Here is a 72,089-nt window from a genome sequence, read left to right on the forward strand (position 1 = left end):
ATTAAATGTCACTGACTGCGGTCCTCCTAAGACTGAAGCAAAAAGAGCTTTTAAAGAAGAATTTCGTTCCCGTGGAAAGCAACGGGAAAATCATTCAAAACAAAAGCAATTTGTTAAATGTCCCAAGTCAAAGAGTCCAGAAAAACTTGTTTTCTCTAATTATCACTTCAAATCAACTGTTTCCAAGATAACAAAAAGGAAGGAGTTCACTGTTTCTAACACTGCTCAGCTGACACTAAGGATAAGTCTTTTCGATCAAATGGTTTTCAGGTCTATTCATTAGATAATCCAAAATGGAAAGGTATTCTACCTACTCCGACCCTTCCAAAGTTACTTTCAAAAACTCAAAAATGGAAAGGAATTTTGCCAACTCCGGCACTCAAAAGGTCACCTCAAGAGTTTAAGAAATCACCTCACAAAAGGCCTGCATGTGTCTACACACCTGCAAGACCTGCAAAAAACACCTTTTCAAAACACACAAACAAAATGGTCAAATCTTACAATCCTCAGACTGGACAAAAGCATATTTTTTCTTCAAAACCACAGACCAAGCCAAATGTCAGGATAAATGATAAAAAGTTCACATGCTAATGTTAGTGTCAAAAGATCTTCTCTCATGACAAATCTCATCGTTCTCAAAAGACTCGTAACTATCCACAATCTCACAAAACTCCAAAAAATCTTAAACACCCAAGACTAGGCTTGAAAGTTGACTTAAAACCTGTCCCTACAACCTCACATCATGCATCAATTAAAACATCGTATGTGACTCTGGGCTCCAAACTCGCTTGGGTGCCCAAATTAACCACTTAAATTATGTAGGCTTTGTGCAAGGAGGATCAAGAAGAAGAATGGTTGATCGACAGTGCCTGCTCCTTGCATATGACCGGAAGGTTAGAATACCTTTGGGATTTCAGGCCTATAAGCAATGGTGGAAATGTTACATTCGGCAACAATGTGAATGGAATCATTCGAGGTTACGGTGTACTCACTACGGGGAACTTCTCAATACAGAAGGTTGCTTATGTAAAAATCCTTAAACACAATCTCATCAGTGTTGGCCAACTATGTAAGGTAGGCCATCAAGTGGAGTTTGATGATAAATTATGTTACATCATGACGAGTGATAGAAGCACCTGCTTAATCAGGTCACGATCCGAAGGCACCATGTATCCTCTGGATGTCTCTCTCATCATTGGAAAACCGCAACTGTGCTTTCTCTCTAAAGCTGTATCCGAAGTTAGCTGGTTATGGCACTGCAAGCTCGCTCATCTTAACTTCAAATACATCAACACCTTGATCATTGAAGAACTGGTCAGAGGACTACCCATTCTCAAGTTCAGCAATGACACTCTATGTCCTACTTGTGAATGTGGTAAGCAGTCAAAAGCAAGTCACCCTATAGTGATTGACTCTTCTATATCTGAACCACTTGAACTACTCCACATTGATCTCTGCGGTCCATCAACTGTAGCCAATCTCCATCATAAAAATATATACTGGTTATAGTTGATGATTTCACTCGCTTCACTTGGGTATTCTTCCTCAGACTCAAATCCAAAACACCGCAGATTCTAATAAACTTCATCAAAGAAATAGAACTCCAGATCAAGCTTCCTGTAAGACGCATCCACAGTGATAATGGCATTGAATTCACTAATCATCCTCTCAACAACTTCTTGGTGTCAGAAGGTATCTCTCATAACTTTTCAACTCTGTATACACCTCAACAAAATGGTGTAGTAGAGCGAAGGAACCGAACTCTTGTCGAAGCAGCCAGATCCATGCTCAACTTCGCACATCTTCCTCTTTACTTTCGGGCTGAAGCTGTAGCAACAACATGCTTCGTTCAGAACCGAAGCATTGTGTGCAAATGCGTCAACAAGACACCGTATGAGAGCCTCAACAACCGAAATCCAAATGTTCGTTTCTTTCACATCTTTGGATGTAGATGTTTTGTGATCAACAACAGAGATCAACTCAACAAATTTGCACCAAAGTCTGATGAAGGCATCTTTCTTGGTTACTCCACAAATAAGGTTGCTTATCGGGTTCTCATCAGATGAACAAGGCTAATCATTGAAAGTTTCGAGGTGAAGTTCGATGACTCTTACATCCGCAACACTCCTCCATCTACTGAAACCACTGCCATCATGGAAAGTAACATTCCTGCTTCTTCAGGTCCTTTAAACCTGGTTGAAGTCAATTATGATGATCTTTTCGACCCTGTTGAAACGGCAAAACTATCCGAAGTTGTTGTATCACCAACTGCTCAACAACAACACGCTGTTGTTTCTGGTCCATCTCTATCCGAAGTAGCATCTCTCAATACTTTCACCTCTCTGGTTGAGGGGAAAAGCTCTACTCCGGTTCAAACAACAAACATTGAGGTTTCAGTACTTGATGATGCTCAAGCTCCCATTCTCAGAAAATCATTACCATCAAACATATCTTCGGATTCGGATGATGAAATCACAGAGAATATTGACACTCGAACTGACTCAAGGATCATTACTCTCCCATCAGCAGTCCAGCGGGAACCTTCTTAGGTTCCAGAGGAACTCCCTTCAGCAATCCAGGGGGAACCTCTCCAAACTACTCAAGAAAATTTCATTCTCGCTCAATCAAGCCAAGATGATTCCGTAGGCTGTTCTCAAATCCAGGGGGAACTACCTTCCTCATCCGAAGCAACCTCTGATATTGAAAACATTCCTTCTACCGCAGCTGCTGATCATCTGATGTCTCGTCTACATGTATGGACGAAAGATCACTTACCAGGTCAAATTATTGGCAACCCATCCGCAGGTATCCAAACTCGATCTGCCAAGGATTTATCTGATCATTGTCACAATGCAGCATTTATGTCCGCAGTCGAGCCTCGATCTATCAAAGAAGCATTATTGGAACCAGATTGGATTTCTGCAATGCAAGAAGAACTGGAAGAATTTGAAAGAAACAAAGTGTGGAAACTTGTTCCCATTCCACAAGGCCATACTATTGTTGGTACAAGATGGGTATTCAAGAACAAGTTAGATGAATCTAGTGCGGTTATCAGAAATAAGGCAAGACTAGTTGCTAAGGGCTATAGTTAACTGGAAGGCGTTGACTTCGATGAAACATATGCTCCGGTGGCTAGAATGGAAGCAATCTGAATCTTCTTAGCATAAGCTTCCCACAAAAACATCAAGGTACACCAAATAGACGTTAAGAGCACTTTTCTCAATGGGGAATTGAAAGAAGAGGTTTATCTTCAACAACCTCCCGACTTTGAAAATATCGAGTTCCCTGAGCAGTACTATAAGCTTCAAAAAGCAGTCTACGATCTGAAGCAAGCCCCTAGAGCTTGGTATGGGACTCTTTCTGAATTCCTAATCTCTTCAGACTACAAAAGAAGAGTGATTGATCCCATATTATTTAGAAAAGCAAACGGTATTCACCTTATGCTTGTACAAATATACGTGGATGATATCATCTTCGGATCGACTGATCAAGGAATGGTGGATGAATTTGCTAAGCTTATGACAAACAAATTTCAAAAGAGCATGAATAGAGAGATTAATTTCTTTCTAGGTCAAACAAATTCAGCAAGGGATATTCATTCATCAAGAGAAATACACCACTAAACTTTTGAAGAAATACTCTATGGACAACTGCTCCTCGGCTAAGGTTCCTATGGCCTTCGGATATAAGATCTCTGCTGATCCTTCTGGCGAATCTGTGGATCACAAGACTTATAGGCTCTCTAATGTATCTCACCGCAAGCCGACCGGACATCGTCTTTGCAACTGGTGTATGTGCAAGGTATCAGGCTGACCCAAAAGTGTCTCATATGACCACAGCCAAACAAATTCTCCGGTACCTAAAAGGAAGCAAATCTCTTGTTCTATGGTACCCCGCAGGTAATGACTTCAGTCTTCAAGCGTTTACCGATGTGGATCATGCCGGATGCAAACTTGATCGAAAAAGTACATCTGGTGGATGTCAATTTTTAGGAGGTAGACTTGTCAGCTGGTCCTTAAGAAAACAAAGTTGTGTTTCATTATCTACCGCATAAGCTGAATATGTGGCAGCAACTAGCTGTTGTTGTTGGAATAGTGTCTAAGGATGCAACTGTATTTGGCAAGTATTTGACCCGGTTGTACATGGTCCTTTTGGGTTGCCTTCACGATAACAACTTGACAGGATGATTTGTAATGAGAAACGAAATATTATTAATATATTATGAGAATAATATAAGGAATAATAATATTGTTATAAGTCATAAATTAATTATGAATTAATTTGGTGACTTAAAGAGATTAATTGAATAAAGGGGCATAAACTGTCAATTGTGTGATAGTTGTACTTTGGGCTATAATCCCTTATGGATAAGGGGTGGACAATTTTGGGGTTTGGAAGGACCTAGAAATCGTCCAAGGCTTGTCATTAGGGATATTGGATTGCTTAGGGCCTAAGTTATCCAATTAGGGTTTTAAGGGTGAAACCCTAGAAGGCTCACTAGTATAAATAGACCCATGGGGTCAAGGAAATTGGCACTCTTGCAATAGAAGAAACCCTGGATGATTTCTTGCCCTCTTCCCTCTCTCTCAAATCATTCTCTTGCTAAGTTGGTGTTTGTAAGCCATTAGAGGAGTGACACTTGTGACTCTAAGCTCCAAGGACAAGAAGATTCAAGAAAGTAATTCAAGGTAATCTTTCAGATCTGATTTCTTAGTTCATTATATTAGATCTATCAATTAAAGTCTTGGAATTATTGCATGTTCAATTAGAGAAACCTAGATCCAAGCATTAGGGTTTGTATGTGCACATAGGAATGTTCTTATGGCTCAAACCCATAGTGGTATCAGAGCCTTGATTGGTTTCTATTGAATTGATGCATTGATTGCTTGATTGTTAATTGCAAAATTCGATTTTTGTCTTCTGCCTGATGAACTCGGCGAGTCCCATAGTGGTACTCGGCGAGTAGGCCTCAACTCGGCGAGTCCATTGTGGTACTCGGCGAGTTCGAGCGTCAGAAGGAGCTAGTTTCGGGATTTCTTGCTGTTTATCTTATGGAAACTTGCCTTTATCTTAATGGGTCAATATAAATCCGATTTTTATATATATTTGACTATTTGAGTATATCCTTGACCTAATTTAAGATATTTGCCAATTAATTGAATAATAATTTCCTTATGTGATAATTGATTAATTATTTTAATTAAATTGGTAAATTGTTGTGCAAGAAACCTTTTAATAAATCAAATATTGATAATTATGGAATTAAATGATTAATTTGAATTATTTGTTATTTGATCCTTTATGTTTTGAAAAGTTCAAAACTTGTCCTCAAGTTTTGAAATTTAAGTTTGTAATTAAAAGTTTAATTTAGACAAATTAAATTTCAAACCCTAGAATTTTACAAATTTAAAATTCAACCCTATACTCTATATATGATTACAAGCTTAATATATACATATGATTCTATTTAGAATGAGTTGTCATATGGCAACTATGAAAATGTTTCCATATTGGGAGTTGGACGTTAAGAATTTATGTCTAGATTAGAAACTTTTATGCAAGAAGGATGTTCAAAGGAATGTACTTTGAATGTGAGACTTCACATCTATGGGATTATCTTATAACAATCTCCAATAGAGTACTTTGTAATTTCATTGGCAAACTCTTGGTGACTTTGGTGTTGTGACATTACGAAAGGACCGTTGCATAAAGTGTTAAAATCTAACATATTCTAGTAGTGGCGAGAATTTTGTATTCTTACACTACTGATTAGGATTAGGAATTGTGAAATGAGCATCATTGGAAATGTGTTCATTTGATCTATTTCATAAAGTAAAGACCATAGGTAAACATAGTGTGCATGCTTGGTGCATGGGACAACTGTTGTTATAATTCAAGTAAGAAGTTGATTACCCGAAACAACAAATAATGAGTAATCAATATGGTGATTAAATAAAATGTTTTATTTATACTCAAAAGTTTGGGGCCATATAGGATTAGTATTATTCTTGTGTTTCACTTTGCATGTTTTGACTTCCCGAATAATAAGATTATTCAAACCCTCCACAGTCGCTCATACTTTGGAAGTAGGTATGAAAGAAGACTGTCATGAATCTAACTGTAGATTGTCTAAAGCGTTTTAGACATAGCAAAAGTTTGTTGCAGGGTTCATGAGTGCTCCCATAAGATTAGAGTATTGGATTAAACTCACACTCACTTGGATCGCTTCATGGATTTTATCACGAGTGATTGATGAGACGATAATATCTTATATTCTTGAAACCAAGATGTGTGAGTTGTATTCTGCAAGTGGGTTGGACATTGATAATATGTAAACGCACCAGTAACTTGTTGTTATAAAACATATTGTTGTGTGTGATTTGATGAGTAGGTACAAGCGAGCATTTGAGTCGAAGTTTATCCGTTCCTTTTACCCAACGTAGGATAAAAGTGATATCTGTGGGCCCCTCGATGATTTAATGATGACACCCTAAGCGCTTGGCCAAGCCGTGACTAAGTTGATGTGTTTAATTGTAGTTTGTTGTTAGTCGTCATAAATCGGAAATCGGTAAACAACACATAGGCTGAGAGAATGATTATAATCCATGTCTCATGTCTATACGATATCTAGAATGGAGGAATATATGATCCCTTATCTAAAGGACAAGTTGCTGATAAGATCTGAGTTCGACAGCGTCTTTGAGAAGCTACGATTGTTGATCGGATTGTACTTACATTATAGTTACTAGACTTATCCAAGTGTGAGACTGTTGGATTAGTGTCTAAGACCGTAACTATATTTGGTATGTACTTGACCCGGTTGTGCATGGTCCTTTTGGGTTGCCTTCACCAAAGCAACTTGATAGGATGATTTATGAAGTGAAAGATTAATTATGATTTATTAATATATTATATGAATAATATATTAAATGAGAAATCATATTGTTTAATTAATATTAGTCAAGAATAGATTAATAATTAGTTTTGTGACTAAAAAACATTAATTAAATAAAGGGGACTAGAACTGTCAATTGTGTGATAGTTGAATATTGGGCTAATGGACTCCATAGAAGTTGGAGTAGACGAAATCCATGAGGAAACCCATGAGAAGTTGTCCAAGGCTTCTAAGGAGGGAGTCAATGGGTTGCTTAGAGCCTAAGCAGTCAGATTAGGGTTTCCTAGTTCAAAGCCCTAATAGCCTCACTATATAAGGAACCCCTAAGGCTCCAAAAACATGGTGAACTGATCCCCAAGGGTTCTTGGCCGGTTTTTGGTGCTCCTTCCCTTCTCTTCAAAGTCATTCTCTTGCTCTTGGTGTTTGTGAGCCATTAGAGGTGTTACACTTGTGACACTAAGCTTCTTGAAGATCAAAGAACTCTTGTAACCATTATAAGGTAAGATCTAAACCCTAATTCATATGTTAATTCATTTATTGTATGCTAGATCTAGGGTTTATGAGCTTTGGATGATTATTGCATGTGCATTAGACAAACTAGATCCAAAAGCTTTACGGTTTGCATGTACGCCATAGGATTGATGTAGTGCTCAAATCCTATCACATACTACCTTCCACATCTATCCATACTTTCCTCAAGAACTGCCTTGACTTCACCAAATCCCTTCTACTACTACTGCTTCACGCGCTAATCTTGTCCTAGGCTTGCCCTAGGGTAACTACCATCCTACTCTCTACCATCAGCTATATAAGAAGTCCCTACTGTCACCCCCTAACTAGCTCACAAATACCATTACATATCACTAAGACTGGATAATTCTTCGAATGAGAGATCCTACCCTACAACGGTTGGACTCAAACAAGAGCTACGAAATAGAGCTAAACCTAACATTCTTAAATTATTTTGTCCTTGCGATATGTAACTTAAGATATTCGTTTAGTAGTTAGTAAAAGAAAACCATAACTCCTAAAAGCACAAAGCAAGCAACATTCGAGCATTGAGTAAACATAATCAAACATATCCTAATCAGGCCATCATATCTCTGACTAATCTGTACTAGCATGCAGTTCATAAGCTCATACACATATAACAGGCACATAAGGCATCCTTCCTAGATCCTTAGCCCTAATCTAACATGCAGTTCTCATAACATATCATAACATAAACTTGTATGGGTAATTTTGGAGTACTTACTTGAGCTCGGTTGATTGGATGCACCACACCATTTTCTCTTTTCAAAGTTATTTTCTCTTTTCTTTTTCTCAAAGTTCTTTTTACAAAAATGATTTTCTTTTGAAAATTTTCATACCAAGTCCTCAGTTTGAGTTCAGACACACCCGAGAGTGTGCCCGAATCCCTCAAACGAAGGCTTTGATACCAACTTTAAATATTCCAAAAATGTAGTCCAAAATTTTCGTTTTAGAATATAAATAAAAAACATAATTGTCATTCACCATATAAAATCATAAGTCATGTATCTCATGTAACGACCCAAAAATCAAGGGTAAAAATTTCATTTTTAAATGTAGCTAAAGCATTGATACCATTCATTTCAAACATTTCAAATTATTATTAAGTAAAATATTTATCAGAATTTATCCCAAAATCATTCATTGCAGAAATCATAGGTGTGTGCACTGCGATCAATCCAAACCCTTCTTTTCCAAATCGATGATACCTAAAACCATAAACAAAATTGTAAGCACGAAGCTTAGTGAGTTCCCCAGAGCATACCCCACACAATCCAAATAACCATATAATCCATATAAGCTATAACAACTACATAAACCGTAACAATCGCATAAGCATGCATATACACATATGAAGATGCCATGGAAACCCTCCAAGGTCTTATTCACATACTCACGTAAATCATATCAACTACACCAGCCATGCATATAAACATATAGGGAAGCCCAGGAAACCCTCCAAGGTCTTACACTAGGTGCCCTGGAAACCTACCAGGGTCTTAGCCCACTGCCATGGGAACCCCCACATGGTCTTCACTAACTACCAATCAAACCTTACATACCAACATATAATCTAATCATACAAACACATAAGGATGCCCTGGAAACCCTCCAGGGTCTTACACCGGGTGCCATGGGAACCCCCACATGGCCTTAGCCCAATGCCATGGGAAACCCCACATGGTTTTAACTAAGGATGCCATGGAAACCCTCCAAGGTCTTACACCCTAGTGCCTCGGGAACCCCCCGAGGTCTATTCCTAGGATGCCATGGAAACCCTCCAAGGTCTTACACCTAAGTTCCCTGGGAACCCCCCGAGGTCTTCCATGCAAGTATCACAAAGACCACTAGCATATCACGTACCACATAATCAATTAGCATACCACATAATCACTAGCATACTCCCTATCACATAACGAGCTAACATGCCACATAATACAACTTCAACTAGTGTATCACATATCATAAATGGGCCGGCATTGGTGCCTTCGACCCAATGGTATGGTGAGGAAACTCACCTGGCACTGCTGAAGTCTCGCGGATGAACTTCCAGCTGCTGGTTGACAGATTATCGCACTACCAACATCAAATAATACCCAATTAATAATTAGGTTCCAATGCATAACCACAACTCCATACTTGGGGTAAAAGACTACTTTACCCTAACTCAACTTTATTTAGTCCAAGGCCCAATCCAAAGGCCCAAAAGTCAAACCATGGACAAAAACCCAACATATGGCCCAAATTTCCAAATTGGGCCCAACCTTTACATGGTCTCATTCAAAGGCCCAACCATTTAGTCCAATCTAACAATTGGTATTTCCAATGGCCCAATATCTCATAACCATATAGGCCCAAAATATGGCCCATCTATGGCCCAATTTTCGAAATTGGGCCCAAACCCTTACATGGGCCTTGCCTTAGTCCCATTAAGTTATTTTAGCCCAAATGCTTATTCTTGGATGGCCCATTATTATTCCAATCATCAAAGCCCAATACAAAGGCCCAACTTAAGGCCTAAGTGAAGTTAGAGTTCACATAAAATGATGATTAGGGTTAAGTGTCCCTATTTAACCCCTTAAGAACTTGATCTATAAGTCCCACATGGTCTTAGGTTAATTTGCAATGATTATTAGTTAATATTTTAAGTTCATTAAATAATCCCGATGCGGTCTCGATAAATCCCAAATTAGGGTTTCATGACATTAGGGTTTTCCAAACCCTAGCTAGGGTTTCCAACCCATCTTAGCCCAATAGGCCCAATAGCTAGGTCCTTTGATCAATTAGGGTTCATTAGGCCCATTAGGGATTCATTGGGCCTATTAGGGTTTTAAGCATCCCAACTGAATCAAACACGACAAGGCAAAGCATACCGCCACCCGACACGACGGTTGGTGGCGGCAGCCACCACCTCACGGTGGTGGTTAGGGATTCTTTTCATTATTCAATTTCTAATTACATTTTACAATGCTTAAACCCAAAAAATAAACACACACTATTGAGAAACACACACACACACAGCCACCCTAGTGGTGGTTGGCGGTGGTATGTGGTTGCAGCCACCACCTCAAGGTGGTGGTGGTGGCGCTCCAACAAAATTCGGCCAAACACTATATGCAACATAGTACATCAATACCCTACACACCTAAACCCATGGTGGAACACGCACACAGCCACCTTCCATGGTGGCTGGTGGCGATGAAGGTGGCAGCCATGGTTGTTCTTCGCGGTTGTCGGCCATCAAACACACACACGGTATGTACAGCAACGAAAAACACACACCTTCGTCTTTTGCTCATAAAGGAAACCCACACCCACCTGTGGTGGGTGGCGATGGCGGTTAGCGAGACATCCGACAGAAGCACTAGCTAATGGGGACAATGGTATAATCGGTGGCAGCAACAACGACCCTGACTGCGGCAGTGGCTTCTCGGTGGCTTAGAACGTCCCATATACACATGCGGTTGCTTGGAGCTACGATGGCAGAACGAAGGGAAGAAGTGGAAGGATGAGGCAGGAAGCATTTTCTGGTAGTCCTCGTTGTCGCCGGCAGCTGTGGATGCGTCTTCGACAGAAAAGGGAGCTGCGACGCCGGAGATCAGAGGAAGAAGGGGGCAATGACGGCTGGAGGGACATGGGTGGAGAGGGTGGTGACAGATAGAGCATACTAGGGTTAGGGTTAATGTTATATACTCCTTCCATACAAACTATGCCCCATATTAACAACAATAGTCCCTCCGTTCTAAAATCATTTCGAGATAAATCCCTTATTTACCCTTTTAACCCTGCCTCCTGAAACCTTTTACAAATCGAGTCCAAAATGTTCCCAGTCAGTCCCTGCCTCCATAACTCCTTACATAATAAGTCCCAATAATACCAAACACCCCCTGACTTCTAAAATCCTTTGCGGAACAAGTCCCAAAATTACACTTTAACTCCCCGAATAATCCAAATTATAACACTCGACTCCCCAAAACTAACAATCCACTAAATACTATGGATTTATTGCGACTATTCGTTCATCAAATTTTATCTATTTATTTATTAAATAAAAAGAATGTTACATCTCAAAAATATCATAAACAAATGTCCATATATCAAAATCATGTATCAATCATTAGAGTAAATCATCCCAGGCTAAAAACTATGGTGTGTGCCATGCAGTCATCCCGAGCTCTTCCCCTTGCTAGCAGAAGTACCTGAAATCAAAATTGAAAACTATATGCATGAAGCTTAGTGAGTCTCCCTAAACTACCACATACCATACACATAATCACATAATAGCATACATTGGGCCTTGCCCACTATATCGGGCCTCGCCCGACATCGAATGAATCCGGCATCGGGCCTCGCCCGATATCAAACCGAAGTCTGGTATACATATAGCATATCAACAAACATATAACATAAACACATAATATAAACATATAAGCTAAACCTTCCTCATGCTTGCCCCGACATTCGACTGAAGCCCAGAATATATAACATATAACATATAAGCTAAACATTCCTTAGGCTTTCCCCGGCATCAGACCGAAGCCCAGATGTAACACCCCAAGTTCAGAAGTGCAAGTTCAGGGTGCTTGGTGTAATTAAGGAGGATCGAATCGGCGAGTCCATGGATGGATGTTAAGTGGCCAACTCGACGAGTCGGCTGCTGGACTCGGCGAGTTGGTGCTGAAGGGAGAAAAACCTTAATCCGGGGTTTGTGCCATATATAAAGCACATTATAGCCACCCTCAGCCTCTTTACCTTCCCTTTTAGTTCCAGAAAACCCTAAATCATGAGAGGCTCCATTGTTGAGAGGATTAAATCTTCGAAGGAGAAAGTTGTGTAGAGAAGTTGGAGGACATCGAGGATAGCATCAAGAGGGCTTGTGGATCTGAAGTCTACATCAGTTTAGACTCATCATTGGGGTAAGAAGCCTCTTCCTTAAGCCTTTTTCCTTATTGTCATCCATAGTGAGTGTTTTGGGGATTCTTTAGCTTGGTTTGGATCCATTTCGGCTTTAGAGGTTAGATCTGAAGTTGCAACTTCAGATCTAGGTTGTATTGGAGTTATAAGGGCAGAAAGCATTAGTCCTTGAGTTGTTAGTGAAGCCCTTTGTCCTAAAAGTCTAGCCCTAGGTCATTTTGGGCTCATAGCTCCTGGAGTTCACGTAAAGTTTGCCACTTTACGTGAGGAATGGCTTGTAGAAGGGTAGATCTAGGGATTGGAGCCCCTACATGGCTTGGAAAGCCTCTGTATGGAATGAGAACTGAAGAGACTCGGCGAGTTCCATGGGTGAACTCGGCGAGTTGGATGAAGGTGTGCATGGACTCGACGAGTTGGAAGAACAACTTGATGAGTTTGTTGAATATTGCTTTGGACTCAGCGAGTCTGTTCTTAGACTCGATGAGTCTGGTCGAGGAGTCCTAACCTTTTCTGGTTGAGCGGTGAATCGGCGAGTCGAGGGATGACTCGGTGAGTTGAGCGTGAAGGGACTCAGAATTGTGGGACTCGGCAAGTCGACGGGAAGACTCGGCGAGTAGGGCACACAGAAAGGTGGAATTTGACCGAGGACCTTGACTTTGACCAAGAGTTGACCAGTTGACTTCCAAGGGTATTTTGGTAATTATTGGTATTTTTGTTGAGTTCAGTCTTGTGGTATTGATCAGTGGTGGAGTTCGTGTCTGAGGTTGGAGCAGCATGATCTTGTCTCTTCAGTCAGCAGTTGCGAGGTGAGTTATCCTCACTATATCCACAGGGTCTAAGGCACCAAGGCCGGCCCTTTATCGGATGGAAGTCCTGGTAGTTGTTATGTTATTGCTTTGCTATATGTTGCATCCTGGTAGTTAGGATGGTATATGTTAGAGACCTGGTTAGGGTCGAAATCCTGGTATATAGGATGATGCTATGTTAGTGATCGGTTAGGTCGGTATCCTGGTTAGAGTGTGCTATGTATGTGATCTGCTAGATCAGTTGATTAGTGATGAATTGCTATATGATTATATGTTTATGTGCACATGGTTGATTGACGGGGGTTGGGTTGAGGTGGGTCTTGCTTTATGTTATAGGCCAACATACCCAGGGCGGACCGAATATCCTGAAGGCCCAGCGAGCGGTCCGGATAGGCTGAAGGCCCCACGAGGGCGGACCAGACGTGCCGAGGCTCAGAAAGTGGACCAGGCTGACTGAAGGCCCGGTGTGGGTGGACCAGTTATACTGTAGACTCAGAGAGTGGACCAGGTGGGTTGAAGGCCCGATGCGGGCGGACCAACCACACTGCAGACTCAATATATATGGCTAGACTCGGAGGGTGGACTAGGTGGACTGAAGGCCTGGTACGACGGACCAGTTGCACAGTAGACCCGAAGTGCATGGTTGTTCTGTTTATGATATGATATGTTATGTGTATGGTATATGTGGTTAGTATTTTGGGGGTAACTCACTAAGCTTTCGGGCTTACAGTTTTTAGTGTATTGTTTTAGGTACTTCAGGAGATCGTGGCAAGGTGAAGGCGTGATCGTACCGCTCCTCATGTTTTATGTGTTTATGATGTGGTTCAGGGAAACACTCTGATAATAAATGAATTGAAAACCTTTTTGTAATGAATTAATGAATATGGGTTGTTTATGAAAAGTTTAAATTGGTTGAAAATTTTTGGGTGTTACACCAGAACATATAAACTTACACATGCAAGAATCACGAATACAACAAGCATACAAACATTCCTCGGGCTTGCCCCAACATCGGAACGAAGTTCGGAAACATACAATCTACATCGGGCTAACCCTGACCTCGGATCGAAGTCCGGCATACGCTAACATACATAAATGGGCAGGCATTGGTGCATTCGACATGTTCATACTGTAGAAAAACTCACCCATAAAGTTGGCTACTAAACCTCTGGGTAAGGAATCTCTATCGACTGCTTCCGCGACTCCCATCTAACATTAACACAACAATACTTAATCAATATCCAAAATCTTTCTTAGGGTAACATGACTACTTTACTCCTGATCAAATTCAACATTCTGGGTTGATTCAACTCGTCGAGTTGACCCATCAACTCGTTGAGTTCTATAAATCAGAAGTCCTGAAATCGCGACCCGACTCGTCGAGTCATCCCCCCCAAATCGCCGAGTTCCCTGACTACTCATAGTCGCGATTAAGAAAGTCAACTCGTCGAGTCATCCTCAGACTCGCCGAGTTCTACCATATTCAGAATCGGGACAACTCGCCTCAACTCATCGAGTTTCTCTATGAACTCGACGAGTTCCTCTGTCTGATTGGGCCATCTTAACGGATTAAGCTTCTACACTTCAGATCTAAGCTCCTTGTTTCTCATACACACTCCAAACGTCCTTTTAAGGGTAAAGTTTCCAACTTTACCCGTTAATACCTCTACTTCATGGATTTAGCTCAAACCCTAACCCTTTAGGACCTAGATCTTGGTCCACAAGCCATCCATACTCCAAACTAAGGCATATTCACTGAGATCCAAACTCTAAGCGCTCCATGAACATGTAAAGTTCCTAACTTCCTTCCCATGCATGGCCTTTTGAAGCTTAAAAGGCTGAAATAACAACTTATAGTTTGCATGGGGCATCCATGGCCATAAAGTTTGCACCTTTATGCCATGTAAGCCCTTCAAGATCATAGATCTGAAGGTTTACACATTTGGGACGTCCATGTCTCGAAGATCATGATTCTTGGACCAGAAACCCCCATAAAATGATAACAAGGAGATCTAGCAAGCTATTAAGCAAGTTTGAGACTTGCTTACCAGAAAATAAAGAGGATAAGATGTTGTTTCTGGATCTACTAGATTCCTTCTGAATCCCCAAGCTCCTCATTCTTCAACAAGCTTCAAAACACACAATATTCACTCAAAAAAACCCACAAGCTTATACAATGCACTAGGTTTTCGTGGATTAGGGTTTGGGACTTGGAGGCTGGAAATGAGGCCAACAAGTGGGGATTAAGATGCTTAAATAGGATGCAAAACCCCACAATTAGGGTTTTACTCTGACAGACCTACTGGCTGAGTTGAGGCTCTCAACTCGTCGAGTAGATTGCTTAAAACCCGCGTCCCTTTCTAGTCCCTACTCCACGAGTTTGGGCTACCAACTCGTCGAGTTGCTTTACAAAAATGAAAGAATTAATATTTAAATGCGTACCAGGAACCAGCATTACACAAGCCTTTTAGAGTTTAAATTAGGTCTTTTATGTATCTTTAGTTATATGAGGTTTAACCTCACTATTTATCAATGAAACATTCTATTATCTAACATGATATCAGAGCTCTAGGTTAAAAACTCTACTGCTGACCACAACCCGCAGCCGCTGCTGTCCACCTCCGACGACATTCTCTCATAATCATCGGAGGTGCCTTCATTATGCTCTATATCCCCCCTTCTCTCTCTCTCTCTCTCTATATATATATATATATATATATATATATATATATATATATATATATATATATCTCCTAAATAAAAAACAGTTGTTGACATCAAACCAGAGCTCTTTCATTGATTTCTTCTATTGCCTCGTCTACTTCTCCTCAGATGACCCATGAGTCTTCTACCTCCACCTTGGCTGACCACTTCTTCAAATCTCTTTTCTGATTTAGCACCTTTTGATGCTGTTGTTGCCTCCCTCGTATGATACTTCTCATTTGTGCAGCCTCTGATCTGCAGTCTTCTCTTTCTCTATCAACATTGTAGTCGCCGATCTCGCTGGAATTGGCTCCGTCTGTCGCAACTTGGGCCCTCTTTCTTTCTCGTTGCGTTTCTCTAGACTCCTCTGCCGACAGGTGCATGATCGTCGCCGCAGTTGATCCTCTCTTCTTATACAAAGGAACCACCACTGGCCGCCACTTTTTCTCTCTCCTTCTCCAACGAGCAGTTGTTGTTAGTCGTCATCGTTAGAGCTCTGCCACCGTCAGTGGCAATCAAACCAAAAACATGTACAAAGTCGACCACAATCCAACCAAGAACGCTATATGCGTACAAGGTCTGTCACAGTCCGTGAATCAACAATCACATTTGACAAAAATTCCCCATCCCCATAGCAGCATCACATTTGACCACCGATCCACTATTAATCGCTTGCAAAGGGAGAGAGAGAGAGAAGCCAAGGGTCTGTTTCTTATTTGCAAACGGATAGAGAGAAGCCAAGGGCCTGTTTCTTATTTTCTTCTTACTTCTTAAATGGAAACCTCTAATCTTTGAATAATCTCTTTTGGCTTTTTCCTTTGGTCGGTATAAAGATATTATTGATTGTGTAGGAGTGAGTCAATTAACGAAGATTATCGATTATTATGAATCAACAAAAATACAAAGTTATTCTTGTTTTATATTCAAAAGTTAACTGCTATTAACCCTAAATTGACGTCAACCATATTTTATTTTCGGTAAAGGTAGGTGTAACTAGAATAAAAAAGATTAAGGATACAAGTGTAAAGGTTGGATTCATTAATAATTAAATAGCGTTAATCATTTAATATCTAATTAATTTTTGTTATTTTCATATGCGCGCATATATAATGATCAAATTATGAATTTCTTTTTTCCTTTCTTCTTTTTACCCATTTATACCGAATCCCCCAAATTTGCACTATAGTAAAACCAATGATAATAATGTAAATAAGCCATCACCATTCATGGTAATGGTAAATAAACCTATAAAAACTAGTAAAATCAAAAAGATATTGGTGGGTGGTTGTGATTGTGTTGTCGCGCCGCTACCAAATATCATCCCGAAGTAGTCATCGTCATCATGGCCGCCGTTCTCACCATTATTCCTGCTTTCACCGCCGGTAGTGATGGGACCATCACCATATGACACAGTTCCAACGTCATCCCTACATGACACAGAGTTATTAAAAATATAATAAAATGGTACTTTCGTTAAAAAGAACATATATAAAAAAATAGCATATGAAAACTATATGCTATATTGGTATGTAGCAAAGAATATATGTATAAAAGGTTAATATATAACTTATTTTGGCATAATTGTTATCTTTTTAGTATTTGACATATACAATGTTTAATCGCTCGTGTCCAATGTGAAACACAATATGATGTTCTTTTTTTATTGTAGCCTTTAAGATGATGCCATTGGGGACCCGTAAAGCAAAGGGTATATATCCCTTTTCGATGGAAAAAAGACACTAGATAGTAGATACCATTTTTGTTTAACTTCCAACACATTCTTTTAATGTTACCTTCCGAAGATGGAAACAGGGACATTTTGGACATTATAATAGTGGGTTGTTTAATTATTTTTTAAAATATGATACAATAATACGAATAAAAAAGGCCATAACAACTTAATGATATTAATAAAATTTTGTTTTATATAACAATAATCATATAATCAAATAGAATACTCGAATAGGCCAAAAGTGGGTGAAAATAATCAAAATAGAATTATTCTCCTAACCACTAGCTAGGCAAAGGCAATTGATACTTTGTGGTGGTAGGGGACATTTTGAATTGAAATTACCATAATGACCATGTGAACTGAAAATAGAATTCCTGTGGTTTTTAAATGCAATTAATAGAGTTCCTGTGGTTTTTAAAGGCAACTAATATTGTGTGGTGGTAACAGAAAATAGAGTTCCTACGGTTTTTAAAATATCAAAAACGTAAGTTGCACTATAACTTTGAAAATAGTTAATATGGTTGTATTTATAGTTTAAAAACGTTGCATAATTGGTCTTTTCGGCTAACTCCGTTAGAAATCAATATTTGAGTTTAGAAAAATGACAAAAATACCCTTTAAGTTAAGAAAATTTATCAAAAAAAAAAAATATGTTTCATAAACCATAAAAGATATATACCTCATACCCCCGAAGACACCCGCATTCATAGTGAGTTGGTCTACAAGGAAAGCAGACTTAGGGTCGGTACTAGTCGCTTTAGCATACATAGTGCTGAAGGCATCGCCTGAGGGCACAAAAAACGCACCATTCTCCATCAAGTCACCATCTGTCCTCCAGTTCCACCCCACCCACTTCTTTTCGCTTGCTTCCACTCGTTTTGTAACCTATGATATCCATTTTGTATAAAAACAAACATATGTTAGTTTACATCAACAAAATCCTTACATTTTATAATAATTGATTTACTATTTAATTTTCAAAACCCTAAATATTGAAGCTAAACCATAACATGACTATCTAAGATGAGAACCACAAACAAGTTTCGTTTTCTACTGTCTCGATACAACACTATTCTTTTAAATGACATTTTTGGGTAGCATATTTATTTATTGGATAGTATATTTGTAGAAATTGATGATCATATGATTCTTAGTAGTTGCTATATACCAGTTTCAGTTTCAATATGGATTGATCTTTTATACGGTGATTCTTTCATAGTCATAATATAAATGATTTACATCTCAGATAATATTTTTTTGACAAACTTAATATTTTAGTGACTTGTTAATTACCCCACGACCAAGCTTCCCCAAAATAGAAGTACACCACAAGTCAAATGTAGGATTTGGTTGATCTTTAAATACATAACTTCTTTTGCCTTGCTTGTTAACATAAATTTGAACCCTTGATTCTTTTCTTTTGCTTGCAACACCAAGTCTACACTTGCCAAAAATGGAAACTATGACACGTTTTATGGCTAATGTTTCTAGAAATAGGAAAACAACATTCTGACATGGACCTTAAGAACACGAATTTAATGCAAGTCTACGTGAGATAGTTGATAAGTGTCTCCAAAAAGGCAAAAACATTCATCTAACGTTTTTTTTTACCAAGTAAAAAAAACCTATTAATAATTCTAACATTTTATTAACTTAAAAAGAAAAACAGCACAAAACAAGTATATAATTTTTGACACATGATGATTGGTGAAAATTGAGTTGTAAAATTACCTCTTTTGCGTTAGGATCCGGTGGCGCAATATAGCGGTTACCCTGACTATTGATCGTAGGATTCGCACTTCCACCAATGGCGTACATCTTCCATTCGGTGAAATCATTGTTCACCACATGAAAATATCCATGTCGACATCTTGGCATTCTTTGTATCAACCCTTTCCCAAAATGATTAAACGCAAATGTAACCTATAAATAGAAAAAAAAACACACACACAAACACCAAGAACACACACTACATTAATCAAGATTAAAGATCATTGAACCTGACATGAACGTAAACATGAAATTAAAGTATTTAAATTATGTCACCTGCATCCCTTTATCCGGCAAGTATGCATCGTCGTGACCCATGAGCATAACTTCGTTATGATGAGTGAAATAACTGTTTGAAATAGTAATGGCGGTGGACCCAAGAATTGCATCAATCAAGCCGTCTGTACAATGAGAAAGAGAACAGTGATCGATCCATATGTTTCTTGAACCGGAAATTGAAATCCCGTCGCCGTCGGATAATCCTCTCCGGCCGACATGCGTTGGACTTGACCTTATGTCGGCGTTCCCGGAGGGTTTACAGTCGAAGACGCGTATATTGTGGATGATGACGTTGGTGACGTACTGGAGGGTGATACAACCGCCGCCGGTGATTGCGACGTTGACGCCACGGCCGTCGATGGTTTTGTAGCTGTTGAAGATGAGTTCGTGTTTGAGTTTGATGAGCATGCTGGATGCAAAGATGATCCATAGGGGTTCGGATAGTAAGACGCCGTATCGGAGGGTTCCCGGAGTTGGGTTGATGACGTCGTTGTCGGAGGAGTCGGTGACGATGTAATATTGGCCGCCTTTTCCGCCTAATGCAAACCGGCCGAACCCAATGCCGCAGTCGGCTAGGCGTTGCCGGTCGTTTCCCCAGTTCGGATCGCACTTCCAGCAATCGTCGATTGGGTTTCCGGTGAGACAGCCGCCGCCGATGTCCAGCATTTCTCTTCTATATATCGATACATTTACTCTCCTATGTCGAGGAAAACAAAAAAGAATCAAACTTTAGATCAGAAAGAGATAGAAAATTTTCGTTAAATTTTAATCAAACTTAAAGTAAGATTAACAGGGAAGAAGGTGTGAATTTCTCAAGACTTCCATTGACGTTTCTTGAAAAGGAAAGACACCCAGAAGATTAAACGTCGTAACGAACAAAATCCATATGGGAATTTGTGCAAATCAAGCTCCAATTCAACAACTCATAAAGTAAAGATAAAAAAGATTGCTTTTTTAAGTGCAAATGAAAATATTGATAATATTTCCACTTTCCCCCGACTGCCATTAACGTTTCTTGAAAACGAAAGATACCCACAACACTAAATGATGTAATGAGCAAATCCCAGATGGGAATTCCATTGAATTTTCTGTCCGAAGCTCAAACTGAAGAAATAAAGTCTTGTTTTTGTCTAAAAATGGAGAAAATGAAATCCGGTTGGGATTTGCAGGTTTTTTTTTTATTTTTTTATTTACCTCTGTACTTCTTGAACAACAGCTTCAGGATTAGGGTGTTGATAAGGAAGTGTGAGGTTAAGAGTGGCCCTGATGATAGATAAGAGAGAAGTTAAAAGGCAAAACAATAGAATGTTGGTGTTGGGAAGATGCATTTTGTGAAATTAATGGGATGGAAGAAGGGTTTAAACTCTTAATGTTTGAAACATAAGAGTAGGCTTCAACCACAATCTTCCTCTGTTTTAGAGGGAAAGAAGGTGCAAATCATGAAAAAATAAGATTCTTTCATTCATATGATAAAATAATAATGATGATGTGATTGAAATTTTGTATTTGAATAATTGCAATTTGGTGGTTAAGTGAAATGGGTTAGGGGGCGGAAATTGGTTATTGAATAATTGAAGGGGAAGTAAAGAGAGGGGCGTTTCGCAAGTTTTTGTTTTCCTCAATAACTTTACATTCCAATCTTGTTTATAAATCATTCTATTTACAAATAAACAAGAAACCCAACCAGATAATTCCATATATCCACTTACAAAAATAAGAGATAAAAAGAAAAGAAATTTATGAGGGAAAAAAGGGGCAAAAAAGTTGTCTTTTGGGTGATCAATGGAATTTTTGGAATTTGGGATGGGATGCGGGGGTTGTGGTCTTGTAGATATGCCAGAGAGTTGATGTTCAAGTTATTTGTATTATTAGGGTTTTCTCCTTTTCTATTTTGAATATATATGCATTATGTGTTTAAATATCTTCATGGTGGCTGATATGTAGGGTTGCTTGTTAGCTAGCTTGATTAGATCTCAATTGTTTGAAGTTTGAACAATATAGAAACTATATAATTTATAGATATGTTTGATTAAAAATATAATAGTCTTCATTTATATTCCTTAATAAATGAAGGTTTTTTTAATATAAATCTTTTATTAGTTTTGACACTTGTCATTTTGTGGTATTTTTGAAATAAATATTATCTACTTATCAATTTTTGATTTGTTTTAATTTTTAAAATTAAAGTCATATACTTATATATGTAAAGTATTAAATATCATATATATGATATTAAATTACAATAAATACGTTTTATTCTTTTCTTATTTTACAAGTGATACATTAAAAAATATTTTCTATTTATACTTTAATTTAATGTTTAATCTTTTTTTTAAATCAACATGTGTAATACACGGATATCACACCTAGTTTATAACTGATAACAAGAAATTATAGCTTTTATTTGGAGTCGGAAGTTATAAATTTTTTATAAAAATGCTAAACAAAAGTAATATAAAATTTTAAAAAGTATAAAATTATATAAAAGGATATATGAATAATAGATACATGGTTTATTAAAGTCAACCTACTAATTTTATTATCATACATGTTATTTCATATTTGAAATAGCTTTTACTTTTTTTGTTGCATATTGAAAAGCTTTAAACTTGCATTTCTAAACAATTTTTTTCTTTTAGTTATATGTGTTTTGTTAAAAACCTAAAAGCTCAACCATTTTTAATTTGGTCAAGAAGTTTGGCATTTAACTATAAGCTAGATTATAATCTGCATTAAACACGGGGAACACATAAAAAACATACAAATGTCTATAGATATCACATAATAATTAATTTTTCTATGGCTATTGGTATTATTGAAATGTGTAGAAGATACATTGAAATCGATAAATATCTACAATCATTGAAGGACCTCTTTGTAGACAATATTTATTGTTTTATTAGTTGAACGACCTTCTGCATCATATATGAGTACCTTAAAACATTTTTTACTTGTGACACGTGAAACAGCTACGTATAATTGACCATGAGTGAAAACGGGTCTACACAAGTATAATCCAACATTTGATAATGACTGTCCTTGACTTTTTTTAATGGTCATAGCGAAACAAACAACTATAGGAAATTGCCTTCGCTGAAAGCGGGATAATTTTTTTTTTATCAGACAGGGTTAACTTCATACAAGGTATATAAGTAGTCTCATTGAAAAATCTGCTAGATATGATTTGGGCTTCAATGACGTGTCTTCCAAGCCTTACGATCTGTAATATAGTACCATTGCATAATCCTTTGGTTTGATCGATATTACGAAGTAACATGACTGGAACATCTTTTTTTAGTATAAGTTTGGGAATTCCGGAAGCCTTAAAACCATTCAAGACATCTGGAGAGTATAACGATCCCTCAATAAAAATCTTGTACCTCAGTTTCACATAAAGAATCTGAACTCATATACGTTTTCCCTTCATCTTTCATCAATTCTAACATGTAGTCGTTGATAGCACCGACTTCTTCATTTGTAGGGACCAAAATAGCTTTATCTTGAAAATACGATGGATCATCAAGATGGTTCTGAAAGGATAAATAAATGGTGGATACAATTGAATGAATATGGTCACACGTAGAGGGAACGATAACATCTTCTGGAAATTCAACTTCAACTTCACCATCATTATGGCCACCAATAGTACCTTCACCAATTTTAAGAATCCATTCAGCAATTGATTTTGTCTCTTTGAAATCATTATTAGCACTGCCGACCTGAAGCATCATGTTTACATTCAAACGTAAAACTATACATTCACGCCATAATCTTGATGAATGTAATGATGCCTAAACAATATTTGAACGATTTCCTCTTTGTATTACTGGAAGAATACGTCGATAGTCGCCTCCAAATACAATGGTCTTGCCTTCAAACGGTTTATTCTCGTCCGATGAAAGGATAATGTCTCTAAGTGTCCTATCAACTGCTTCGAAACAATAACAGTGCATCATCGAGACTTCATCACATATGATAAGTTTAGCTTTATTCAACACTTCAGCTACATCGTTACCTGGCATAATAGAACAAAACGAATCCTCATTCAAGTTTATTGGTATATGATATCTTGAATGGGTTGTCCTACCACCAGAGAGCAAGAGTGCTGCAATTCCACTTAAAGCAATGTTGATAACAATTCCACCTTTAGATCTAATAGCAGCAGACAATGTCTTCCAAACAAATATTTTTCTCGTTCCTCCATAACCATACAGGAAAAAGGCACCACCTTTTTTGTTGTTAACAACATTGATAATTGTACCATAAACCTTTTTTGGCTCGACATTCAACTTGGAATGCATTTGTTGATGTTCGACTTAAAGACTAGACAAATCATAATTAAGCACATCTTGAATTAACATATTGCAAAAATCTTGAATTTATTTGTGATCAGGTAATGGCATATTGGGTATTTACTTAAGACTCAGTACATAACTCAATAAAAATTTCTCAATGTATGACAACGTAAGGTGGAAAATTGCTTTCGGTTTTAGCTTTAAGCATGAAAATAAGAAAATTATGAAGTTGTTTATTTGTAGTAACAATTAATTTTAGAACGTTTTTTTTGTGTAAATGAGTTAGATTATTTGAAAATATACCTCTTACGCCGATTTCTTGTTCACGAATGTGAACCACATCATCAGAAAGATAATTATAGGTCTCTTTAAAAACATGATGAGGTCGGATAGACTGTCTGATGTAATCAACATAACAAATAGAGACCTGCAGAATGAAGCAGTGGCACAATGATGTGTTTTTTGTATAGAAAATATGTACTCTATGATCGTCCAATAAACCAAGAGCATAGCAAACATCTTTGTAAGATTCATAAACGGTCCCGTTAACTGTCCTAAAACATGTCATAAATAACATTAAAATCATATTATTTTTAAAACAGAGGAAAAACAAATAAACATATATAATAATTATAATTCGTATATTATATAAATTATTTAAATGATATAATATAAATGTATATAAAAAATGATGTATGAATAGTTTATGTGACTTAAACTTGATTTATATAAACTTCAATGTTGCATTATATTTAATGCAATTTGTTTAGCGATATTATGTATTAAAACATATAACATATATTTCATATAAAAGAAACAATTTATACATAATTAAATATACATATGAATAAAAATTGAATTTTTATACCTGTTGTCCAAAGAGACCGTTTTTCACGACATTGTTTCCATTGTTGCGTCTTCTGTAAACCGGATAACCATCGTCGTCAATATACGTATAATCTTTATAGTCTTTCGGAAATCCTTTAGAACATTAACGTTTTTTCATACATGACATAACTGGAAATTCATTGTCGTATGGTCCATGTATCGTGTTGTCACAAACAATTTGATACAATTTTTGGTTAAGTTCCTTGTGTCACACCCCGAACCAGACGACGGAAACGTCCGAGGGCTCGTGTGACTTAAATTGAATATCATCACAATGAATATACATGAAACATAACATAAACTTCACCATGCATTAATATATTACAAATGACATTGTTCACATCAAGTACAATATCTAAATATTACATATTCATATCATAAATTGTTTGAAAGTTTTCAAAAGCATAACACCCTAACATACTTGGTACTACTCCTCAGCTTACTTGTTACCTAAAAATACAAGTTATTTTGAAAAACGTCAACATATGGAATGTTGGTAAGTTCATAAGTGTAGATGTAAAATTGTAAAAGTCGAATATAGTGTTTTGTATAGTTTCGCATTTTATGTTATTTTACTAAGTCATCTTTATGCGAAGTGAAATGTCTAGACTTAGTATATTTTTTGTACACTCATGTTCCCTATAAATAGGGACTAAGGTTAGAAGTAGAGAGGGACTTTCGTAACAGATATCTCTTTTCTGCTTATTTTGTAATAAGTCTTTATCAGTATGAGATCTGATTAATATTTACTCTTCGTGTTCTAAATCTTCAATTACTCAAATCAAACTTTACTTTCTCAAATCTCGATAACAATTCTCATCAATTGGTATCAGAGTAGGATTCAAACTGCTTCGATCTGATTTTCGTGTTAGAATCATTTGCTTTTTGAGTTGCAACTTTACTCAAAATTTTCCGCGCATTTTGGTTTTGAAAATCACATTTGATCTTCAGATTTGAATTGATTCTGTCTTTGAATTGTTAATTCGAGTAATCGATTAGTGTTTTGTGATCAATTCAATTGATCAAATTCTCTATTTCATCAAGTTTTTCAAGCTTTCTGAAAATTTATGTGTTCATCAATGGCGAACTTCAACATGAATACAATGACTTCCTTCTCTCACTTGCTTGGTTCTTCAACCAAAATTCCGATGTTAATTCCAGAATACTATGATCAGTGGGCTGATAGAATGGAAGATTACTTAAATGGAATTGATGAAGAACTTTGGAATTGTATCGATGGAACAATGCAAGCTCCTGCTAATGTTCAACCAATTGGACCATCTACTGCATCTGCTGAAGTTGCTGATCAACAAAAACGGCTGAAGAATAATGAAAAGAGGTGCATGAGGGAACTAAGAGGTGCTCTACCTCCTGTGGTTTACAATTACATCCGTAGTTGTAAAACAGCCAAGGAGATCTGGAACACTCTAAAAGAGAAGTATCAAGGTAGCGAAAAGACGAAGATCAACTCTGTGAAACAATGTCTAGTTGAACTGAAGGAATTCAGACAAAAGGATGCAGAAACTCTTGAAAACTACTATGATCGTCTGAATGAGCTTATGTTTCGTTGCAATAGGTATGGAATCACTAGGTCTCTCATGGAGTTCAATTTAACTTTCATTTTGGGTCTTCGCAAGGAATGGCGAAGTGTGAGCATGATGATTAAGAATCAACAGAGTTTTGATACAACTAAATTGAATGATCTCTACAATCAACTGAAAACACATGAATGTGAGGTTTCAGAAATGTATGAAGAATCAAAACAGAGTATTGGAGGTCCTTTGGCTCTTGTTTCAAAGGTATCAGAAACTAATGTTAATGAAAAAGATGGTTCAGATGAAGAAGGATTTTTAATGAACTCTGATGATGAAGCTGTGGCATTCTATTCAAACAATAGAGTTAAGAAGTTTTTCAAAAAGCCTTTTAATCCAAAAGGAAAGGCTAGTGATGTGAAGAATGCAATCATAAAAACTGGAGGGGAGGAGAGGAAGAGATTGGAGAAAGCTGATGAGAAACAAAAAGATGTGAAAGAAGAAAAGAAGCTGAAAGGTGATTCAGGAATTTACTGTCACTACTGCAACGGTGTGAATCACTTCGCAGCCGATTGCATGCTGCGAAAGAAAGAAGAGAAGAAGGAAAAAGTTAAAGATGAAGCATACTACTCTGAAAAGATTGAAGAGATACGTGCTAAGACCAAAGGAGTGTCTTTGGTTGCGAAGGGTGAATTTGCTGATGAAGAGAGTGGAACGTATCAGATCTGGTCTTCAGGATCTGATGACGAGGAAATGAGGCATCCCACACATGGAGCAATGTTCGCAAGTTTTGAAGATTGCGAAGAGGACATTTCAGGGAGATGCTTCGTATCTACATCCACGGACAAATCACCCATGACAACCAAGGTACGCGCAATACTTGAATCTTTTAATATTCCTTTATCTGCTTATGATGCTGAAATTGTTTCATTTGATGATATTGTGGCTTATTTTGATTATGTTATTGTGTCTGCTAGTACTGAAGCTCAAAAATTAAATTTGCAACTAGGTGAGACACGGAGAGAATTAGAAATAAAGAGGAGCAGAGTAGAAAAACTTGAAATGCAGATCAAAAATATAGATTGTGATAGGAATAATCTTACAAATGATGTTAGGTTGTTACTAGCACAAAGGAACATATATTGTAATTCTGCCAAACGATTGTATGCAAAATTAACTGCTTTACATCATTCTTCTGACATTAGCAAAGAACAACATAGGAAACTTTTACCTTTTCTTGAGTATGAACGTGAAAAAGTTGATGTTGTTTCTTATGATTGCGAAAGTACAATTGCTCAAATTGACAAAATACCTGATGATAGATATCCATACGGTATTGTAAAAATTGATGAATTTCTGAATGCTGATGAGTTGGTTAACATTGTCAATGAAAGTTTGACAAAGAGTGAACAAGTGAAAATCTTAAAGAAAACAGAAAATTCAACTCTTGCCTCACAATTCAATTATGCTGATATTGATGAAAATTCAGATAATGTGAGTGAAATCAATGAGATAGAAGAGGAAGAAGAGGTTGATTGTTCTCAATTGTCAATCATTAATATCACATCTAAGATCAAAGGTAAAGAAATAATAGTTGATTCGATAGTAGAGGATGAAATTGATAAACCTTCAACTTCACAACATTGTAAGTTTGATAATGTGGAAGTTGAAAGCTGGAAATCTGATGATACTGATGAGAACAAAGAAGAAAAGAAAGATTCAAATGAAACACCTCAACGAGTTGTGGTTGATCAAGTGTTTGAGAATACAAAAGAATTTGACAAAATTTTAAATGACAAAGGCGCACATTATTTGGAAACCAACACTGTGGTATATCCAAATTTTGTATGCACTGATAAAACTATTTTTCCAAATCAAGTTTTTGTCACTACTGGAAATGCTGAGAAAGTTCATCCTGAATTCAACAAAATGATTGAAAAAGATAATCTAAAGTCAACCACAAAAGGTTTTTTCGCAAATCAAAACACAGAAGCAAACAATTTAACTCAAAATTCTTATGTGTTTCAAAAACAAAAATCATTACAAAAATGGGTGGTTAAAGGTGAAAAACCAAACAAAATTTTTGAAAAAGTTGAAAAATCAAAGGCTGAAGTGAAATTAAATTCTCATGAATTCAAATTGATGGTTGGAAATTATTCAACAGAAAATAATGTTTCAAAAAGAAAAGCAAGAAAAGCAATTTTCTGGCAAGTTGTGTCTAATGACAAACCAAGAGCTGAAAAAGAACAAATTTCAAAAACAACATCATCAAAATTTCAAAGCAAAAATAAACAAACAGATTCAAGTTTTCATAAACCAATAAATTCTGTTGACAAAATTCCTTATGTTCGCAAATATGACAACAATCGAAAATTTGAGAATTCGCAAAGATTTGTAAATAATCAAAAGTTTCAAAATGTTGGCAAATTTACGAATACTTCATCAAGTTTGAAAAATTCAACTCAAGCAAAAGTGCAATTTTCACCAAAACAACCAAATTTTCCAAATCCTTCAGTCTCAAAACCGACCAAAGTTTCATATACAAAAGGAAAATCTGATGTAAGTACGATCAATCGTTGGTTTGAAGGGAAAGGAAGAAAATATCAAAGTGGGAAGTTTTCAGAGCAACAAATCAAGAATGCATTTGATAAGTTCGCAAATAACTCTTCCACTGCTAGTTCAACATCTCATAATTTGCAAGTTCCGGTTCAAAAATGGAAACCAGTTATCAAAAATGCGAATGTTGTGAAGGATAAGATTACAATCAATGGAAATCCAAAACTATTGAATGACTATATCTCAATATCTAGATCTGATGATGTTGATATAATGGATTCTGTCACAAACAAAGTGAAAACATGGTTTTTAAATTCCAAGAATTTGTTTAATTCTACTAATGATGGACCCGACAAGTCTTGGGTTCCTAAATTCTTTCAATAAATGCAGGTGATGTGTGACGAGCAATATGATACGAAAGGGTATATTGATAGTGGTTGCTCTCGTCATATGACTAGATGAAAGGAAAACTTGCGAGATTATAGAAGCTTGGAAAATGCTGGAGTAGTCAAATTTGGAAATAATCACAAGTGTCAAGTGAAAGACTATGGGAAAGTCACAAATGGAAAATTCACTGTGAATAGAGTTGCTTATGTTGAAGGACTTCAACATAATTTGATAAGCGTGTCACAACTTGCTGTTGGTACTGGAAATCAAGTTGTATTTAATGAAGAAGGAAGTATCATTTCAAATGTGAAGTCAAATGAAATACTTCTCAAATCCAAAAGATATGGTGATATGTTTACACTGGACATCAAACCAATTGTGGGAAAACCTGTTGTGTGTTTACTATCAAAAGCATCTAATGATCTCAGCTGGCTTTGGCATAGAAGATTGTCACACTTGAACTTTCGAAATATTAATAAACTTGTCACTGAAGATTTAGTTCGAGGGTTACCAGTACTAAAATTTGACAATGATTCTTTATGTGCAGCTTGCGAACAAGGAAAACAACATCGAAAAGGTCATCCGATTGTAACAGATTCAAAAATCGTAGAACCATTGGAACTTCTTCACATTGACTTATGTGGACCGTCGACTGTTGCAACAATCAATAAAAAGCAGTATATTTTAGTTGTTGTAGATGATTTCTCTTGATTCACATGGGTGTTTTTTCTCAGGTTGAAATCTAAAGTTGCTCAGACGATGATTGATTTTATCAAAAAGATTGAACTTAGTCTGAAGAAGAATGTACGAAAAAATAAAAGTGATAATGGTTCTGAGTTTAAAAATCAAACTCTTGATATTTTTCTCACAAGCAAAGGAATTTTGCATAATTTCTCATCACCATATATTCGACAACAAAATGGTGTTGTTGAAAGAAGAAATCGATCTCTATGCGAAGCAGCCAGGACCATGTTAATATATGCGAATGTACCTCAATATCTTTGGGCAGAAGCAGTGTCCACTGCATGTTTTACTCAGAATCGATCATTCATTCATCGAAGATTCAATGTTACTCCATATGAAATAATCAATAATCAGAAACCTAATGTAAAATTCTTTCATGTTTTTGGTTGCAGGTGCTTTATCATGAATCTCAAAGATAATTTGTCCAAGTTCCAAGCTAAAGCTGATGAAGGCATATTCTTAGGATATTCACAGAATTCAGTTGCATACAGAGTGCTTAATAAAAGAACAAGAAAAGTTGAAGAAACTTTCAATTTAACGTTTGATGATTACTATCTTAAACAAATGGATAGTAAATTTGAAAATAAATCAATACTTGTGGATTCAAATACTCAAATTGATAATTCTAAAATCAATGATTTTGATTATGACTTAATTTTCGGAATTCCTGACAGGGCAATTGATGCAGAAAATAATGCTCCTGATAATCAAACATCATAATCCTCAAAACATACTGATGATTCGACAATAACTACAACATCAATAACTTGTTAAAGTATGCCTGATATTCGTATGGAGGAGGAACATACGAGTAGTCATGAAAATAGTCAGCCAACTTTCGAGGGGGAGAATGAAATTAGGAATCATCAAGTTGAGGGGGAGCATTCACAGAATCAACAGTAACATCATTTTGAGCGGGAGCATCAAGATAAAGATCATGTTGAGGGGGAGCATGATGAAACAGAGAAAATTAATCTTGACAAAAATGATGAGTTTCATGAACTAAATGATAACTTTTCTGTTACAGGATTTGAAAATGAAGATATGTATGAAGATGCACCATTAGAATTTGATCCTAATTTTCCACGACTTGAGAAATGGACAAGAAATCATCCAAAAGAACAGGTAATTGGTAATCCACAATACGGTGTGTTGACTAGAGCTCAAATTCGTGCGAAAAATAAGGTACTGAATGCGAACCAAGAACTATGTATGTTTAATGTTTTTATTTCGAAAATAGAGCCAAAGACAGTAAAGGATGCTATGGAACACTCAGATTGGGTTGTTGCTATGCAATCTGAACTGGCTGAATTTGAACGAAACAAGGTTTGGAGATTAGTTTCTAAACCTTCTGATGTTTCAATTGTCGGATTAAAATGGATTTTTAAAAACAAAATCGACAAAGATGGCAATATTATTCGAAATAAAGCTTGACTAGTGGTTAAAGGTTATTCGCAACAAGAAGGGATAGACTATGAAGAAACATTTGCACCTGTTGCAAGACTTGAAGCAGTTCACATATTTTTAGCCTATGCAGCTCACAAAGACTTTGATGTTTATCAAATGGATGTTAAATGTGCATTCTTAAATGGAGAACTAGAAGAAACAATGTATGTTGAACAACCACCAGGATTTATAAGCAATGAAAATCCTAATCATGTTTACATCCTAGATAAGGCTGTATATGGATTAAAACAAGCACCAAGAGCCTGGTACGCAACACTTACAAATTTCTTGAAACAATCTAAATTTAAACAAGGATCAGTTGACCCCACATTATTTCGCAAGAAAGTTGGGTGTCATCTAATGCTTGTTCAAATTTATGTTGATGATATTATCTTTGGCTCAACTGATCCAACATTGTCAATTGAATTTCAAAATCTAATGAAAAGTCAGTTTGAAATGAGCATGATGGGAAAAAATAATAATTTTCTTGGCTTAAACATAAGACAGAACAGGGATGGAATCTTAATCAATCAAGAAAAATATACGAAGAATTTGCTTGAAAAGTTTGGAATGTCTAATAGCACGAAACTCAGAGTACCAATGGCAGTAGGAACAAGAGTAACTCCTTCGTTAGATGCTCCTGCTGTTGATTGAACACTTTATCGAAGCATGATAGGGTCTTTATTGTACTTAACTGCAAGTAGACCTGATATTATGTTTTCGGTTTGCAATTGTGCTAGATATCAAGCTAATCCTAGAGAACCTCATTTGACTGCAGTGAAAAATATTTTTCGCTATCTTAAGGGAACAGTTTCTTTAGGACTTTGGTATCCTACGAAAAAGGGGTTTTTCATTCAAGCTTTTTCAGATTCTGGTCTAGGAGGATGTACTTTGGATAGGAAAAGTACGAGTGGTGGATGTCAACTATTGGATGGGAAGTTGGTGAGTTGGCAATCAAAGAAACAAACTTGTGTGGCAATATCAACCGCTGAGGCAGAATACATTGTTGCTGCTGCTTGCACTTCGCAAATTATTTGGATTCAGAGTCAACTTCGTGACTATACAATAAACATGAAAAAGATTCCTTTGTATTGTGATTCGCAAAGTGCAATTCGCATTTGTCATAATCCAGTACAACATTCAAAGACAAAACACATTGCTCTTCGATATCATTTCATCAAAGATCATGTGGAAGATGGGAATATTGAAATTCATTTTGTTAAAACAACCGACCAACTTGCTGATATTTTTACAAAACCACTTGATGAAAAATCATCTGTTAGAATTTTAGCAAGTTTGGGGATGATTAATGCGAATTTCATTTCAAACACTCATGCCTAAAAGTCTGGTTCAGCAGTTATGAGTCAAATTTGTTCAGAGGTTATTGTTCATTCAGAGGCTTCGCATGGCTTCGGATCCACATATTTTCGCATCTGCGATCATAACAACTAAGGTAAGCTTTACGATTAATTTTGAATTTTTGTTAACTTTTGAAGAATCTAAAATCCAAAAAGATTTTATTTTGTTATGTTCTTAATTTTGAAAAATTAAAAATCCAAAAAGATTTTATTTTGTTATGTTTTTAATTTTAAAAAATTCAAAAATCACAAAAATATTTTTGTTTTCTTTGTTCTTTAACCTTTGTGTGCTGAGAATTTAGTATAGGGCTAAAATGCGAAGATGTCATACTTATGTGTTTCTACGGGAAGGTATTAAATTTCTGTAAAAAAAAAAAAAAACTAGTTAGGATGTCCCTAGAAGCATGCTGCTATATGTAGACCAAAAGCCTCAACAAGACTCTATGTGTGAAAAGAAAGCCTTAAGAAATTATCACATGAAAATTTCTTCCCAAAAAGGCTTATATTCGCATAAGTCAACAGAGCTACCTTACTCTTCTCAAATGAGTTAAGAGTTTTCTGTTTTGTCCATTATAACAAAGGTACACTTCAATTCTTATCCCATCTTTTTATACCAAACAATTCTTACACTCCAAATTTTTGAAGAGATTTGTCCTTGAGGTCTTTGATAAAACCAATCAAAACCTAGACAAATCACAAGTCTGTGTTTATGATCTAACATCATGAGTCCGTGATGGAAGTGAAACCCAAAAATCATAAACCTTAAGGAATTGACGGGGAACTTTGTTCCAGATTTTTACGAAACCTTTGTTTCAGTATCAAAAATTTCGAAACTTTAAATCATATTCAATTCGCATGTGTGGTCTTGATCAAATATTCAAAACCAACAATGTTTGTTACCCAACAAGATCCAGAACAAATTTTCTATTGAATATGATTTCTGTGTAAGTTTCATTCGCAAATCCTAGTCATGATAAATATTTTCACAAGCCAACTTGTCACTGACTACACTGGTCAAACAAGTAATTTCATTTACAATTTCTCACCTTATGTTAAGGCTGATATGTAATGAAATTTAAAACCAACCCAAATGTCTTTCAAAAGAAGCCCTTCAATACTTCTCTACAAGTATTCGATTGTAATTCACGGGAAACTACACAAGCTGTTGATTATCTCTCTTGATGATTAACGAAGCAACCTTTGCCTGGGGTTTCACTGCATTCATGTCAAATTAAATTTTTTGACATTACAAAATTCCAAATTTTTTGTTTCTCATCTTATTCTTTTGACACAATGCACACACAAAATCCTTGAGGTTATGAGTAAAACCAACTCAGACTGATGATTTCGCAAATTTGGCATATGACTTCACTTTATATCCCAAAAGTGAAAGAGCCTTGACTCCATGCGAAGGGTTTTAAACGGTTCAGATTCTATAACGGGAAACTTGACAGGCTGTGTACTCAAAATGGTTGGTATTCTATCCAGTTTTCAAGGAGATGTGACAGTTACTTTTTGAAGCATGGTTATCTTTTGCAGTCATGATCCGATTTTCAAGGTGCCACATCGGATAACATTAAATGCATCCCGCTTTAATTTCAAATCAATTTGAGTAGCCTATAAAAGGGGGATCAAGAACACTATATACGGTTACGCAAACAGAACTCTCACAAACCTCCAAAGTTTCAACCTTGATCAAACTTCATCTTTTTCAAACCCTAAAAATGGCAGCCACTCAATCCAACACTGATGAAGTTCTTTCTCAATCCCTGATGAAAATCCAAAGCACAAACTATCAAGTTGATCCAAATGTATCTTCTTATCCTGAAGGCTTGAAGATGCTTATCGTTGCCCTGAAATGATCACCTCTGTCAACTGCCATGTTTAGTTCCTTCTCTGTTCCGATGACATGGTTATCCTTGGCAGCTTCAACGGCATCATACAATCATACAGCGGATGTGATAACATTCAACTTAATCAACAACAAACGGGTCAAACTGTCCAAGAAGATGTTTGTTGAATTCTTGCAGATTCCAAACAACCCTCCATTTGTCAAACCTGTTAACTCTCAAATCTTTTCACATGTTCAACGAGATGGGTCATCAACCAGAGCTTGAGAAGATCAGTGAGACAGTGACTTTCGAAAGTCTTGGTTGTCGTGCATCTGGAATTTCTTATTTGGAATTTTTCTTAGATGCCTAACAGGAAGATCAGTTGGAATGGATAGAGGACGAATGGAAGTATATGCCATGGTTATGGGCATATACTATGATATAAACGTTGATTATGCAACCCAATTATGGAAGGAATTTGTTAAAAGTCTTGAAAACACAAATTCGGAAAAGGGGATCTCGTGTGCAAGATATTGGAGCTTGATTTTGGAGAAGGTCTATGAAAAAGAAGCAATTCCAGTAATGGAGGATATTGAAGTTGCAGAATTTTCTTTGTATCAGTTTCCAAAGGCAGTAGAAGATGATGAAGCAATCTTTACTCATGTGGCTCGCATTCCAGATGCGATGCTTTGCAAGGTATTTTAAACTCACAAAGTCTTGGTGAGATATTTGCGAACAATTGATCAATCAGAGCAGACTGGAGTATTATTGGATGTTGCTGCTCCGTCAAAGAAGAAGAAGCTCATAAAGAAGGATGCGAAGGGTTCATCTTCACAACAAGTTCAAGATGAAGATATTCAGATTGAAGAAACTTCATCGAAATCAAAGAAAGAAATAATACCTTCTAAGTCTGGGGTATTGAAGAAAATTCGCAAAACTGAGGTGAGTAGTAAAGGCGTTACTATTCGCAGTATTCCAGCTCCGGTTTCTCCAGGGAAAAAAAGACAAAGAGCTGAAGATGTTGCTAAAAACATGCAACGTACTTTTATCAAAAGAAGAAAGATGGTGATTCGCAATGAATCATCTGATGAAGAAATAGTACAAGAAACTCCACCAGTAACATCTACGGTAAATGTTTCATTACCTATCATCCATACTTCGCAAATCTCTACCACCTTACCACTCACCAAACCACTCGAAATAGTCACTACCAAATCAGTTTCTGAGGAGGTACCTATTTCTGATACGGTTGTCAACGTATCTGATACGGGGGCACCTATCCTGAGTGTTGAAACCACAATCCCAATTTCCTTACCTATTTCATTACCAATTGTTTCAATTCCAGTTACAACTTTATCCACCACTTCATCAATTTTTGATCATGATCTTCAAAACCCATTTACAACCCTTTTTCCATCTCAATCACCCGAAAATCCTCAACCTTCGCAACCTTTATCTGATAATGAAGCTGAAGGAGGTGCCTTTGGAGGGATAATTGAAGATATTCATTATGATTCAGAGGAGGAGGATATTCCTGATCATATGCTTATGACAGGAAAACAATTTAAAATCCTGAATCAGAAGTTGAATGCTATTATTCAGTCGCAAGCTGATTCCGGCAGGATGTCTTCTATTTCAGCTATGGAGGTTGATGCAATGATCAAAGGTGCTGAGAAGCGTATTATGGAGAAGGTTGATCAATCCGAAAAGAATAATGAGCTTCGCATTCAAGCACAAGGGAGCAATTTTTCTTCAGTGGTCAAGGATTTGAAAGTTGATGCAAAAGAACGTCATGTTCTTTTTGTACAAGATGTGAAGAAAGTTCGGGAGGATGTCAAGTATAAGCTTCAAGAGTTGAAATCTGAAATTGCGAAGGAGCTTCAGGATATTCATACTCAAAATGCTGAAGTTCAAAAGCAGATTGCGGAGGTTTCTTCAAGAGTACAAATGTTTGTTGATGTTCCTATTCTTGAAGCCCATAACGAAGAAACAAAGGAGAAGCTTGATCAGCTAACCAAGTTGGTGTCTGAGCTTAAAATGGTGGTTTCGCAATCTTCAACTACACAAATTCTCACTCCTGAGTTCTTGTCTCTAAAGATTAATACTTTAGAACAAGCAATTCAGAAAGCTCTTGCTCCACTTGCCAATTTTACTTCTTTACTACCAAAGGGTGCCCCACCTGCTTTCACAGGGGTGCAAGGGGGAGAGAAAAGCTTAAGTAAAGAAGAGGATGCGAAGACAGTTGGGAAAGTTATATCTACTCAGCTTATAAATACTCTTCCCATACTTACGAAGCCAATTTCCTCAACCACAGTAACCACAAAAACGATTGCCAAAGGAATCGTTATTAGAGAAAAAGAAGGAGGTTCAAGTTCAAAACCTCAAACAGATATGGTGGGAAAAGGAAAAGGGATTTTATATGAAAAATCAAAGGAGGAGAAGAAAGCTGAGGCAGAAGCAGAGTTGGAAAGGATGAGGCAAGTACAAAGCATCATGAGGCAGAGGGCAAGTGATCCTCCCACGATGAACAAAGGAGATCCTGCGAAGCTTTACTCTTACGAAACTATAGAGTCAAAAGTTGTCGGAAGGGAAATGTACGAATTCGAGAAGAAGCCAAAAAGAAGTTATGATATTGCGAATTCAGACAATTGTCAGCTGGATTTTCCAATCAATGAAATGCTATTCATCACTGCTCAGTACAAGATTAGTGAGAAGTTTGATAATCCTGATGATTATACACACATGAAAATCAGATTTCATGCTGTCTTGGGGAAGAATCCAGATGAAGTTTGGTCTTTAATGAAGATCAAAAAGGTGCTGACAATCAAGAACAATGTATTGTTTGAAGACATGCTTCAAAATTTTCGTTATTTTGTTATCCGAGCAGACAGCAAGCAGTATGACTTCACGGTAGCTGATTTTCCTTTGATGAACTGCAATGATTTAATTCAAGTGGCTCTAATTTTGAAGCATATGGAAGAAAATAATCTCAGAGACTCTGAGACTGAAGTGTTCAAGATAGGTTTCGCACATGTGAAGACATACATTGACAACTACTTCGATTGTCTGGCCCTTACAGATGAAGAACTGGCTAATATGTTGGGAAGAGAAGTGAACGTTCCTTGGGAAGAAACTTTATCTCAATCAGCATTATCGAAATATGTTGTTGGGGAAATATGCCTGAAACCGTTCAGCATGGTGTTTTCTGGAAGAGATACAAAAGGGAAACCTAAGAAGTTCTTGTTTAAAGTCTCAGAGATTGAAAGATATAATTCTTCACAATATACGCACTTTATTGTTCGTATGAACAATTGCAAGAAGAACAATGAAGGAGAAAAGAAAGATCTCAAGAAGGTGATCTCTTGGTATGGTGAAGTGCGAAAGACAATCCACTCAGCTGTTCAAAAGCTTATGGGATGAATAGCTTCGACCGTTTACAAAGGGGGAGAATGTAGATGTAAAATTGTAAAAGTCAAATATAGTGTTTTGTATAGTTTCGCATTTTATGTTATTTTACTAAGTCATCTTTATGCGAAGTGAAATGTCTAGACTTAGTATATTTTTTGTACACTCATATTCCCTATAAATAGGGACTGAGGTTAGAAGTAGAGAGGGACTTTCGTAACAGGTATCTCTTTTCTGCTTATTTTGTAATCAGTCTTTATCAATATGAGATCTGATTAATATTTACTCTTCGTGTTCTAAATCTTCAATTACTCAAATCAAACTTTACTTTCTCAAATCTCGATAACAATTCTCATCAATAAGCAGAGTTGTTTTGAAAATGTTTGTATAGTTTATAAAACCCAGAAAATCCGATATTTTCTGAAAAGACAATTGTTTATACCAAAGTGTGAAGATCCATAGTTTTGTACATGAGTGATTTCAAAGTGTGTATAAATGAGAAGTTTTGCATGATAGTTATTGAAAAGTACGAGCGAATGGTGTTGATGTCCTCGAAAAACCTGATGTTTTCCGATAACATAATATAATATAATTGTTTCGAATTGTTATGCCATTACAACGAATGATTATGATTTTCCTTGATTACACAGATAGTATTGGATTTATTTATGTGAGTCGTTATAACCATGCATGATAATGACTAGTTTGTATGTCTTAACCTTCTAACGAACGTCAGAATTGATCTTAAGATTTTATCACCCTAGACTGGCCGAGTCTAACTGTAGCGAACAGCTGAGGTGTGGGGGAGTCACCCCCGTATAGATCTATACACAAATTTTCGCTCTCCCTCTAGGAGACTTTGATTATAACTACAGACTACAAACGACCCATAAAGGTACCGCCCGTTATTACTCACTAAAACCAAATTGAATTTGATTACCATTGATTAACGACCTGTATTTGTCTACTGAATTGAAGGTAAGCCTAACAAACGAGGAGAAGAGGATTACAAGGTCCTGCTAATTCCGTGTATTATTTAATGCTGTTGGGTATACGAAGGACATGTTGGCCCATTTCGCATTGATTTATTTGGACCTTACTAGCAATGCTAATGGGCCACTGAGGCCCAATAACACTTGAAAGCCATTGAGGGTCCCTTAAGCATGTAATTGGGTCACAGGAGGCCCAATAAACATTTATTTTTATCGTTGGGCTCAAAAGTTATGTTAATGGGTCACGAAGGACCAATAAGCATGATTCGAGACTTTCAAGCACAAAGATTTGAATATTTACTTGTTTTAGGTATAGTATAATTGTTGGAAAGTTTGATTTAACGATTTTTAATTTCGTATCGGCACGAGGCCGGTCGGTTGTTTATAACGATATTTGGAATTATACGTATATTCATCTTTCTATTTTCATGAGTTGTAGTTTGGTATTTTTGACTCAAACATCTTAATAATAAAATAATTGGTTCAAAATATTGATTTGACCTTTTCAGCCCTTCTTTAATAAAAATGACAATTTTAGTCCCTTATTTAAAAAAAGACCTTTTAGACCCTTAAACCATTTTCTTGACATTTTTGACCCATAGACTTGTTTAAGTGATGTTTTTAGTTCAAAATTTACTCTTTGGCAGTTTCAGCCCCTCCAGTAAAGATTTTTTTCAGTTAAAGTCCAAACTTTTTGCAACTTTTACAATTTTGGCCCAAAATCCAAAAAGTTTACATTTTTTATCCTTGTTTGGAAAAAAAATCATTTTAACCCCTGAATTAGTTTTGTTTACCCTTTTACTCCCTGTTTTGATAAGTTTACCATTTCAATCTCTTGAAAATCATATTTTTCGCAATTTTTGGCTCTATGGGCCGAAAAGCCCAAAAATTGGCCCATTAAGCTACAAATTACATTTCTAGCCCTTTAAAGAGTATGATATTCATAAAAACATATATTTTTACTGTTTTGACTCTTTTAGTCCTGAAGAAAACCGTGAATGACAACTTTCAACTCAACTTTTGTTTATTTGACAAATTAAGCCCAAAAATGAGTTTTATGTTGCATTATGTTTATTATCACCTTAGAGGGTAATTGTTATTGACTTGTTTAGTGTAATATATCTTAGATCATGTTTATCTTCCTCCTAGAGCCATAGATCTCGAGATTTCTTTCCTTTTTGTTACATATTTACCACATAAACACATGAAATCACACATAACATACACATATACATAGATCTACACATTTTTACTTGTATTCTCCCCCATAAAACTTGTGAAAACCGTAAAGACAGGGGTATGAACTTACCTTTGCTTGTTGTTTTTGATTTGAAGAAGAAAAGGAAGAGTGTGTTGCTATTTTTCAGCCCTAGCAAGCTTTCTTGGGTTGATTTCAAACTTAAGAAGCTTCTAAGGAGTAGATCACGAAAATTGTGTGAGTTAGGAAGAAGTTTTGATGAAATAAAGAGACTAGGTTATGGATCTACATAATACCTTACCAATTATGATGATCCTTATGGAATAACCTCCTTGTATTGCCCTAAATCTCGAAAAAAATTTATGAAGAAGAGGAGATATGATGGTGTTCTTGAGAGAAAACTTAAGTGATTTGTGTATGGGCGTTCTTTCTTTTGGGCCGAGAATTAAGAAGAGAAGGAGAAGAGAGAGGTGAAGGGATGGTGCATGGAGACATGTGAGGTTTTGCATGGAGATCCATAATGTAATAAGGAGGTGGCTAACCCTCCTTATCTCTTTGATTTTCATTTTTTTGCACTTGGGCCGAGAATAGGTAGAAGAAAGAATAGTTTGGGCCTTTCTGTTCGTGAGTCCATATTATGGGCCCATTTTGATGATCTTCGACCCAATGGGTCCTTAAGAGGTTTTACGGCCCAATTAGGTTAATTAGATTTGTTATGGACTAATAAGGGTATTTTATTTCATTCTGGGCCCATGATGGCCCAAAAGTTAAAAATAAATGAAAATGGGTCCAATTAGAGCCCATTTAAGAGTTCAAAGCCCAAAATAGTCAAATTGTAAGCTTATTGTTCCATTAGGTCCAATAAGAAAATCCTAGTCCAAAATGGACTTAAACCGGGATTTTTAGGGTTTCCAACTTTTGTTGACTATTTGAATGCTTGTATAAGGTATTTGATGGAATTTTGTTATCATTGAATAAACACCATACATGTTTTCCAGTTTTAGCTACAATGTCGTTCTTTGTTAAGTGTTTACAACGTATCAGAATTCCTAGTTGTGACATCATCCCCCCGTTAGAGGGATTTTCGTCTCGAAATTCTTTTTAAAGCTAGATTCGAGAATGCGAGAATAGTTGGGGGTACTTCTGCTTCATCTGGTCTTCGCGTTCCCATATGAATTCTGGTCCACGTTTCGCGTTCCACCGAACTTTCACAATCGGAATGCGACTTTGCTTAGTACGCTTCACTTCCGTGTCCATGATTTCTACTGGTTCTTCGATGAACAGGAGATTCTTGTTGATTTCAATGTATTCTAATGGAATGTCGAGAGTTTCGTCGGATAAGCACTTCTTTAAATTGGAAACATGGATCACGGGGTGTACACTACTGAGCTCAACGGGTAGCTACAGTCTATAAGCCACTGGACCGACTCGGGCAAGAATCTCGAAGGGTCCAATGTATCGTGGGTTTAGTTTTCCCTGTTTCCCAAAACGAATCACCCCTTTCCAGGGGGAAACTTTTAACAACACTCGATCCCCGACTTGAAATTCCAAGGGCTTTCGTCGTTTATCAGCATAGCTTTTCTGACTGTCTCATGATGCTTGTAGTCGGGCTCTGATCTAGTGACATCCCCTTTTTCACGGCCAAAAAAGACCGATTTGTTTATGCTTTATTTTTAAAATAAGAGTAATCGTTTAAAGAAAACAGTTGCGGAATTTGTTCCCAAAAAAAATGTGATAAGAATTTATCAAAGCATTTCTTTAAAGAAATGTATTTTCATTAAATAACAAAATCTTGGGATGTCATGTTCCGATATAGACCAAAAGCATAAACAGTATAAAATAGACCTCACAACAGTTATTTATAACTACTAATGTATAATCCAAAATATCTCGTCAAATCCACCAACTTATACTCTTGTGCCATTACCTGTAATGCAAAGAAAACTAAGTGGGTCAGGCTTGGGAGCCTGTTGAGTGTATAGGGTTTTCAACCCACAATAATATTATATTTAATCATCAAACAATCAACCCAATTACTCATCCCCATTATCTTCGTTTAATCTTCCCAAAAGATATTATCCTAAGGGTCATCTCCTATATCATGTTTACCTCTCATCTCCTTACATCTTATTTCCATATATGTTTGTTCCAAAGAACTTTTCCTAACGATCATCGCCTACATCGCATAGACAATACTAATTCAGGGATCACTCCCTCAATATGTGTCTAGTAAGGGTTAGGGTATCATCGCATGATTACGCAGCCACAACATCGCCTGGACTCATAAATCATAATAAGGTTTAGACTATCATTGCATGAATACGCAGCCACAACATCGTCTGGACTCGTAATTCATAATAAGGGTTAGACTATCAGCGCATGAATACGCAGCCACAACATCGCCTGGACTCGTAATTCATCACCTATCAATCATCGCCTAATTATCATCACCATTATATCCTCACCTATCTCTTATCACATTATTTCAACACACATCAACTATTTCATCTACCCATGTTCTACCTAACATATTTGTAGATATAAATTACATATATAGTTTAAATCATTTAACATGCGTATAAAAACATCAATTCCAAGCCCATCTCAAATAGACAAATAATATATACCACATAGCACGTATTTCAAAGCTAATACTTTATATTTATGTGTTAGAAGAAAGTAACCACACACTCACTTGATCAGAAGATGATCGGACAACACTACGACTTGTAGAAGTAGTATTCTTCGGTAGATCTGGAAGATCTTCACAAAAATTGGCTTCTTGGGGGCAGAGTTTCGACTCAGGAATTGCACCTCTCGGGATCCTCAGGGCTTCGGAACTTGTTTCGTGGCTCGGGAATGATATCGGGGCTTCGTAATATTTCTTGCACGAAAATCGAGGCAAAACGGGAGAGAGAAGAGAATTTGAGCAAAAGAATCGGTTGCCCTCGACTTCCTTTTATAGGGGATGGAAACCTAGCTTACGTTGGGCGTAATCTTGGTTACGCTAGGCGTACTTCGACGTCATGGCATGCGTAATGCTCGAGAGACGTTATTGCATGCGTAGCTGAGGTGGTTCCGAGTACGCTGGGCGTACTCCAAAATTACGTTGGACGTACTCGATTAAGCAGACTTCAAACTTGCGTAACTTTCACATACGAGCTTTGTTTTTGACGTTCTTTATATCCACGTGTAGGTGAAACTATGCTCTACAACTTTCGTTTAGACTCCGTCGGCTGATTTCGACTTTATTTTTATTATATTATTTTTAGTAGGCCAGGACAGGAAAACTCCATTATAAATTTATAACTTCTTCATCAACGTCCATTTTCGTCTGTATTTTCACCGTTGGACTACTATCGACGAGATATTCGATTCTCGTTTAGATTGTTTCGGCTAAAAACCGCTCGATCTCAAATTGAGTATTTAAGCTGCATATCGCTAAGCTGAAACTTCGGAAAATCATAACTTCTTCATACGAAGTCAGATTTGGGCGTTCTTTTTATGCACGCTCTCGATTTAACGAACTCTACAACTTTCGTTTAGATCACTAAGGCTAAAAAGCACTTTATCATAAATTCACTTTTCACGTCACACAGCGTTGTGTCGATTCTGTCGCGAAACTTCGATAGGTCATAACTTCTTCGTTATAACTCTGATTTCAACGTTCTTTATATGTACGGAATCCTTATAACATATACAACAACTTAGTTAGGATTATTCAATATAAGTAATCTTCTATCGAAAAGACATTTTTGAAGCTTATCGTCTCTAAATTGACTAGCCCTAATCTACGTGCGTTACAATTATCTCCCCCTTAGGATGATAACATCCCAGAATCATCAACGAAATAGGACTTGAATAATGATTCCACACGTTATTTCTTCATTTTAGGTAATAACCGTAACTTCTATGTTTCCTTGAAAGAGTATTTAATTCAATGGCTTTCTTGACTGCAGATGATGCCCAAATCTTGCATCTACTTTTCGTACTATGTTGTACTTTCAATCATAACTTCCGAGTTACCAAATAAGTCCTTATTGTGGACTCCTTCTTCTTATATGATAAATACTTTCCTTTATCTATTGTCAAAGAGCGATGGGTCGTGTCCCGATGACCTCTCATCGTAGTCGGACTCAATTTGATATGACCACTAGGGTCGGAATAACAACCATCTTACTAGTCATTACCGAAACAATGGTAATGACATACTTGAATAAAACGGAATCAATTACTAGCTTCTTGGTAACCTTGCGACTTTCCCTGATCCAAGTGCGTGTCCTGTGCTTCCGGTAGTATAGATCTCTACTACCATTCACACCTACTCATACTCGTCTCAAGTGTTGTCTCGCAGTCAACAAAGTCACCATCTATAAATCATATAATCAATCAGCACATCAGATAACAGAATCAGGGTTTATATTAGTTCTTGAAATTATTACACAAAAGTTCAAGTTCACCCTATACTATGCCTCTAATAGGCTACATCATAAGTTACTATTCACACTGCTACTTCATAACTTGATCCTTGGATATAAAATCCTCATCCTTGATTCGCTTCATCGAGGATCATGTGGAATGCCCTTGGCTGTGGCGGTACGTTTTTCTTTGTAGCTTTGTCCTTCTTTGGGCAGTTCTTCGAAATATGACCACCATCTCCACATTCGTCACACTTCCTATTGTCGAACGAACAATCTCTGGAATAGTGATCGGTCCTACCACACTTATAGCAGGTCACTTCCCCATCGCATCTTCCGAAGTGCTTCTTCTTGCACTTTTCACACCACTTGGTTTCATCTCTTCCTTTCGATTTTGAGAGTTTGGTTTCTTTGTCGATCATTGAAGATCCCTCATGTTTCCTTTTCCCTCCAACTTCAGCTCTCTCTAGACCCTTTTCTTTTATTTGGGTCTCAACATTTTTGGCTGCCAAGATGGCGGCTTTCAGAATGGTTGCTTGCTTGACTATCGAACCAAATTCCGCTGGTAATCCATTGGCAAACTTGTTGACCCTGGAAAGTTCAGTTAGAATTAGGTATGGAATAAGCTTTATCTTCTCCGTAAAGCTTGTAGCGTATTCAGTAACGCTCAATTTCCCCTTCTTCAGATTCTGTAACTCATTGCTGATTTCCAGAAGATCCTGCTCAGAGCAGTATTACATTTTTAGTTGCTCCACGAACTCTTCCCAAGACATCTTGCTAGCTTCCCCCTTGGGCATCGAACCGGCCAGTAACTTCCACCAGCTCAGTACTCCAAATTTTAACAGAGGAATTGCAAGATCAGTCTTCTATCTGTTGCTACATTCGCAACTTTCAAACATTGTTTCCATCTCGGAGATCCAGTCCATGACTTGCACAGATGTCGGGATCCCAGAAAGACACGGTGGTTTGGATGCCATGAAATCCTTGTACTTGCATCCACGTCCGACATTTCCTCCATCCTGGTTGTTTCGTCGAACTATTGGTGGGTTGGCTTGACCAACGGTCCCACTGTAGTTCCCTCCTTCCAAATGCCCTCCATTTACTTCGGGCTCTTCCACTTGAATTGACAGTTCTTCACGATTCTGTCGAAGCAACCACCTGGTCTCCTCCATTTGACGATCCAACATCGCCAGCATCATTGCTTGTACACCAGCCATCGTCATTGGCTCAGGTGTTGCAGCTACAACGGGTATTTGCTGAATCACCGGTGGTTGATTCCTGTTCTCATTTGTGTTTCCAACTCCGCTTCTAGTTCTTGCCATTCTTGATCTATACATGGAATAAGGTGAATTTAGATCCTTATTCATGATAGATTTATATATCATCCTTATCACTCCGAAACGTTTACATGCTAGTTCTAATATCGTAGTCGTACGCTTAGAAGCCTAAACACATAACGTTTCCAAACCCAGTCGGAATCAGACCATAGATCCGAACAAACAATATCATATATGGCAACATATAACGTTTAGCACATAAAAGAATTTTTTTTAGGCAACTCTCCTAAAATAAAATAGTGCTCGTGTCTAAAATATGGTAGACACTCATCTCACAATCATCGCTAAGTATTCTAAGTTTAAGTCTAGAAATCCTACAAATTCCTAGTTCTCTTAAACTAATGCTCTGATACCAACCGTGACATCCCCTTTTTCACGGCCAGAAAATACCAATTTGTTTATGTTTTGTTTTTTAAATCAAAGTAATTGTTTAAAGAAAACAGTTGCGGAATTTGTTCGCAAAACAAAATGTGATAAGAATTTATCAAAGCATCTCTTTAAGGAAATGTATTTTCATTAAATAACAAGATCTTGGGATGTCATGTTCCGATACAGACCAAAAGCATAAACAGTATAAAATAGACTTTACAACAGTTATTTATAACTACTGATCTATAATCCAAAATCTCTCGTCAAGTCCACCAACTTATACCCTTGTGCCATTACCTGTAATGCAAAGAAAACTAAGTGGGTCACGCTTGGGATCCTGGTGAGCGTATAGGTTTTCAACTCATAATAATATTATATTTAATCATCAAAAAATCAAACAAATTACCAATCCCCATTATCTTCATTTAATCTTCCCAAAAGATATTATCCTAAGGGTTATCTCCTATATCATGTTTACCTCTCATCTCCTTACATCTTATTTCCTTATATGTTTGTTCCTAAGAACTTTTCCTAAGTATCATCGCCTACATCGCATACACAATACTAATTCGGGGATCACTCCCTCAATATGTGTCTAGTAAGGGTTAGGGTATCATCACATGATTACAAAGCCACAACATCGCCTGGACTCGTAAATCATAATAAGGGTTAGACTATCATCGCATGAATACGCAGCCACAACATCGCCTGGACTCGTAATTCATAATAAAGGTTAGACTATCATCACCTGAATACGCAGCCACAACATCGCCTGGACTCGTAATTCGTCACCTATCTATCATCACCATTATATCCTCACCTATCTATTATCACATTATTTCAACACACATCAACTATTTCATCTACCCATGTTCTACCTAATATATTTGTAGATATAAATTACATATATAGTTTAAATCATTTAACACGCGTATAAAAACATCAATTCCAAGCCCATCTCAAATAGACGAATAGTATATAACACATAGCACGTATTTCATAGCTAATACTTTATATTTATGTGTTAGAAGAAAGTAACAACACACTCACTTGATCAGAAGATGATCGGACAACACTATGGCTTGTAGAAATAGTATTCTTCGGTAGATCTGGAAGATCTTTACAAAAATTGGCTTCTTGTGGGCAGAGCTTCGGCTCGGGAATTGCACCTCTCAGGATCCTCGGGGCTTCGGAACTTGTTTTGGGGCTCGGGAATGATATCGGGGCTTCGGAATATTTCTTGCACGAAAATCGAGGCAAAACAGGAGAGAGAGAGAGAGAGAGAAGTGAATTTGAGCAAAAGAATCGGCTGCCCTCGACTTCCTTTTATAGGGGATGGAAACCTAAATTACGTTGGGCGTAATCTTGGTTACGCTAGGCGTACTTCGACGTCATGGAATGCGTATGGCTCGAGATACGTCATTTCATGCGTAGCTGAGGCGGTTCCGAGTACGCTGGGCGTACTCCAAAATTACGTTGGACGTACTCGATTAAGCAGACTTCAAATTTGCGTAACTTTCGCATACGAGCTTTGTTTTTGACATTCTTTATATCCACGTGTAGGTGAGACTATGCTCTACAACTTTCGTTTAGACTCCGTCGGCTGATTTCGACTTTATTTTTATTATATTATTTTTAGTAGGCCGGGACAGGAAAACTCATTTATAAATTTATAACTTCTTCATCCGACGTCCGTTTTCGTCTGTCTTTTCACCGTTGGACTACTATCGACGAGATATTCGATTCTCGTTTAGATTGTTTCGGCTAACAGCCGCTCGATCTCAAATTGAGTATTCGAGCTGCATACTCTCCTAAAATAAAATAGTGCTCGTGTCTAAAATATGGTAGACACTCATCTCACAATCATCGCTAAGCATTCTAAGTTTAAGTCTAGAAATCCTACAAATTCCTAGTTCGCTTAAACTAATGCTCTGATACCAACCATGACATCCCCTTTTTCACGGCCAGAAAATACCGATTTGTTGATGTTTTGTTTTTTAAATCAAAGTAATTGTTTAAAGAAAACAGTTGCGGAATTTGTTCACAAAACAAAATGTGATAAGAATTTATCAAAGCATTTCTTTAAGGAAATGTATTTTCATTAAATAACAAGATCTTGGGATATCATGTTCCGATACAGACCAAAAGCATAAATAGTATAAAATAGACCTTACAATAGTTATTTATAACTACTGATATATAATCCAAAATCTCTCGTCAAGTCCACCAACTTATATCCTTGTGCCATTACCTGTAATGCAAAGAAAACTAAGTGGGACACGCTTGGGAGCCTGGTGAGCGTATAGGTTTTCAACCCACAATAATATTATATTTAATCATCAAACAATCAAACAAATTACCAATCCCCATTATCTTCATTTAATCTTCCCAAAAGATATTATCCTAAGGGTTATCTCCTATATCATGTTTACCTCTCATCTCCTTACATCTTATTTCCTTATATGTTTGTTCCTAAGAACTTTTCCTAACGATCATCGCCTACATCACTTATACAATACTAATTCGGGGATCACTCCCTCAATATGTGTCTAGTAAGGGTTAGGGTATCATCGCATGATTAGACAGCCAAAACATTGCCTAGACTCGTAAATAATAATAAGGTTAGACTATCATCGCATGAATACGCAGCCACAATATCGCCTGGACTCGTAATTCATAATAAGGGTTAGACTATCATCGCATGAATACGCAGCCAAAACATCGTCTGGACTCGTAATTCGTCACCTATCTATCATCACCATTATATCCTCACCTATCTCTTATCACATTATTTCAACACACATCAACTATTTCATCTACCCATGTTCTACCCAACATATTTGTAGATATAAATTACATATACAGTTTAAATCATTTAACACGCGTATAAAAACATCAATTCCAAGCCCATCTCAAATAGACAAATAGTATATAACACATAGCACATATTTCATAGCTAATACTTTATATTTATGTGTTAGAAGAAAGTAACAACACACTCACTTGATCAGAAGATGATCGGACAGCACTATGGCTTGTAGAAATAGTATTCTTCGGTAGATCTGGAAGATCTTCACAAAAATTGGCTTCTTGTGGGCAGAGCTTCAGCTCGGGAATTTCACCTCTCGGGATCCTCGGGGCGTCGGAACTTGTTTCGGGGCTCGGGAATGATATCGGGGCTTCAGAATATTTCTTGCACGAAAATCGAGGCAAAACAGGAGAGAGAGAGAGAAGAGAATTTGAGCAAAAGAATCGGTTGCCCTCGACTTCCTTTTATAGGGGATGGAAACCAAGATTAAGTTGGGCGTAATATTGGTTACGCTAGGCGTACTTCGACATCATGGAATGCGTAGGCTTGAGTGACGTCATTTCATGCGTAGCTGAGGCGGTTCCGAGTACGTTGGGCGTACTCCAAAATTACGTTGGGCGTACTCGATTAAGCAGACTTCAAACTTGTGTAACTTTCGCATACGAGCTCCGTTTTTGACGTTCTTTATATCCACATGTAGGTGAGACTATGCTCTACAACTTTCGTTTAGACTCAGTCGGCTGATTTCGACTTTATTTTTAGTATATTATTTTTAGTAGACCGGGACAGGAAAACTCCGTTATAAATTTATAACTTCTTCATCCGACGTCCGTTTTCATCTGTCTTTTCACCGTTGGACTACTATCGACGAGATATTTGATTCTCATTTAGATTGTTGCGGCTAAAAGCCGCTCGATCTCAAATTGAGTATGCGAGCTGCATACTGCTAAGTTGAAACTTCGGAAAATCATAACTTCTTCATACGAAGTCAGATTTGGGCGTTCTTTTTATGCACGCTCTCGGTTTAACGAACTCTACAAATTTCATTTAGACCACTAAGGCTAAAAAGTACTTTATCATAAATTCACTTTTTACGTCACATAGCGTTGTGTCGGTTCTGTCGCGAAACTTCGACAAGTCATAACATCTTCGTTATAACTCTGATTTCAACATTCTTTATATGTACGGAATCCTTATAACATATACAAAAAATTAGTTAAGATTACTCAATCTAAATAATCTTCTATCAAAAAGTCATTTTTTGACGCTTATCGTCTCTAAATTAACTAGCCCTGATATACGGGCGTTACAGATCTGAATTCGAGTTAATTTGAAGATGCTATGTCTGGTGTCGTTAATGCATTGCCTGGTGTCTGTCCTCTTGCTAGCTGAGTGTCACCTACCTCATCCCAACACAACGACGATCTACATTTACACCCATACAATGCCTCGAATGGGGCAACTTTGATACTTGATTGATAACTGTTGTTGTACGAGAATTCGATCAAAGGCAAGTGGGTATCCCACGACCTTCCAAAGTCTATCACACAGGCACGAAGCATATCTTCAAGCGTTTGAATGGTTCGCTCGCTTTAACCATCCGTTTATGGGTGGTAGGCAGTGCTCATGTCCAGTTGTGTTCCCATAGCTTTCTGAAGCGATTGCCAAAAGCGTGAAGTAAACCTACTATCTCTATCTGAGATGATAGATAGTGGCACTCCGTGGAGTCTCACGATTTCCTTGATATAGGTCCTTGTCAATCGTTCCATCTTTTATGACTCTTTTATTGGCAAGATATGAGCGGATTTTGTCAACCTGTCAACTATTACCCATATAGTATCCAAACCATCAGTTGTCTTGGGTAGTTTGGTCACAAAGTCCATAGTAATCCTTTCCCATTTCCAATCGAAAATTACTGGTTGTTGTAGTAATCCCGAGGGATTTTGATATTCCACCTTTACTTTAGCACACGTGAGGCACTTGTTAACGTAAGTGGCAATTTCTGCCTTCATGTTAAGCCACCAATAATGTTGTTTGATATCCAAGTACATTTTATCTGAACCCGGATGGATGGATTATCGTGTCTTACGGGCTTCATTCATGACTACTTCTCTGAATCCCCCAATTTTAGGGATCCAAATGCGGTTCATGAAATAATATGTTCCGTCCTCCTTCACTTCGAAATTCTTTTCCATTCCACGTAACGCTTCGCTTGTTTTGTTTTCTGCCTTCATGGCATTGAACTGGGTAGCTCTGATTTGCGAGGTCAGGTGGGATTGAATGGTTATGGAGAGAGTCTTCACACGACGATTTGAGTATTCTTTCCGAATGAAGGCATCAGCTACCACGTTAGCCTTACCTGGGTGGTACTTGATTTCGCACTCATAGTCGTTTAGCAGTTCAACCCATCTTCGTTGCCTCATGTTCAACTCTTTTTGATTTAAAATGTGTTGGAGACTCTTGTGGTCCGTGAAAATGGTGCACTTGGTACCATAAAGGTAGTGCCTCCAAATTTTGAAGGCGAAAACCACAGCTCCCAATTCGAGATCATGGGTTGTGTAATTCACCTCATGTGTCTTTAGTTGTCGGGACGCATAAGCTATCACCTTCCCACGTTGCATAAGCACACCGCCTAAACCTTGATTTGACGCATCGCAGTAGACTACGAAGTACTCTGTTCCCTCAGGTAGTGATAGTACCGGTGCACTGCAGAGTGCTTGCTTTAGAGTTTGGAATGCAGCTTCTTGCTTATCCTTCCATTCAAAGGGTACACCCTTTTGCGTAAGCAAGGTAAGTGGCTTGGCTGTTTTGCAGAAGTTCTGAAGGAACCTCCTGTAATAGCCTGGGAGAACTAAAAATTGACGAATTTCTGTGGGTGTCGTTGGGATCGCCCATCCTTCAATGGCTTCGACCTTAGAAAGATCCACATGTATCCCTTATTGACTAACAACATGACCCAAAAAGTTCACACTACGGAGCCAGAACTCACACTTAGAGAGTTTTGCATATAGCTTTTCGGTTCTTAGGGTTTCTAAGATTTGCCGAAGATGTCGGCCATGCTCCTCTTCTCTTCGAGAATAGACTAGAATATCGTCGATAAAAACAATGACAAAATTATCGAGGAATGGTCGGCAGATTCGATTCATTAGGTCCATGAATGCGGCAGGGGCATTCGTTAGACCGAAGGGCATTACGACAAATTCATAATGTCCATAACAAGTTCGGAAAGCGCTTTTGGGGATATCTCTTCCCGGACTTTGAGTTGAAGGTATCCGGATCGCAGATCTATCTTAGATAAGTAGCTTGCTCCTTGGAGTTGGTCCAATAGATCGTCGATTTGCGGAAGTGGATTGTAACGACGTGAAAGTCTAAAACAAAATTTTCATTTTAAAAATGCATACTTTTCATAACACTTGTAAAACAATATCATTTGTTCAATTTTCAAAACATAACTCCATATTTGAATAATTAATAATCCAGGATCCTCAAAAAATAACTCTTCCTCTGGTGTGTACAATCAAGTCGGTGCCGTCCCGCTAACCTGAAAACCTGAAACACATAACACTGTAAGCACGAAGGTTAGTGAGTTCCCCAAAATACCACATATAACACATATTAGCCACTCGAGGCTATAACTCTGTGGACCCTCCGGTCCTAACTCTGTGGGCCCTCTGGCCCTAAATCTATGGACCCTCCAGTCCGGTCTGCTTAAGCCTTCCGGCCTCATAAAATGTTGGACCCTTCAGTCCGGTCTAAAAACTCCGCATAGAATAAATCACAAAGACATAATGTATAGCATGTCACATACAACAGGATAACATAATACTCAATGTAAGCACAGAAGACCTTCCGGTCACACATAACTACCACTCAAGGTAAAGTATTGTGAGAAGACTCACCTCGGATGAAGAACAGCTCCTATAAACATTGTTGCTATTTACCGGCCTCTAACTCTTCAAATGGTACTCTAGCCCCCAAAAAGCTCAGATCCAAAGCCTGTTCTTCAACTTCACTCCCTTCCATGATCCTTTTTAACTCCCAAAATCCCAGAAGAACACAAACAAGCTCATCATGGCCACACACAAGCTCAAGAACGGATATTAGGGTTTGAGAGGGTTTATTAACTGAGGAAGGTGGCCAGAAATGAGACCATCTCTTTCTTTATATAGGGACACTTCACTTATTTAGGGTTTCCTTCTATGCCTAGTATGCCCACTGCGTACCCCCTTGGTACGCCCAGCGTACTAGGTGGCTCTTGCTTAAGGAACACGCGCATCTATACACTAAGCATACGCATACGTACGCCCAGCGTACTTCGCTGCCAAAATTATCAACTTTAGGGACTTATATTGACAACTTTCCAAACTTCCATAGCATCTTCGAATTGACTCGAATTCCAAAAATCCTCATACCTACAGAAAGGTAATGATATGTCCTACGTTTCTAGTAACTCGCCTCAACCGAGACCTCTTAGCCCCCTACTCGTGGCCCATGAAACTTAATCATGGGTAATCCGAAACCGGATGTTACATGGATAACAATTTTTGATAGTGAGATTATTTAGTCCTTTGTAGTCAATACACATCCTAAAGGAACCGTCTTTCTTTTTAACGAAGAGAACCGGAGCTCCCCAGGGTGAGAAACTGGGTCGGATGAATCCTTTGTCCAAAAGTTTGCTGAGTTGGCTGGACAAATCTTGCATCTCCCGCAGGAGCCAATCTGTAGGGCGATTTGGCGATGGGTGTAGCTCCAGGAACGAGATCAATTCGGAACTCGACTTGTCTTTTTGGGGGTATCCCCGGAAGATCTTCGGGAAAGACATCCGGAAACTCGCAAGCCACTGGGATGTCTCGAATATTGACCTCTTCTTTGGACTTATCCAGAATATGAGCCAGAAACGTCAAGTCCTTCTTTCGTAGATACTTCTATGCCTTGATGCACGAGATAAGTTGAAGGTTCGTGTTGGGTTTGTCTCCGTATATAATTAGGGTTTCACGATTTGGGAGGTGAAGGCGAACGGCCTTCTTGTGACACATAATTTCTGCATGGTGGGGGCTTAACCAGTCCATGCCGATAATCACATCAAAACTCCTAATGGAAACAAGCATTAAGTTTATTTGAAAGACGTGTTGGTTCAAGGTTAGGGTACATCCGATGTAGATTTCCCCAGTGGATTCTGTTTTCCCATTATCCATTTCCACCGTAAAGGTTTCATTGAGCTTCTGGGGTTGTTGTTTTAACAAGTGTTTGAACCTATTATTCACAAAGCTTCATTCTGCCCCGGTATCAAATAGGATGCATGCATAAGTGTGGTTTAGGAGAAACGTACCGATGACAACAGCGGGATTCTGAACCGCTTCTCCCTGACCCATGGTCAACACTCTTCCTGTTCCTCCATTCCCAAGGTTGTTGTTGTTGTTTCCTTGCTGCTGGTTCTGGGGAGGATAGGTCCTGCAATATTTTGCCGTGTGACGCTTTTGTAACGCCCGGGTTTCAGGACTAAGCATTTTTGTCAATGTAATAGTCTAGGTCAACTCTTGTAACTCTTTTTGAAGTAATAAAGATGAAATATTTGAGTATTATGTGAATTATGTGTGTTTATGTGGTTATTATTTAATTATAAATGTATAATTAATAAAAAATAAAAATAAGCGTCAAAATTAAAGTATGAGATAATCTCGATATCTCTACATAAAGTTGTAGAATATGTCTCAAGGTTTCCGTACATATAAAGAACGTCGAAATCCGAGTTATAACGAAGAAGTTACGGCCCGTCGAAGTTTTACGGCAAAACCGGCACGACACCGGGGAGCGTAAATAGTGAATTTACGGTAGAATGAGATTTAGCCTTAGCAATCTAAACAAAAGTTGTAGAATATGTTAAACTAAGAACGTCAATAAAAAGAACGCCCAAATCTGACTTCGTATGAGGAAGTTATGATTTTTCTAAGATTCGGCTTAGCAGTGCACGACCCGAAACTCGAATTTTAGTTCGAGCGGTTTTTGGCTTATGCGACCTAAATGAGAGTTAAAGATCTCATTAATAGGAACCCAACGGTAAAAATATGGACGAAAACGGAGTTCGTATGAAGGAGTTACGAATTCTTCGCGGTCATTTAACAATCTAAACGCCTCTTACTGTTAAATTTGAGATCGGTCGAGAATTAGCCGACGGAGTCTAAATGAAAGTTGTAGATCTTGATTTTACCTACGCGTGGAAAAAAAGAACGTCGAAAACGGAGCTCGTATGCGAAAGTTACGGGGTTTAGAAGTTGGCAAAGTGCTGCTGCAAAAGGGTGACGTGGCTGAATATGGGCCAAGGCTTTCTCCCCATGGAAAGCCATCAGATGATGACACGTGACACTGACTCGGCGAGTCAGTGAACTGACTCGGCGAGTCCGTCAGGATTTCACCCTATAAATAGAAGTGCCGGGTTCTCTCATTTCTCACACCTTTCCCCACTTCTTTCTCTCTCTCTACACTCTCTCTCTAAGCCTCCTTAAGCCCCCTAAAGCCTAGGTAAACCCCCTAGCACCCGAAGGAAGCCCCGAGGCTCCCGGAGTCCCGAGAAAAGAGCCTTTCGGCTCGGGAACGCTGCTCCAGCGAAGCCCGGTTTTCGAGAAAACCCGCTGTAAATGAGCTACGCCTAACCTATCTTTAGTTTAGCTTACGTTTTAATATAGTAATGTTATTAGGACCTTATAATAAGTACTTGGGCTATTATTATGGGTTATATAAGTATCGTTTAATGCTTATATAATAATAATAGCTAGACTATTAATTAATCGCAGTTATCGTTAGACTAAACCCTACTGGTATTGGTACTAGGTTTTATCGAAGGAATATCGTTTTGAGAGTATCGAAGCGCTGTCCGAGTGCTGAGTCACCACCTTTCAGGTGAGTGCATAGTTACTTTCAACTTACACATAGATATGAAGTATTTTATATAAATTACGTGCTATGTGTGCATATTATCTTAATACTTGCTATCTATGCCGGATGAACATTGTTATACATGTTTTCAATGATTTAAACTGTATATGTATTTTATATCTACGAAAATGTTGGGGTAAAACATGGGTAGATGTAATAGGTGATGTGTGATAAAATGATGAGAGGTCTCGATGTTGATGTTGTTGTTTCTGTCATCTAGCGGAGTATGGATGACGACCACGGACTCTTCTAGACAGTCCAGTGGAACACTAGCAGGCTCGCAACCTGTAGGTGTTTGTGAACGATGTGTTCACCGGTGTACTCCATCCCCCACATGGTTGCCTTTAGGACATTTATTGCTGAGGAATCCCCTTAGCAGTAGTGTCCGTCCCGATGATGATCCTTAGGTTAGGTCCCTTATGATAGGTGTTTAGGGACGTAAAGTGAGGATAACGGGAACGGGTAATCGGGTTATTGTTGATTGATGAAATTAATAAACTTATTTATTGTGGGTTGAAAACCCTATGTGCTCACCAGGCTCCCAAGCCTGACCCACTCAGTTTTATGTATTACAGGTAGTGGCGCATGAGCATAGGTGTGATGTTTTGGACGAGGGATTACGGATATAGGCCTGTAGATATGAAATAATGTAGTAAGGCTTATATTGTACTGTTTATGCTTTTGATCTGTACGAACATGACATCCCGAGTCTTTTAATGAAATACGTTTCTATGGAAATGCTTTTGATAAATCTTTATCATATTTTTGTTTTGGGACAAATTCCGCAACACTTTCATTTAAAATGTAACTCTGATTTTTAAACAAAGCATAAACAAACCGGTCTTTTCTGGCCGTGATTTTGGGGATGTCACAGCTTTCGATTGCAACTGGTACAATGCGTCTCCCTGCATTCACCATTATGATGGAGACTGCACTTGTTGCACTTTGGGAGATTCCCGGAATACTGCCTAGGGGCACTAGGAGTAGCTGAGACTGGAGCATGTGGTGTGGAGGGAACTTGGGTGGTTGCAGCATTGACTGTCACTGTTTGTTGTTTCTTTGACGACTCTGAGCCTTATCGTCCCTTTCTCTTGTTATTATTTCCTTTCTTGTTGTCACTTTCCTTCTTGCCTTCAGTTTCCCCTGGCTTCTCGCCCTTCTTGTTGTTGTGGTCGTACAGTTTCTAAGACAACCTCTTAGCACTGCCGAAGGTTTTAGGATTTGCAGCCATCACATTTCCTTGAATTGGGGAGGTTAATCCCCAGACGAATCGTTTGATTTTCTTTCCCTCTGAAGTAATCATGCCAGGGCACAACAGTGACAGTTCGCTAAACCTTGATATGTATACATCAATGTCGGAGTTTCCGACGGTGATATTCCATAACTCTTGCTCCATTTTCTGGATTTCGCCTCGCGGGCAGTACTCGGCCATCAACATTTCTTTCAACTTTGCCCATGGTATGGCGTTAGCTACGGGAAGAGTCATGGCTTCTACGTGTCCATTCCACCAGGTGAGAGCTTGGTCAATGAATGTGCATGCAGAAAACTTCACTTTCATCTCCTTGGGGCATTCGCATATCTCAAATACCGATTCCACCTTCTCGATCCATCTTTTTAGGGTTATCATTCTGCCCGTGCCATTAAAGGTTCGTGGCTTGGCGTTGGTGAAATCTTTGTAAGAGAATGTCTTGGTAAGTCCTTGATTTATCCCGTTGTTCGAACTTCCAGCCCCTTGTCTATTGCCTCCACCATTGTTCCCTTGGTGGATTTGCACCATGGCTGCGGTGACCGCAGTAGATACAGCTGCTTGAAATGAAGCTGAGTTGATTTTTGGTGGGGTTGGCCCGGGGTTTCCGCGGGTTGGTCGTTGTGGCATCTTTCTGTCATGGAACGGAAAGATGTTGAGTGCCTAAGATTTTTGTGAGTTTGTGGTCCTATAAACTAGGTGTAGTGCATGTACTTAAGTTGTTTCACATGTTAACATACAAGAATGGATACACAACACATAACAGATAACAACATCACAATAGAACACATATATTTTTCACTAATAATATCCGTACTTTGATACATGAAAATTTGCTCAAAACAGCATACATAAATGGTGCAAGTTCGGCAGCGTAACGACTCTATGAGTAGTGTAATCACTTAAACATAGAGTCGATGGTACATAGCATAGATCATAGTACTAGTAGGGTAAGGCTGGTCCTAACACTCTAAGGAGCGCCCGACGACGACAACGAGGTCATATACCGAAGTGTTGTGCTAACAACTGGGCCATCTCAGTCATTTCTCCAATGACTTCATCTCTTTCCTGTTCAGCCTGCACCGCTCGTGCTTCCATGGCGAATAGATGTTGCCGCAGAGCGGCAATCTCAGCTTCCGGAGAGAGATTCTCTCTTGCGGGATTTCCTGGTGGGGCGGGGTGCTCCTGCTGCATCTCGCTAGTAGGTGATGTGGAGGAATCCTCGTCTGTGTCTTGTTCTTCCTCCATGTCGTCATCGATCCCATCAAACTCGTAGTCTGTGTCCGTGTACTCGTCAGTATATGAATAAACTATTATTACTCCTAAGATGTTTTAATGATTGTATAAATTGATTTGATGTTATCTTCTTGCTAATAAAGGGGTATTTTTTAAGTTTACCGACCATCACGATTTCCTCAGGGCATGTGATAGTTGTACTTCGGAGGAAATGTAGTTGATCAGGCTACATTCACCCCTTAATACAACTATGAACAGTCCCAACTTAACCGAGATGCCAGTATCATCTTATTTGATTTGGTATTACATTCTTTTTCCTATTTCATACAAGTAGAGGTGTTTTATCGTTGTGTTTTATTTGTTTTGTTCAGAGTTGTTTTAGTCCCTCTTTGGTTTATAGTTGCATATCAATGTGTGGTTAGATATGTCAGTTCACTATAAACAGTGCTCCGATACCAACATGTCACACCCCCGAACCAGACGGTAGAAACGTCCGAGGGCTTGCGTGACTTAAATTGAATATCATCACAATGAATATACATGAAACATAACATAAACATCGCCATGCATTAATACATTACAACTGACATTGTTCACATCAAGTACATTGTCTAAATATTACATATTCATATCATAAATTGTTTGAAAGTTTTCAAAAGCATAACACCCTAACATACTTGGTACTACTCCTCAGCTTACCTGTTACCTGAGAATACAAGTTATTTTGAAAAACATCAACATATGGAATGTTGGTAAGTTCATAAGCAGGGTTGTTTTGAAAATATTTGTATAGTTTATAAAACCCAGAAAACTGATATTTTCTGAAAAGACAATTGTTTATACCAAAGTGTGAAGATCCATAGTTTTGTACATGAGTGATTTCAAAGTGTGTATAAATGAGAAGTTTTGCATGATAGTTATTGAAAAGTACGAGCAAATGGTGTTGATCTCCTCGACAAACCCGATGTTTTCCGATAACATAATATAATATAATTGTTTCGAATTGTTATGACATTAAAACGAATGATTATGATTTTCCTTGATTACTCGGATAGTATTGGATTTATTTATGTGAGGCGTTATAACCATGCATGATAATGACTAGTTCGTCTGTCTTGGCCTTCTAATGAGCGCCGAAATTGATCTTAAGATTTTGTCACCCTAGACTGGCCGAGTCTAACTGTAGCAAATATTTGAGGTGTGGGGGAGTCACCCCCTTATAGATCTATACACAAACTCTCTCTCTCTCTCTCTCTCTCTCTCTCTCTCTCTCTTTCTCCAGGAAACTTTGATTATAACTACAGATTACAAATGACCTACAAAGGTACTCCCCGTTATTACTCACTAAATCCAAATTGAATTTGATTACCATTGATTAACGACCTGTATTTGTTTACTGAAATGCAGGTAAGTCTAACAAACTAGGAGAAGAGGATTACAAGGTCCTGCAAATTCCGTGTATTATTTAAGATTGTTGGGTACACGAAGGACACGTTGGCCCATTTCGCAATGATTTATTTGGACCTTACTAGCAATGCTAATGGGCCACTGAGGCCCAATAGCACTTGCAAGCCATTGAGGGTCCCTTAAGCATGTAATTGGGTCACAGGAGGCCCAATAAACATTTATTTTTATCGTTGGGCTCAAAAGTTATGTTAATGGGTCACGAAGGACCAATAAGCATGATTCGAGACTTTCAAGCACAAAGATTTGAATATTTACTTGTTTTAGGTATAGTATAATTGTTGGAAAGTTTGATTTAACGATTTTTAATTCCATATCGGCACGAGGCCGGTTGGTTGTTTATAACGATATTTGGAATTATACGTATATTCATCTTTCTATTTTCATGAGTTGTAGTTTGGTATTTTTGACTCAAAAATCTTAATAATAAAATAATTTGTTCAAAATATTGGTTTGACCTTTTCAGCCCTTCTTTAATAAAAATGACAATTTTAGTCCCTTATTTAAAAAAAAGACCTTTTAGACCCTTAAACCATTTTCTTGACATTTTTGACCCACAGACTTGTTTAAGTGATGTTTTTAGTTCAAAATTTACTCTTTGGCAGTTTCAGCCCCTCCAGTAATGAGTTTTTCAGTTAAAGTCCAAACTTTTTGCAACTTTTACAATTTTGGCCCAAAATCCAAAAAGTTTACATTTTTTATCCTTGTTTGGAAAAAAATCATTTTAACCCCTGAATTAGTTTTGTTTACCCTTTTATTCCATGTTTTGATAAGTTTACCATTTCAATCTCTTGAAAATCATATTTTTCGCAATTTTTGGCTCTATGGGCCGAAAAGCCCAAAAATTGGCCCATTAAGCTACAAATTACATTTCTAGCCCTTTAAAGAGTATGATATTCATAAAAACATTTATTTTTACTGTTTTGACTCTTTTAGTCCTTAAGAAAACCGTGAATGACAACTTTCAACTAAACTTTTGTTTATTTGACAAATTAAGCCCAAAAATGAGTTTTATGTTGCATTATGTTTATTATCACCTTAGAGGGTAATTTTTATTGACTTGTTTAGTGTAATATATCTTAGATCATGTTTATCTTCCTCCTAGAGCCATAGATCTCGAGATTTCTTTCTTTTTTGTTACATATTTACCACATAAACACATGAAATCACACATAACATACACATATACATAGATCTACACATTTTTACTTGTATTCTCCCCCATAAAACTTGTGAAAAACGTAAAGACAGGGGTATGAACTCACCTTTGCTTGTTTTTTTTTATTTAAAGAAGAAAAGGAAGAGTGTGTTGCTATTTTTCGGCCCTAGAAAGCTTTCTTGGGTTGATTTCAAACTTAAGAAGCTTCTAAGGAGTAGATCACGAAAATTGTGTGAGTTAGGAAGAAGTTTTGATGAAATAAAGATACTAGGTTATGGATCTACATAATACCTTACCAATTATGATGATCCTTATGGAATAACCTCCTTGTATTGCCCTAAATCTCGAAAAAAATTTATGAAGAAGAGGAGATATGATGGTGTTCTTGAGAGAAAACTTAAGTGATTTGTGTGTGAGCGTTCTTTCTTTTGGGCCGAGAATTAAGAAGAGAAGGAGAAGAGAGAGGTAAAGGGATGGTGCATGGAGACATGTGAGGTTTTGCATGGAGATCCATAATGTAATAAGGAGGTGGCTAACCCTCCTTATCTCTTTGATTTTCATTTTTTTTGCACTTGGGCCGAGAAAATGGAGAAGAAAGAATAGTTTGGGCCTTTGTGTTCTTGAGTCCATATTATGGGCCCATTTTGATGATCTTTGGCCCAATGGGCCCTTAAGAGCTTTTACAGCCCAATTAGGTTAATTAGATTTGTTATGGCCCAATAAGGGTATTTTATTTGATTCTAGGCCCATTATGGCCCAAAATGTTAAAATAAATGAAAGTGGGTCCAATTAGAGCCCATTTAAGAGTTCTAAGCCCAAAATAGTCAAATTGGAAGCTTATTGGTCCATTAGGCCCAATAAGAAAATCTTAGTCCAAAATGGACTTAAACCGGGATTTTTAGGGTTTCCAAGTTTTGTTGACTATTTGAATGTTTGTATATGGTATTTGATGGAATTTTGTTGTCATTGAATAAACACCATACATGTTTTCTAGTTTTAGCTGCAATGTCATTCTTTGTTAAGTATTTACAACGTATCAGAATTCCTAGTTGTGACACCTTGTCTGGCAATTGAGCACATATAACACGATCTATGTCTTCGAGATTTGGAAGTTTAGATTTTTTTCTAAGAAGAGGCATATGTGACAATGTGGAAAACCTTTTTTTTGAAACTCGATGGTATATATAATTGTATGAGGCAATTAAGTTATTTGGTTAACACATAATATTATAAAATCATAAAAAAGATAATGAATAATGACATTTTAGATTTATACCTCCATTGACTTTAGTCGACTGATTAGTGAATCATGTTTTATTTTGAATATTCGTGTCAAAATATTGGGCTTGTCTTTTGGTTTAAGATTCTTAGATTCAACAAATCTAATTACTTTTGGCCATTTAGGATTACATGTAAGGGTTAAAAAAGATATGGATAACCACACCAGTTAACCAAATTCATTGCATCAAGTAATTTTGTTGCATGTAACGGCTTCACTAGTAAAGGAAGATGGAATAATGATATGGTTTTCCATCATAGAAGCATCTTCAATTCCGTCTTGAGTGGCCTTGGCCAAGTTGCCATAAGGAGCCATGCGTAATGTTGGTTGGTTAAACTGTATATAATTAAGGTGGTTGTTTTCAATAATTGTATAGGAATCAACTAGAAATTGTTGGAAGAGTTTTCTGGAACGTAATATCAAGGATATTTCATTAGCACTCTGTTGTATACGGTAAGCAAAAAACTCTTACATGGTCAGCTTTATTAGTCCTTTGGAGTCTGATTCTTCTACACCGCGATGTGATATATCCAGTCAAAATCCATCCTCGGCATAAGAGAACAACAAAGGATATTAAAGTGAAAGATACTGAGGATGAAACTCATTAATACTTTGAAGATGCCGACTCTGTGCTTCCAAAACAACATCTCGTTAATCGGAACCATCAATGCCACCTATAATGAGTGCAACCACCTCACTTGTGGTAGGAAGATTATACTGCCTACCATCCTTTTCTCTTGTCCCAATCAATTTAACCCGAATACGCTCTGTTGGATATGATCCAAATCGATCATGTGCCATTCTAAATTGCTTAACTAATGGATTAATAAAATCCAATAAACCCATCAACTCATGAACAGCCAAGAACTCGAGTGAAAAATGATTTGCCATTGAATTAGGAGATGTTGACTTTATCTTTTTTGAACTACATTAAGAAGGGTAAAAAATCATGGATACAATTATTATGCAATATAATACAATATATATATATATATATATATATATATATATATATATATATATACACACGATAGAAGCTATTTACATACTCGTATGCATTAAATATGTTGTCGAATTCATGATTTGTATTATATATGTACAGCTGATAAAATTTTGGTAATTCACCATCCTCGGATAGTAAGCTGCTTGCAATATGATAATTGTGTCCATGCATTCGATAAACATAAGGACCACCTCCAGAGTTAATGGCATGATCATTCTTACCATCTATAGATGTAAACGCAAACATCATATTATATCAACGAATACTTTGTATAAAGTTTTGACTTTTTTCAGTAACACCACTATATAAATCCATCAACAGCTGAGGAGGGTGAGTAAGAGTGGGTAATTCTATTTTTCCATTCTAACAAAAAATGGAATAATAGGTTTTCTTTAAATCCTTATTTCCTCGAATTGCTTCTTTCATCCAAACCTTAGCTTTACATACCGAACAAACATATACTGCATCACTAGAATCCAAATAATCTCTAAAGAAACAAAAAGGCTCATCAATGTAGATATACTATATGCCTAAAACAAAAAAGGGTAAAGAAAATTTTAAAGTATTTTTTTAATCGGATAACCAAAATCATAAATTTTAATTATAAAGAAACAATACATTTTCTTATTCCAAAATATTTAGTTTGATTATCACCCGCTACATCATTTTGAGCAATTGAAGTATATGTCACAAATGTTTGTTTGTTTTTTTAGAATGATTAATAGTAATGCTTGAATGCTCTATATAATCTTCATTCAAATAAAAAAAAAAGGAATATCCTTTGTATTGAACGATTTGCGTTTCCCTCTTGTAGATTTGATTGTGTTATTTTCTTGACATGTAGCACATTTGTTGGAAACAACTGAATCATTAGATAAGCTCAATGAATGTTTTGGAAATGTTTGTGGACTAATTTTGAAAGCTGAGAAAAGGTATAAAGTGAAATATAATGAACGTAAATGTTTGATCAAATAAAAAATAATATTATTAATTAATAATGAAAGAATATGAAATCTATGACCATAGTTCAGATGGGTCTTGCGTGCATTTAAAGTTGTTGAATTTTGATGTTTTTGGTCATTTGAAGTTGGCAAGGTACTTCAACCGTTTACAACTGTTCATTGGTTGTTTTAAAAGTTAACAACTATTGAAATTATAAATGTTTTTATATGATTTACATTGTGGAGTTAACATATTATAAAAGTAATCATGAAATACTTACCCTGGCTGGTGATTTGTGAGAGTGGCGACCTTGATGAAATAAATGAATGATGCACATTTGGGTGTATAAGGTTACGAGAGGATGAGGTTGAAAGTGATTCAGTAACTTTCCGATTAACTTGACAATTAGACGGTATAAAGAAATTATTTTTTGGACGAAAAAAAATTGTATTGTAAATGACAAGCAAAATATCAATATGTAATATTAAACTACATATATTGAAAGTAAATTTATCATCAATTAACGAAAAAGACATAATAAATAGTAATATAAGAATAGGAAAACTATTACCAAAGTGTGATGCGTCCTAATAGCCTTGAAACTTATGGCATTTTGATTTGTTCAGTCACCATTTACAACTGTTAGCTAGTTGTCATACCAATTAAAAAAATTATAGTTGTTATATGATTTTCAATGGCAGGGTTAAAATAACATAAAAATTAATTCTTAAAAATTTACCGTGATTTTTTATTTGTGAAAACGGCGACCTTGATGAAATTATTGTAGGTTGCACATTCGAGTGTATGATGTTATGAGGTGATGACTTTGAAGGTAATTCCGTACATTTTCGAGTAACTGGACAATTATATGATACGTAGAAGTTGTTTTCTTAAAAAAATTGATTATGATAAAGTTGGAGGAATATATAAATAAAATTATTACGATAGAATTATATAATGATAATATTTAAATTAAAAGTTTACCGTTTGTGATGTCCGACAGTGGTATGCATGGGGATGCTTTTGATTTGGTTCTTCTATTGTTCGAAGTCATATACGTTGGATTTTGTAAGACGTAAGATGAACTATGTTTAAACCATTATTTCCACCATCTTTTTAATTGTTTTAGTATTTTCTTAGTTGATAATGTATAAAAATTACTTCTTTATTAGTCAATTTGAATTACATTTGTACTTTACGGTTATAAAGCATAAAATTGATACTTATACAACACTCTTATGTATTTTACTATTTTGATCTTGTTACTCCATTACTGTTTTGCAGCATAACCAAAACCATGAACTTGTATTATGAAAGGGTTGTTTGGTTTTAGCTAAATGGAGGGTAAAATGGTAAAAACCTGAAAGAATACTTTGCGGTTTTCTCATTCTTTCTTAGTTCTAAACAAAAAAAAACATCAATTTTACTATGGTGATCAACTGAATACTATTAGATTATCACAGAAAAATAGGATGGTATTATCTAAAAAGTAATTTTACATTAATTATTCATCTGTTACTTGTCTTTTACTAAATCCAAATCAAAATTTTATGAGAGATTATGTTGTAAATACTTATAAAACTCTAATAATGAAAACAATAACTCAAACAAAAATCTAATCTAGTGATTAACATATGGAATAGAAACAGGAAGAACATGAAGAAGATGAATCACAGAAGTGAGAAAGGTGGGTTATCTTATGCGAATATATATGTAGTATTTATGTTGTAAATCATATGCAAATAATCTAAAAGGTTCAAAATATACAGATTATTAGTTGGTAGGTTATATATTTAAGTTGATTACAGATTATTAGATGGATAATGTTATTTATAATTAATTCGATACACCAAATCCAGGTAATTTGGTTATATTTAAATTATTTCCATCATTATCCTTTTTAATTAGAAACATATTTCCCCTGTTTATGGTAAGTTGATCATTTTGATATCTATTCCTTTATTATTATCGTTATATACATTATTCTCTTTTTTTACTAATGTTAGATTATTTTTCCTTTAAAGAACGAAAAACCAAGTTAAAGTGTTAAAAAATAACTTGTCAATTTTAAGAAATATGAATAATAAAATAAGTCACTTTGGTTCAGAAAAAGAGAATCTAGCTGCTACATCTTGCAAACAGACATTTATATTATACCATAACCTTTTAAATTTATAAAATTTTGTTAGATACACAATTTTGCAAGTTCTTTGTTAGATCTTTGTGATTTGAGGGATATATTTTTAAATTTATCAAACTGATCAAATTTAATGACTAAAAAGCCATTCTTTGAAAAGACAACATATAAAATTAACTTAATATTATGTTTCATTATACTTCAGTTGTACATCCAAAAACACAGTTGTAGTGTAGAATGCACACATCCAAAAGTTAAATCTGGATTTTGATTCTAATCATTTGGTATTAGTTAGATTAACATTGGTCAAAAAGTACATTGATATTGTTCAGAAGTTAAAATAAACTGAAAAAACTTATTAGGGATATAATGATAAAAATAACAACCTGATCAAATCAAATATCTAAAATGAAAATATTTAAACAGAAAAACATATACATAAGTTAATATTACCATTCATTCAGCTTCATTTCAACATCTAAAAGACAATTCTAGTGTTAGATTGCATACATCCAAAAGATAGCCCATAGCATGGACTTAAAAGCAAAAGAAGATTTACATATGAAAAAAAAGGAAAGATAGATTAACTAAGGGTGCTAATGAATAAGACTTATGGGTAGTCCCCAGGGAGGTTCTTCATTAGGTCCTTGTAGTGCTTGATCCTTTTTTGGTAGCCCTTGAGAATGGATGATAGGTTGTTCCCGATAGAGAGGTCTTGAGAAATCCCCTTTGTGAGGGTATTCTCTATAATGAGGAAGTTGCGGTAGTGTGGACGGCTTTCCAGGGCAGATTCAAGGTCGAACATCATCCTTGTCCCCTCGTTGATCTTGCTTTGAAGTACTTGAATGATTTCAATGACTTTGCAGAAGTAGATGATTAGTGTCTAGAACATGGATTCAGATTCTTGGCTTTTCATGGTGGGAGTGTTTTAGGAGTAGATGGTTGCTTGTGTGTTTATCAAATGAGTGGAAAGATGTTTGATAGGGTAACGACTGGGATTGGTAGTAGTGACAATTTACTAATGCATTTAAGCCATTGACCTCTGAATTTAGATTGATATTGGTTTAAATGTTAGAGATTGATTGCTTTCATTAGTCCATTCAATTTCCATTTAGATGTTTATTTTTTTTTTGTCAAAAATGAATATTCAGTAACTTGGAAACAAGATCATGGACGATCTTTTAAAGTTCCTAAACCACTCATTATATTCTTAACTAGGCGAATGTCGCGCGTTGCACAGAACCACCTATATAGTTGAAGTATTTACAAATATATGTTTTTTTAAATATAACAATAATGTTGTTGTTAAATTTGATATAATAATTCTTATACTAAATTGATATAATATATTGCTTAATTTGAATTATATGATAATATATACATCTACTATAACTATATCATCTCAATCGTTTGAATAACTTCTACCCGCGAGTTATACATGAATAAAATTAAATATAATATATAGTTTAATGTTATTTATAGTTGTTATTGTTAATTAACTTGTTAAAATTTATTTTCTTAATATTTTAATTCTATCATTATAATTATTTAAAACATCAAACACTGGTTTTTAATTTTAAAGGTAACAATATAACAATTTATATAGAGTTATTTTCAACTATTGTTATTGTAAGTTATTTTAAGCTACTTATATGAAAACTTTTAATGATTATAAAAATATCTTTAGGAAATATTTTAGTTAAATTGAGATTACAACTTAGTTTTTACATTTATCACTATTAACTATTTACAAAATATTATTTGGTTTTTTAAGTGGAACTGAAATTTATGTTTAAGTTGACAATATAATGTTATATTTAAATTAACAATTTAAGTATTTTGTCCAAACTGTTCAAAAGTTGTAGCTTTAAACTAATAATGGTTTACATACAACAACATTTTGAATCTAATAAATTAAATATAATATGTTAAAAGTTAAAGACATAACTTTATAAATAGAAGTAAATATATTATTTTAAAATTAAAATTTAGTTTATTTATGATTACACTTTAGGTAAGATATTTATTTAACATTATTAACCAACTTATAATCATTATTAGAAAGACACTACAATTTATCACTTTTAACTATTTACAAAATATTTTTTGGGTTGTTTAAGTTAAACTAAAATTTATATTGAAGTTGACCATGTAATGGTTGACATCCAACAATATATTAAAACTAATAAATTAAGTACAATATGTTAAAAGTTAAAAATAACATAAATTTATAAGTAGAAGTAAGATGTTATTTTAATATTGAAATTTAGTTTATACATGATTACACTTTATGTTTGATATTTATTTAACATTATTAACCAACTTATAATTATTAGTGAGAATTTCATATATGCCCTTAATAAACGTCTAAATATCGTATTTACCCAAGCTAAACTGTAAATATCATATTTTTCTTTCTTAACCTTTTAAAATATCGGATTCGCCCGAAATCTTTTTTTTTAATAGTTTTTAATATTTAATAATAACTCTTTATATTTTAAAATCATCAAAATTGAAAATAAAAACAAAATTGATGATTTTGCCCTTAACTCCTGAAATCGTAGGAAATCTTCACTGTTTTATGCTCTTCTCTTCTTCCCCCAGGACCGTCACTGTTCAAACTCGCTGTCTTCCCTTTTGCCTCTCGCCGCATTCCTTATTTTGGTCATTATTTCATTCCATATTTTCCCTTCTTTTTGGCAACATAATCAAACATAAGAAAAGTATTACCCCAGGGGAAACTGATATGAGCGTGATTATGGAGGCAAATAAGGAATGTGGTGAGAGACAAAATGGAAGACGACGAGACTGAACAACGACGATCGTGGGGAAGAAGAGCATTCCTTATTTTGTTAATATTTAATAATAACTCTTTATATTTTAAAATCATCAAAATTGAAAATAAAAACAAAATTGATGATTTTGCCCTTAACTCCTGAAATCGTAGGAAATCTTCACTGTTTTATGCTCTTCTCTTCTTCCCCCAGGACCGTCACTGTTCAAACTCGCTGTCTTCCCTTTTGCCTCTCGCCGCATTCCTTATTTTGGTCATTATTTCATTCCATATTTTCCCTTCTTTTTGGCAACATAATCAAACATAAGAAAAGTATTACCCCAGGGGAAACTGATATGAGCGTGATTATGGAGGCAAATAAGGAATGTGGTGAGAGACAAAATGGAAGACGACGAGACTGAACAACGACGATCGTGGGGAAGAAGGGCAAAACATAGACTATGAAGATTTCCTACGTTTTAGGAATAAAGGGCAAAACCGTCCATTTTGTTTTTTTTCTCAATTTTAAAGATTTTAAAATATAAAAAAGGATTATTAAATATTATAAGATATTAAAAAAATATGTTTGGGCAAATCCGATATTTAAAGAGATTAAGAAGGGAAAATATGATATTTAAAGTTTAGCTTGGGCAAATACGATATTTAGACGTTTAACAAGGGCGTATACGAAATTCTCCGTAATACGTTAATATGTACTTCTTATCAAAAGTTTTTGTCAATGAAATATTAAACTATTATCAATTTTTCTTAATATTTTTTTATAAATTATAATTCATAAAGAAAAAGTTGTTTTTTAGATAATTTTATAGAGTTGACTAATATTTAAGTTATATTTTTTAAAATGTCTCGCCTCTTAAAAACCAAATTGTAAAAACCCGATCCAACCGAATTGTAATTTTGTTGGATCGGATCAGATTTGAATTTAGTTTGAATTATTCGGATTCATATTATGAAAATCGAATTCTATTTGGATTTACTTGATCGGATCGGATCAAACCGATACATCCAAACGAACACCCCTAGGAACCTGCATTCTCAAGATCCTACGCAGGACAGATATTGGCCTACCAAACAACTATTGCAACACTGACCTTCACATCTGAGATCACTTATTCCATCTCGTGCAAGTACTCCTCCTCCTTCTCAGCTTTCTCCTTGCGGAGCAGTTCCACTCTCCTCAACAGATCCTCATTGGTTGCTTTCAACATCCTTTCCTGTCCCTGAAGGGTTTGTACTGCCCTCTCCACTCAAACCCTTAGATCGACGGAAACATGATCAGAGACCTAAAGCAAAGACATAGTAAGTCAACAAAAGGTAGGATAAAAGATATAACCAGAATGAAACTGATACTTACGGATTGGAAGAAAGAGACCAATTTCTGGAGCGCTTCCTCAGCTCCAAGGCTCTCCAAAGATAGACCTGCTGACTCGAAAATTTTCCTTTTATGGGATCCTAGGGTCTTCACTGTCAAGTCAATAGCAGATTTCTTGGAAGGAAGAGAGGATGGGCTCTTCTCCTTCTTCACCGTCAGCTGATCCTTCGACATGGTTGTGTCAAGATCAACGAGTGTGAAGCGAGCACTGGAACGAATGACTTTGGATCATATATAAATATATAAGAGAAGACTATTAAAAACCTTCATCACAAGCAAAAAGAATCGAGGATCCGTACCTGTCGACATAAGGTCAGTGGCAGAAGAGCTTTTTTGTAGAATGGAGTGATCAAATCGGAAAGATCTCTCAGCTTCAGACTATGCCAAAAACCTCACGATCTTCCCTTCAAATTCCTCAGCAACAGGGACGAGACCCTCAAATTTGAAAGCTGCAAAAAAGCAAACAAAATAATAAGATGTGAATTCCAGGATCCTTATATCAATATAAAAGAATCCTACCCTTCTTAACCCAAACATCTGGTAAGAGATCTCCATTAGGAACAGAGTCGCGTCTCAAGAAAAGGTACTTTCCTTTCCAGGCTCCATCATTCTGTTTGGTTTTCAGGACCAGAGGAGTTCTGTAGGTTTTGAATTTGAGGAGAAAGCGAGAATTCCCGAAGGTTGTGAGATCATATACGCAGGCCAGTTCAAGAAGACCTATATCAAGGCCTTTTGACTGATTTATTTGGTCAATCCAATATAGGATCCTCCAAACAATGGGCATGGCCTGGATATACGAGATCCCAGTCACTCTGAAGAACTCAGAGATAGTCCTGGGGAAAGGGTATTTCAAACCCAAGGAAAATGGGTACTCAGGAAAGCACACCCAGGTGGGTGAAACAAATTCAGGTTGAATGAGAGTGTCGAAGGGCCTGAAAACAACTTTGGAAGGGAAGGCTCCATTGAGTCCCAAAGACTCAATATCATCGTCACCAAAGGAACACGTCTCCTCGTAGGAGAGGATCCCTTGATCGATGAAGTCATCGTCGGAGAGGGCTAAGATATTTTTAAGAGAAACGACAATTTTTCTAACCATAATAGAAGAAGTGAAAGCATAAAACTAGTTACCTTCTAATTAATCGTCGGTACTCGAAAAGTAGCACAGGTAAAGAAAGGAAAAACGAGACGAGTAAAGAATGAAGGAACTGATCACATCTATTTTTACTAAGGATTTGAGGCTGATTTGACTATTAATGGCTAGTTATCCACCCATTGGATATCAAAATTACCTACCCATTGAGGGTTAATTCTGAAAATTACTTTTCTCT

At 36.7% G+C, this 72,089-nt stretch overlaps 2 protein-coding genes across 3 annotated transcripts; both read right to left on the reverse strand.

Annotated features, from left to right (window-relative positions):
• Positions 1-16,956: 16,956 nt before the first annotated feature.
• Positions 16,957-21,409, reverse strand: LOC145072034 (putative pectate lyase 5). 2 transcript variants are annotated; one of them, XM_079018399.1, is made up of 5 exons: positions 20,825-21,409; positions 19,628-20,327; positions 19,313-19,504; positions 18,261-18,466; positions 16,957-17,276 (listed from the first exon to the last, which is right to left on the reverse strand). In XM_079018399.1, exons 1-5 carry the CDS (start codon positions 20,956-20,958, stop codon positions 17,030-17,032), a joined length of 1,479 nt encoding a protein of 492 aa, XP_078874525.1. In that variant the 5' UTR covers positions 20,959-21,409; the 3' UTR covers positions 16,957-17,029. The 2 variants fall into 2 exon arrangements, with proteins under 2 accessions (XP_078874525.1, XP_078874526.1); XM_079018400.1 differs by lacking the exon at positions 20,825-21,409 and adding an exon at positions 20,667-20,798.
• Positions 21,410-22,992: 1,583 nt separating this feature from the next.
• LOC145076006 (uncharacterized) lies at positions 22,993-23,931 on the reverse strand. Its single transcript, XM_079022039.1, has 2 exons — positions 23,458-23,931; positions 22,993-23,349 (listed from the first exon to the last, which is right to left on the reverse strand). The coding sequence occupies exons 1-2, from the start codon at positions 23,929-23,931 to the stop codon at positions 22,993-22,995; spliced, it is 831 nt and encodes a 276-aa protein (XP_078878165.1).
• Between the last annotated feature and the right edge of the window lie 48,158 nt (positions 23,932-72,089).

The sequence above is a fragment of the Lactuca serriola genome, chromosome 9, assembly GCF_051521515.1.
Source record: "Lactuca serriola cultivar US96UC23 chromosome 9, Lser_US96UC23_V15, whole genome shotgun sequence".
Classification (NCBI taxonomy): Eukaryota; Viridiplantae; Streptophyta; class Magnoliopsida; order Asterales; family Asteraceae; genus Lactuca; species Lactuca serriola.

Coding starts and splice junctions, on each gene's coding strand:
- LOC145072034 (XM_079018399.1), bottom strand. CDS start 20,958: ATGCATCTTCCCAACACCAACATTCTATTGTTTTGCCTTTTAACTTCT. Junction 19,505..19,627: donor TGCCGGATAAAGGGATGCAG/GTGACATAATTT, acceptor TTCTATTTATAG/GTTACATTTGCGTTTAATCA. Junction 17,277..18,260: donor GGTGTCTTCGGGGGTATGAG/GTATATATCTTT, acceptor TGTGTCATGTAG/GGATGACGTTGGAACTGTGT.
- LOC145076006 (XM_079022039.1), bottom strand. CDS start 23,931: ATGCATTCCAAGTTGAATGTCGAGCCAAAAAAGGTTTATGGTACAATT. Junction 23,350..23,457: donor ACTATCGACGTATTCTTCCA/GTAATACAAAGA, acceptor ATGATGCTTCAG/GTCGGCAGTGCTAATAATGA.